The 72,089-nt window shown below is 31.0% G+C and overlaps 5 protein-coding genes and 2 long non-coding RNA genes across 7 annotated transcripts; 1 reads left to right on the forward strand and 6 right to left on the reverse strand.

Moving 5' to 3' along the window:
- Positions 1-2,474: 2,474 nt before the first annotated feature.
- LOC115709764 (uncharacterized) lies at positions 2,475-5,185 on the reverse strand. Its single transcript, XR_004010281.2, has 4 exons — positions 4,658-5,185; positions 4,464-4,548; positions 3,516-3,604; positions 2,475-2,806 (listed from the first exon to the last, which is right to left on the reverse strand). It is a non-coding gene; the product is annotated as an uncharacterized LOC115709764 (long non-coding RNA).
- Positions 5,186-13,153: 7,968 nt separating this feature from the next.
- On the reverse strand, positions 13,154-17,272 carry LOC133031037 (uncharacterized). Its single transcript, XM_061104261.1, has one exon. It carries the CDS (start codon positions 17,270-17,272, stop codon positions 13,154-13,156), a length of 4,119 nt encoding a protein of 1,372 aa, XP_060960244.1.
- Positions 17,273-18,464: 1,192 nt separating this feature from the next.
- Positions 18,465-22,414, forward strand: LOC115723405 (alkaline/neutral invertase A, mitochondrial). Its single transcript, XM_030652883.2, has 6 exons — positions 18,465-20,212; positions 20,333-20,498; positions 20,631-20,842; positions 20,968-21,461; positions 21,585-21,633; positions 21,748-22,414. The coding sequence occupies exons 1-6, from the start codon at positions 19,397-19,399 to the stop codon at positions 22,072-22,074; spliced, it is 2,064 nt and encodes a 687-aa protein (XP_030508743.2). The 5' UTR covers positions 18,465-19,396; the 3' UTR covers positions 22,075-22,414.
- Positions 22,415-23,265: 851 nt separating this feature from the next.
- Positions 23,266-27,598, reverse strand: LOC115723423 (gibberellin 2-beta-dioxygenase 2). Its single transcript, XM_030652910.2, has 3 exons — positions 26,984-27,598; positions 24,040-24,415; positions 23,266-23,760 (listed from the first exon to the last, which is right to left on the reverse strand). Exons 1-3 carry the CDS (start codon positions 27,370-27,372, stop codon positions 23,503-23,505), a joined length of 1,023 nt encoding a protein of 340 aa, XP_030508770.2. The 5' UTR covers positions 27,373-27,598; the 3' UTR covers positions 23,266-23,502.
- Positions 27,599-42,227: 14,629 nt separating this feature from the next.
- On the reverse strand, positions 42,228-43,314 carry LOC133031038 (uncharacterized). The gene is made up of 5 exons (XM_061104262.1): positions 43,090-43,314; positions 42,820-43,008; positions 42,617-42,718; positions 42,363-42,537; positions 42,228-42,263 (listed from the first exon to the last, which is right to left on the reverse strand). The coding sequence occupies exons 1-5, from the start codon at positions 43,284-43,286 to the stop codon at positions 42,228-42,230; spliced, it is 699 nt and encodes a 232-aa protein (XP_060960245.1). The 5' UTR covers positions 43,287-43,314.
- A 27-nt stretch (positions 43,315-43,341) lies between these two features.
- LOC133030862 (uncharacterized) lies at positions 43,342-44,857 on the reverse strand. The gene is made up of 2 exons (XM_061103805.1): positions 43,790-44,857; positions 43,342-43,648 (listed from the first exon to the last, which is right to left on the reverse strand). The coding sequence occupies exon 1, from the start codon at positions 44,543-44,545 to the stop codon at positions 43,793-43,795; it is 753 nt and encodes a 250-aa protein (XP_060959788.1). The 5' UTR covers positions 44,546-44,857; the 3' UTR covers positions 43,342-43,648; positions 43,790-43,792.
- A 22,573-nt stretch (positions 44,858-67,430) lies between these two features.
- LOC115723440 (uncharacterized) lies at positions 67,431-68,880 on the reverse strand. Its single transcript, XR_004012964.2, has 2 exons — positions 68,413-68,880; positions 67,431-68,066 (listed from the first exon to the last, which is right to left on the reverse strand). It is a non-coding gene; the product is annotated as an uncharacterized LOC115723440 (long non-coding RNA).
- Between the last annotated feature and the right edge of the window lie 3,209 nt (positions 68,881-72,089).

Raw genomic sequence — 72,089 nt, forward strand, 5'->3', positions numbered from 1 at the left:
TTTTAGTAACCATATATTGAGTATACTCATCTTCCAAATAATATATATACTAGATATTTCTATTATATATTAATATATATATTCTCACTAAATGCATGACTACATCGCATATAAATTATATATGGATTGGTATTTATATATATGTATACATACGGGCAAGGACAACTTAATTAAGATAGGCATATAAGAATAACATTATTTATTAAAAGCTTTTCAAATAATTTATTTCCGTAGGTACTTTGAAGTAAAAGTTGGTGGCACTATATATATATCCACATTAATTAATTAATTAATTAATTGTATATATTATAATATATACCAAACACAGAGTTCGGTATATATAAATGAAGTTTTCTTTATTTTGCTAAAATTATATGAATAAAAGTTGTATATATATAGTTATGCTTATACATGCACAACACAAACACAAATACTTGATGTTTCTGCTTTCCTAATAATTGAATAATTTCTTAGTCATTGGAATGAATGGATCACAAAATGTGTATATAATATATATTTAATGGAAATACATTCATTATATCATGTGTATATAAAATATTTACGTTTTACATGCACACATGTATTGCATACCCACAATAATAGATGGGAAATTATTAAAAATATTTTTTTTTATATATATTTTTATGACTTAAAATTTTTAATTACAAAAATATACTTGTAATATTTTAAAATTACAAAAACACTTTACTAAGGAAAAACTAAAAAACAATAAAAAAATTATTCATTAAATGTTACCTAATACAGTTTTGAATATAGTGTTTAATAATAATGTTTAATACTTTTAAAGGAATACTAAAGGAAACCTATATAACCTAGCACTAAAATAAAATATCATACTAAAAAATTATTAACGGCTAATAATTTCATAATGGTATTAGAAACTATTACATTTAAAAAAAAAATCAAAAAGAAAATTTATTAATCAAAACAGAATAAATATTACGAAGATCAACATCCACAAAACACAAAAAACAGACTTGCATGCTACAAACAAAATTAAAAATCCGTTAGTCCATCTAAAAGAGATTCCTCTTATCAACAAGTAATAATCTCGTTTTAAGAGCAACTCTAATCAAATTATTCACATAAAAAATCATAAAAACTTTTTGCTCAAAAATACAAGTATTAGGATTTTTGCCCCTTGAACTTTTTAGGTCATTGAAAGTGCCCCCTGAACTATTGAGATTGTTGGATTTAAGGACTTTTTTCTAATTTTAGTAAAAAAAGTCTAACCTGGATGAAAGTTCAGGGAACATAATTTATGTCAAAGTTCGAATGGCAAGATTTGGTAGATATCAAAGTCTAGGGAACATGGTTTGGTACATAAACAATCATTGAAATAGTAAAATTGAATAAAATTAGACAAAAGTCCTTAAATTCAACAATCTCAATAGTTCAGGGGGCATTTTCAATGGCCTTAAAAGTTCAGGGGGCATGATTTGGTACATGTCAAAGTTCAAGGGGCAAAAATTCTAATTAGCCTAAAATAAATTGCAGGTGCACAAACAATACATTACTAATTGAGAAATGCTAAAGGGCACCAGTGGTGCCTAGCTAGCATGATCCTCTTATGTGTGAATATCGCTATTGGTCCAATTAAGTATTGGATCTCATATAGTTTAATATAATAGTTTTTAGAGAGTATCGCTAATTAATTGCAACGCGACATGTCGAGAAGGTGCTAGGTATATGCACTACTAATGTCTAATAACTGGAGTTGCTTTAACATAATACTATAATTAATTAATAATGTTTGGGTGTTGGTAAACAAATGATTGTTAGAGCATTAGTTAGCAGCCTTTGGGCTTTTTCATTGGACTAAACACTTCTTGTAAATGTTAAAATACTAATATAAATATATATTAAAAGTAAAACACTACTACAAAAAGTACAATTCTCGTCAGTTTTTAAATGTCATTTAAAGAATTTACGTCGGTTTATAAAACCGACGTGTATGCCGTAGTCGCAAATAGTTTTTTATTAGCGTCGTTTTTAAAATGACACAAAAAACAATTTTCTTCATTTAAAAACTGACGTAAAATGTACGCACTTTTGTTTTATCTTTAGCGTCAGTTTGGAAATGACACAAAATTGTTTGCGACATTTCTAAACCGACACGAAAAACTTATACCGTCAGTTCAAAAATGACACATAAATTGTTGAAATAGTTTTTCTTTCACCTATTGCGTCAGTTATAAAATGAAGCATATATGTAGGTAAAGAAAAATTATAAATTTCCAAGCAACTCTTATATTAAGCCCATAACCATCTTCTCTATTAGAAATACCACCAATGCTCTAAATATGTTAGAAATTTCCTCCAGATAGAAACCAAATGTAAATCATGTCATTTACCTCCTATGTTCATTTTAGATAAAAATTATTTAAAAACAAACTTTGTTCACTGTTCAACGGAAATAACATAACCAACACAAATAAAAAATTAAATCAAAATTTAAATTAAACATGAATAAATTTAATAGATGACAACATTTTTAGATACAGTTTTTAAAAATTAAATCTATGAGAATTGGGTAGAGTGTCATCATCACTATTGACAGAATGAACATAAAGGCCCAAAGAAGGACAAGCCTTCACAACATTCAACACTTGTGTTATATAATTACATATAGTCAAGAACATTAATCAATTCACGATTATTTTATACAAAATAAAGTACCTATAATGAACCAACATGCTCTCCAATATTCAGTATTTTGCTTCACTGCTGGCTTTCCTTTTGCATCAACAGAGCCATCACCAGTGTAAGTCTCACTCACTTCATTCTAATAATAACAATAATTAAATTATTAACAACAACATTTTTCTTACTTAATTACTTACTAGTAAGAAATTTAAGAGAGAGTGAGTGATTTGTAGACTAAAAGAGTAATGCCATTTAATATAATTGTAAAAAAAGCTGAGTCTAGCTTGTGTATTGGTATAAAGATAATTTTGTGGATTGGAAGACAATGTTGCACAATATGGAGCAATTGAGGAAAACTAAGTAAATTAGAATGTTAAAACTCATTTTCAACCTAATGTTAAGCAGAACCAAATACTGAACTTAGTGTTATAATTATATTGTATTTGATATTGTTTAACTCCTTTGTCATTTTAACCATTTGAATGGCTCATTTAGCCTATGCTTGAGCCATGAGATGTTACAGTATTAGATTTTCTTTCATAAAAAAACTACTGAATGTTAGAAATAGTCAAACAAGTAGGACAGGCCGATCTTAGAATATTGCAGTTTTGTTAAGAGAGAGCTTTATAATTTTATTGTTTTGGTGCTTGGAAGAGCTTGATGAGAGGTGTTGATGGTGATGAGAACTTTATGAGATTTGACTTGAATAGTTCCTTGAGATCTTCAGGGTTTACAGTGTATGTAGAGTTTATATATGTAATTGGCCAGAATCTTAAAGGTAATTTGTATTAATAATAACTAGATTTGAACCAATAAGTTAAATAAGCAAGGAAAGTAGCATTAAGTACCTGACACCTTTTGAGCGTGTAGTCTCTTGAATCTCTGGAATGACAAAAGTAGCATTTAAAAGCCTGAATATGATGATCAGATCACAGATCTGAAAAATTAACAAAAATTTAATTAACTCCAAGTAAAAATTGTCTTACAAATGACTTACACATTAATTAAACAAAATTAAACCACAAAATATTTTTGCATAAATGAAACCGGTACTTTGTTTATTTGGTACTGTAAAACAAAGAAAACAATCAATTAGCTAAATTCTCTAATAGTCTTCCCTTTATCCAACACAGCAAGAAAATATTTTCAACTGAATTCCAGAATGACACAACCAGAACTGATTCAGTATCATTGAAAATCCTTAAATATTTGATGTAAGATAGAATCCTAAATCAACAAATAAAAAGGGTGATATAAACAAAAAAGAAATAAGATATTTGAAAAGTAACATACACAAATACATGTGTATATTAACTCTTTAAAATTTACATGCATAAGAAACAATTGAATCAAACAAAAGTTTCTTCTTAATGGATAGAATCAACCAAAGTAGTTTACAATCCATCCTATGAGAAAATCTTACCAAACCATGACAATTGACCTCTCGGGAAAGGCATACTCTCAAAAAAATAATGTTCTAGAATACATTTAATAGTATGTTCATGGATTCATTAAACAAAAAAGCTGTCAATGCATTGGACTGTACTCGATACTCATAGGAGATTCAATTCAATTGGGATAAACTTAATCATTATACATGATATATAAATTGTATCATGCTAAATCGTACAATACGCAGGAAACAAAAAATTTTGACAATAATACTTGCAAAAGACTTGTCACCATATTTACTGTATAATTAAGGATAATAATTCTCAGACTAGGCAACTTATTCAATTATTTTTTCTTTAAACAATAATAATAACTAATTCATGACAACAGTACCAAATTCTTACCTACGTAGTTGTTTCTAGGGTTGGCATAAGGCTGCAAGGATTTCAGTGGCTTCACAACACCCCAGAGTTTCTTATTTCGATATTTCTGTTTCAATGTATCAAACATTCCCATAAACTTATATACACAAGAAAAAGACCAGAATTTGAACCCATACAAGCTAGTTGAAATTCATTGTAAATCATCATTTGCATACCTGTCTTCTACGGATAAAAGCAAAATCATCACGAAACCTGGCTAGGGCACTGTAATGAACCAAGTCGACAAAGGAAGACCTTGCGATGGAGAGATGGGGAATCAAAGACACAAAAGACAAGACCACAACAAACAATGAATTCGTACTGGTAGTGGCTAACCAATTGTCATTTTGGTTAAAAGGGAAACCTGGTCGGTGTTTTGATGTTCTCTTCCATTCTTGGCTTAGGGACCGATGACGTTCTCAGGGTACAGTTGGCGACGAGAGAGAGAGAGAGAGAGAGAGAGAGAGAGAGAGAGAGAGAGAGAGAGAGAGAGATAGATAGAGAGGGAGACAGATGCGGATGTACCTGTGAAGAACCTAACGAGAGAGACAGTGAGAGGGGGGCTTCGAGAGAGGTGGGCGGAGGAGAAGACACAATCGCTAGAGGTGGGTTTTGAAGATTAATCGAAGGTGAAGTGTGAATAGTGGGCTTCGATTTGGGGGTAAATATGCGTGGATCCCCTTGTCAATTAAAATATGCGTCGGTTATAAAATGTCAAATAGAAAGTATTCGACTTTTTATAAATGACGCTAATCGTCTATTACATATTTTAAAATTATTCTATTTTTTTCGTCAGTTGTCTTTTACGCGTCTGTGTTACTAATGACGCAAATTATGTATTTTTACTGTCTTTTGAAAACCGACGGTTCAACTAATTGGGACACTATTCACGTCGGTCAACACCGTGAATAGTAGTGTTGACCGACGTGAATAGTGTTTTTTTTAGTAGTGAAAAAAGTCACGAAAAACACGAGTCCAGCAGCTAAATTTGATTAGTATTATGTATTAATAATGAAGACCGTGTTTCAACCTCAACCTCAATACAATACAATATAAACTTATTTTTGTCATTAGATCAAGAAAACTAACAATTATATAAATAAATAAATAAATAATAATGTTTAAGTGGGTTTAATGAATCGTATAATTTAGTTTGAATAAACAAAATTATCTTCTTTGAAAATCTAAAATGGTTTTTAATTTTTCTTACTGTCTACGTTTGCATTAATTATTTTCATTACACTTCTTCTGCACGCGCTTTCTCTAAAGTGAAGGCATCATCTTTTATTATTATTATTATTTTATAAGGAAGCTATTAATGGGCCCTGCAACTTAATGGGCCTCTAGTGGTTGATTGGCCCATTTATATTTTTAAGTCTAAAGCCTAATGGGTCTGAATGTTTCAGTTTAAAGCCCGATGGTAAGAGAAAGTTGAACGTGGATAACAGATAGGGAATTTTTCATAATTTACCAAAAATGTTTTTCTACCAAATTTTTTTAATTTTTTTTACTTTCTTTACTGTATGATAGATTTTTTTTTTTTTTTAAAAAAATACTATGTAAGTTTTATACTGTTTACTGTGTTAAATTTTCACTGTTGTTTCACGATTGTTTTTTTTGTTGTTTCACTGTTATTTTAATTATTTTATTGTGTTGTTTTACGGTTATTTTATAAAAAGACAGTATTTTTATAAAAATTCTATGTGACTATAAAATTGTAAACTTTTACCAAAAATTTAGTATTTTTGTAAAAATCCCTTAAACCAAAAGCAACACGGTTGAGTGGCCCATCATGCTCCTGTTGCAAGCTAATCCCAACAAAACTGCAGTATTGTTCTTGAACAAACGCCTTAAAAATTCAATATATCCTTATCCATCTCTAGATATGATAATATTCGCTTTGGGCCTAAGTTTTCATGGTTTTGTTATTTGATACCTTCTCGAAAGATCTTATACCAATAAAATATGTCTATCATCTATCATTATATACTCATGATTCTTCTTATTTTTAGTCAATGTAAAATGTTGGTTGCACCTCCAACAACAATTTATATATACTAAGCACAAATTATAATCTCGCCAAAGTACATCTTGAAGAAAATAAATAGTATCTGTCTAGCCTTTTTGTGGAAAAGCTCAGCTAAAACTTCTTGTTCAAGTCATATTGCTTGGAGTTATGTTTGTCAATATCGTAATGATGCTTAGGCTTTCGTAATAGGGAAATTTACATCATTTACTAACTTTTCCAATAATCTTACAATTATACTTTGACACGCCCAATATAACATTTTTACTGTTTTTTTTTTTTAATTTGGCAGTATACTGCCTTGATTCAAAAATATGGACATTAGTTATAGGTTTTTATATATTATGTGGCTTATATGTGTCTTTATGAGGTTTAATCTCTTCATTTTTTTAAAAAATAGTGGTTTAAAAAGGGATGATTTGACAACTTTATTATTACTTAAATTTGAAATTGAAGACAACTCACCCATCACCCACGTGATTCCCATTCTCAAGCTTATAAATGTATTTTGTTTCTCTCTCTCTATCTCTTTTTGTGGGTTGATGTTTATAGAAAAATTCTTGAGATTGGTGTCAAGATAAAGACCATCAACCAAGAACTTTACATAAAAGCCTTCTCTCCATTCTTCACTATTTCAAAAACTTACAAAGCTCATTCCTTTCATTCTTTTTTTCACTTGAGTTTTGAGAGAGAAAATAAAGATATATATATAGAGAGAAATTTATTGCGGGTGTGCTGAAAGAAAAAACTTGAAACGATGATGAAGGAGTGTGGAAGCTCTCTTGGTGAAGAGAGCATATCATAGTAAGAATATCTTCAAGAAGAACAATACAGAGGAAGAAGAAGAACACCAAACAACTCAAACTTTCTAAGTAAAAAAAAATTCTTTTTTTCTTTATTTATTTTTTCTAAAACGACATAAATTTTATTGGGTTTTTGTTGTTGTTACTAATTATGTTTTCTTTTCTTTTTTGGGGTTGTAGTTAGCTCTGGTTTTGTCAGTGGTGGTATTGTATCTTTTGAAGCCTCTTATGGCATATTTTGTTACTGTTTTTTATGCTGTTTTTTTTTTATATTCTTTATTTTTTTGTGTTGTTTTAGTTTTGTTTTAGTAGTGTTTTCTTATGTTTTTTATAGGATTGGGAATCCAAGTACACCCGATCAGAATACTACCATTCTAGAGTTTTTTAATGCTTGTTTTTATGTTCTTTATTTTTTTTTTGTTGTTTTAGTAGTGTTTCTTTATGTTTTTTATAGGATTGAAAATCTAAGTACACCCGATCGGAATACTACCATTCCAGAGTTATAAACTCTGGTTATTACTCTGTTATTGAAGATATTAAAAAATTTCTTACTGAATCTCAATTAAATATGTTTTCAAAAACTGTATTGGAAGTTGTTTTTGATTGCGTAGAAGCTGTAAACTTTCTTCAGTGTTTCCTTGTCTTTGTATGCCTGACATTTTTCAACTTCTGGTTGGTGTTTGTCTGTTATTAGCTTCGCGTTGTTGATGTCGATTTCTGGATCTAGTTTTTTACTGTTGTTTTCAAGTTTTTCTACCATTTTTTTAGCAACCAGCTTCGCATAGTCAACTATGTTGAATTTGTCGTTTTCAAATTCTCTTGTTTTTGACTCTCCTCCTACTTCTAATTGGTGTTCCAATGTGTATGAGTCGGTTGTTGGTGTGTTATTTTCAAGTGTTGTTGTGTTGTTTTCGAGCATTGTTACATTCTCTTGAAATAATTATGTTCTTTTTCCCATTGTCCATTGCTCTTTATGAGAACTAGTATAGATTCCATGTCCTGTCATTTTTCATAATATTTCATTTACGTGGTATTTTTTTTCCATATTAAAACAACAGTAAAATAACATTACAAAACAGTAATTTGTTGTTGATTTAGTAATTTTTTCTCTTTGCCAGATTTGATGGTTTTTTCCTGGTGTTTCTATAATTCTGGTATTGATTTGTTCGTCTCCAACCACGAAGGAGAGGTGTTGTTTGTGTTTTGTTACTATTGACAGTATAAAAGTAAATATATTGGGCCTGGGCAGTATAAAAGAAATAAAAATGGGATTGGACAGTAAAAATGTAAAGTTTGCCGTGTCCCAGTATTTTTGAAAATATTTGGTAAAAAAACAGTATTTTTGAAAGTTTCCCTCGTAATATTGAGAATTGGAATGTTGGGCCTTGAGTTGATATGTTTGAGATATTGCTTTAAAGAAGGACAACATCAAAGAAAGAATTGGTAATACTACTTAAGGGTAAATACTATTTTAGATCTTGTGTTTTGCAAAAATTATTAATTAGATCTTCTGTTTTGTTAAATGACAAAATAGATCCTGTATTTTGTAAAATTGTACAAATAGGACCCTGAACTGATTTTTCTTCAAAATAAAACTTAATAATAATCTGATCTAAAGATGTTATGACAAAACTGATTAGATTTTCTGTAACTGTTCGTGTTAGAAATTGACTTAAAGTTAGTTATATTAAAAAAATAAAATTGTTGAAAAATGAGTTTAGGGTCCTATGTTTACCATCTTGAAAAATATATGGTCCATTTTGTTATTTAACAAAATAAAGAGTCCAATTAATAACTTTTACAAAATATAGGGTCAAAAATAATATTTATCCTTTATTCAATTGAAATTCTTGGTTGGCTTGCGAAAAAAATTGCAAACTCTGTTAGAATTTGAAATATAAAGTGAATGAGGTTTCACCTCAAAATAAATTTATAGTGAGAGGAGTAGCTTATTCATCATATATTTAGCAATTTAGTTCCAAACATGATCAATGTGGAACTAAGTCTAATAAATTCGAGAAAGATTGTATAAAATGAATGCATATGTGTTTCAGTATGTATTTTTTTTTTTTAAAAAAAACAGGTGTCACTCATCTTTGCATTTTAGCCTAGTTTTGATAGTTTTCTGCAAAGTGGCCTCAGTCTAAAAATTCGACAACTGTCTTGAGTGTCGTAGGCCTTTCATACAAAATCTTATAGATATATTAGCATACATACGAAAATATATGAGTATTATTTTAAAGTAATAATTACATAAGTTATCTTTTTTTTTTTTTTGTAAAATATTTATATTTTTACGTTTAAATAATATTTTTTTATATTTTTTACGATTTTCTAAAAAATAACACGAAAACAACATAAAATCAACAAGAAAACAACATAAAAGTAACATGAAAATAACATGAAAATAACAACAAAAAAATAACAAAAAATAACATACATATAACAAAAAATTAACAACAAATAAACAAAATTTCAACATAAAAATACCGTATTTTATGTAAATAAAATCAAAAAAATCGTAAATATATTTAAAATTTCGTGAAATTAACCCTATTTTAAATTTGAAAACTCATCACCATTTGAGACTTTTCAGTTCTCCCCATAAAAGTTTCTTACAGTTCAAAAATTCCATATGTACAAAAATTTGCCATACTACAGCTTTTAGTTATATTCTGTAACTAAATGGTAAGAATGAAATGTAAATGAGAACATTAATGGGCCCAAACAGGCCCATATTTTGACAGTTACTGGACATGTGACTCACAATGTCCAACGTTGTGAGGCCCAAACTATTGGCTAAAGAGATATATTCAGACGTGGCGATGAGTTGGACATCTACAGTGTACCCTAAACGTGTTAAATGCGCAAACGTTCTTCACCACAAACCAATAACTTGGTCAATTTTTAGCGTTTTCTTACAATACATCACCTTCTTATTCTTTTGTTTTTCTCACAATAAAATTTACAAAAATCTCATTTTAAGACTTAAAAATATAAAATAAAATAAAATTACCATAAAATTGTTCGCCCTATTAAATTGAATGAGATTTAAGATTGAAAAATCCATTAAAAGGCACTAAGCCAAAAATGCATAAGCTCAATACAAAATAATTAAGTATTACAGACAAGACGGTAACAAACTCGAGAAGAGTCACAAGGTAAAACCAAACATGCAAAAGAATGAGTCATAACGTTTTGAGTTTTTTTACAATGAGTAAGAGAAATAGAAGAGAAGGAAGGCTAGAAATGTAAAATATCATGAACTATAATATTAAACTCAATCTGACATATATCAATCTTATTAATAGTTTGGACAAGGCAGAGACAATTTGAGAAAACAGTAATGGAGTTGTACCCCAAACGACGACGACACAACAACCCATTTAAGAGAGTTGTTGTCTCCGCCACATGAGAATTAGAGGAGATCGCTGTTGGGGCACCCAAAGAACACAGAACCACCCCGTCACAGTCTGTCACCACTGCCCCAAGACCCACACACCAGTGGTCCTCATTGATACCTGCATCCACAAATAAATTAAAATTACCCAAACTCAAAATCTCAGTCGAGCCACTAGAAAGCCTAACCACGTCATTGGCTTCACATGTGCAACAAATTGGATTGAGTGTCTTGATAACGCCAAAGAAAACTCAAGGCCCATTGATCAACTAAATCATTAGATAGCAGCCTATTCTCATGAACAAAAGTGTTGTGACGATACAAAATCCTCCAACATAGCACAAGAAATTCTTTTATATCTTGCTTCGAAAAAACATCCATACAACCCACAAGCAGTCCATAGAAATAGGAAGCCTCTTTCAAAGTATCTAGCCCTTTAACAACCTAGCCTTCTCGAATATATGTTTCTTCGGGTTACCCCTACCAAAATCTGGCACACATACGATGAATCTCATTAACAATACCCACAGGAAGTCAGAACAACCCTATAGCATAAGTAGAAATGGCTTGAATGACTCACTTCAAAAAAAACTCACACCCCCAGAGGAGAAATGTTTTGATTTCCACCCAGTGTTCTTATTCTAGATCTTATCTTAATGAAATGAAAGAGCCCACTCTTAGTTTTTCCTGCAAATACTTATCATGGAAATGCACCAACCGAACACCCAAATCGTGAGCCAGAGCACAAGTCCCTACGAGGAGAGAAACATACCGCTAATTTATTGAGGTTACCTAACTAAGCCGATGCTTCTTCATAATCTTCTGGAATCGAATACAACTCTCCTAATTTGTTTCAAGGAAGAAAAATTTATTGTCAGCAAATAACAAATGGGAAATTATTGGACCATGGCTCCCACAGACCAAACACATAATAGTATTTTGGCCAATCTCATACTTGATGATAGAAGAAAGACTTTAGGGGAATTTTTAAAAATACTTTTTTTTATGTTTTATTTGCAATTTTACGACCCAAAATTTTTTATTTACAAAAATACATTTGTAAAGTTTTAAAATTATAAAAATACACTTTGCATAGCATAAAGTAAGAAAATAACTAAAAAATGACGAGAAATCAACCTTACGACAACTATAAATAAACTATAAAATAATAAAAAAAACATACTCATAACAAATACAATATAACTATATAAATAAACTATAAAATAACTAAAAGAATAGTTTATTGTTTTTAGTGAAGAAATACTTATGTAAATAAAAAAGTTCAAATTGTAAAAATATTTTTTTTCCTATGTTGATGTATTTTTATAATTTTTTTTTTAATTTTTGGTTTATTATGTTAATTTTTCATAATTTTATCGGGTTTGCAGGCGGGTCGAGTCTAACCCAAAACCCGATCACTTGAAAATCAAACCCAAAACTCGCTCACACTGAATGAGATTTTTTAATATTCAGGTCGGGTCGGAGTGGATTGGCCGGATCTGGAACAAACTCGATACAAATGGTTAATCCTAAAGGAGTGCTACTGTCAACCTTCTGTTACAACCTCAGACCTCTTAGTCAATCTCTACGCTGAAAATGCATGTTAAGATATTCTTTTTCAATTTTTTTTACGACGGTGTTCGTTATGTTTACAACATCATTCCTGTAAATTTTTGAAATTTTTTGAATAGTTTACAATGTCGAAATTACATTTGAAGTTTTTTGAACACGCAAGGAATTTTGTTTTTGATATTGTAAATTATTCAGAAATTTTCAAATTTTATAAGGATCATACTGTTATTATAATAAATACTGCTATAAAAAAATTTGAAAAAAATATTTCAACATATAATTTTAAATGTGAAAATTAATTAAAAAATTATAATAAGGGATTGTAATTAATATTATTTTTAGTCCAAGAAGAATGCTCCTTGTAATTAGATATTAAATCACAACTGTAAGAATCTCTCTTAAGGCGAAGCCGAATAAGGACCAGACACGTGTAAGACGCGACAAATTGAGATCGACTTTTATTTATATTTTTCTATTAAAAATAATAAATAAAAGACACATCAAACTCGGGTTTTATAGATTTCCGCACATTTTTTATGACCCAAAAAAGTGCTGGACCCTCACCGACAAATCTTATCCACTACTTTCCAAATTGAAATATCATAAGACCATTCTACCCTCCCATTTTCTGGGAAGTATCTCATCCAACGCATAGAACTACCTGAGCCCAGGGCTATTTTCGTAAATACACATCCAAAGATATTCAAAAACCATCCACGTGCAGGGACAGAAATGTAATCTCACACTAACTAATTTGTATCCTACGTATGAACTTTCCCTTTTTCCTCTCTGTTTGTATATAAGAAAAAAATCTAGTGAGAAGAAACCTTTTTTTTTTTGAGATAAAATGCTATTATATTAAAACAAAGGGTTAAAATACAATAGGCATAATTGGCGGAGGAACTTCCTCCAACCATGAACATTTAGTTCCCGCCGAAAGAGCATATCTAGCCAGCAAGTGAGCGGCATTATTAGCAGATCGATAAATATGAGAGACCTGAGCTCCAGGGAAGTTGGAAACTAAAAGGGAAATGTCATTAAGCAAACTATGGAAATCAGAAACTAGCTCCTGCGAAGATAATAAACCTTTAACCACTGCCAAAGAATCCGTCTCAATGAAGTGCACTGGTAGTTGAAGGTCTTTGATCCACTGTAGACTATGCATAAGAGCTAAAGCTTCCATAACGTCGGGTTTAAAACAGCCTTTGAAGGGGCAAGACATTGCAGCAATAATGTCACCAGAGCTATTTCTGAGAACAGCACCAAACCCAGACATTTGATTCCTTGCGTTGATAGCAGCGTCTGTGTTCAGTTTCAGGCGACCCGAAGGAGGATTGATCCAAGCAACTGCCGAATTCCCTGCTGTAGAAAGAGCAGCAGAAATTGTTGATGCCGTAGGTGCTGATGGTTGTGTAGCAGCGTGATAATCATCCAAATACGAGAGTGCAAAATAAAGAAGAACATCATATGGTTTTGGTTTCGTGCCATGTTTCTCTTTATTCCTTTCTGTCCAAATGCTCCATAAAATAGTAGCAAATTGTTCAAGCTGCAAAGAAGACCAGCAAGGTGAAATATGAAGAAAAAATTCCATCAATTTCATTCCTGGGGGAAGCAGATCAGCAATATTAAAAGCTGAATTTTGCCAAACTTTTTTGGCCCTTTTGCAGAAAAAAAGAGCATGAGTGATGGTTTCTTTCGTTCTGTCACACAAAGAGCAGCGATCGTCATCCGAAATGTGTCGATAGTGAAGGATATCCGCAACTGGGAGACAATCATGAATAGCACGCCATAAGAAAATTCTAATCTTTGATGGTACTCTCATTTTCCAAAACTTTTGCCACCATTGTTGAGCTTGAATACTGCTGCCATTCGGTTGTTGTTCTTCCAAATCTGTAGCAAGTTTGTACCCCGATTTAACCGTATAGAACCCATGAGAATCATGATGCCATATGAGTTGATCTTGCTGAGAAGTAAGTGTTAATGGCAAGCTGATAATTTTGGTGACATCCGATTCAAGAAAGAGCAATGAAAGCTTGTCATGGTCCCATTGTCGATCAGTATTTATAAGATCAGCAACCTTCATATTGATATTTGTCCCATTAAAAACCAACGGCTTAAAAGAAGTGATTCCAGGTAGCCAAGGACTTGATGCACAACAAATGTTTTCACCATTACCGACCTTCCAGCGAAGCCCTTTTTGAAGAAGTTCTTTACCCCAAATAATTCCCCTCCAAGTTAAAGATGGGTAAGAACCCAAAGTAGCATCAAGAAAGGAATTATGCTTAAAATATCGAGGTTTGAGTATACGGGATAGAAGTGAATTGGGATTTGAGAAAATTAACCAAGCTTGCTTTGCCAATAAAGCTTGATTAAAATGAACAAAACTCTTAAAACCCATACCTCCTTGAACCTTTGATTGTGTTAAAGCTTTCCATGTTTTCCAATTTATACCCGAAGAGGAGGAGTTAGAGCCCCACCAAAATTTGTTGCACATGGTTTCAATCTGACCAATAAGAGATTTGGATAGTTTAAAACAGCTCATAGCGTAAGTTGGGATGGATTGTGCCACCGCTTTGAGCAAAACTTCTTTGCCGCCAATGGAGAAGAGCTTCTCTTGCCAAGCTGATAATAAATTCCAAAGCTTATCCTTAATTTCTCCAAAAAGTATTTTTTTATCTCTTCCTGAATATGAAGGTAAGCCTAGATAACGCTCATGACAAGGTTTGATTTCCATTTGAAGAACCTGTTGTATATGTTGCTGAATAGCAGGAAGAGTATTCAGAGAAAATGAGAGAACCGACTTGTCAATATTGAGACTTTGCCCCGAGGCTCTGCAATAATAAGCAAGTGATCGCTTGATAGCCATGGCAGATTTGTGATTAGCACGGCAGAGAACAAGGCTATCATCAGCGAAGAATAAATGAGATACACTCGGAGCACCTCTTGCAATACTAAGACCATGTAAATTACCACCTTGCTCTTCAAATTGAAAAAGTCTCGAGAGTCCTTCCGCGCATATGATGAATAAGAAGGGGGACAAAGGATCTCCTTGTCGTATACCTCGGGTTGGAATTAGGTGGCCACGTGCAGAACCATTGACCGAAAAAGAATATGAGACCGTGCTGATACATCGGTAAATGAGATCTGCAATTGCTGGAGCAAACCCCATTGTAATCATCATGCTATGAACAAAATGCCATTCTACTCTATCAAAGGCTTTGCTCATGTCAAGCTTAATGGCTGCATATCCTTCCTTGCCTCTCTTTAAGTGTTTTAAGGAGTGGAGGAGTTCAAAAGCAACCAAAACGTTATCCGTAATGAGCCTTGATTGGAGGAAAGCACTTTGAGATTCGGATATAACCATTGACAGATAAGGTTTTATTCGAATCACAATTGCTTTAGAGACTAATTTGTATAGCACATTACAAAGGCTGATGGGACGTAGCTGGGACATTGAGTTCGGCTTCTTAACTTTAGGGATCAAAGTGATTAGAGTTTGGTTGAAACAAGAAGGATCCGCACCATTATTCAGCACTTGAAGGACAGTTTGAGACACCAAGTCACCCACAATATGCCAATAATTAATGTAGAACATAACCGACATTCCGTCAAGCCCAGGGCTGCTATCATCACTCATAGAAGATAGAGCATTAAAAACATCCTCACGAGTATATGGAACCAGCAGCAATCTGTTAATCTCATCTGATATGGTGCACGGCACTTTGTTTAACACATACTGTACTGCTTCAGCATCAAAACCAGCAGTAGAGAAAATGTTTTGAAAATAATTCTCAACAATCGAACCAATTCCCTGCTGTGTGGTATGTAAAACACCTTGGTCATCGAGAAGTTCTTTGATTCTGTTGGTGTTCTTCCTAGTATTAGCTTTTTGGTGAAAGAATTTGGTGTTGGAATCACCCGATTTTAGCCATGAAGTTCTTGATCGTTGTTGCCAATATTCTTCTTCTTGGGAAAGTAATTCGTCAAGGATGTGTTCACTTGATTTGAGTTCTTCAAAATGAGATCTACTAGTGTCATATGAGTTGTGAAGGGCAGCAACTTTGTCTTGAGAGATCTTGATCTTTTTTGGTAAGTCTCCAAATTTAGCTCTATGCCAAGATTGTAAGTTGGTGGCACAATCTGCAAGATTTTGCAGCAGTTGTGAAGTCGGGTTTGCCAAAGAAGAATGCCAGTTATTTGCAATAATGGTAGAACAATCATCTTCATGGAGCCATAGCCTTTCAAATCTAAATCTAGATTTGAATTTCTGTGCAGGAATGGACGAAAGAGGCTGAGCAGTAACCATTGTGGCCCTGTGATCGGACTGAAAAAAATCAAGATGGGAAATAATTGGAACCTTAAAGACCTGAATCCAAGGAGAGTTAATGAATCCATAATCCAATCGTTCCTTCACATTGGAACCACAAGTATTGTTGTTGTGCCAAGTAAATCTCTCACCCTCAAATATCAATTCTTGTAATCCACTTGCATCAATGGTATTTCGGAAATCATCAATTTGAGAATCATTTTTTATGGGGCCTCCTAATTTATCTGTGTGGGAAATAATCTCATTAAAGTCTCCCATGACAAGCCAAGGCAGTAAAGGGGCCGAGTCTTTGAGCTTCTTTAAAAGTTCCCAAGTGAATTTTCTTTGTGCAACAACAGGAGATCCGTAAAAACCAGAGAAGTGACAAGTAGGCCCATCAAGAAGAGCTATATAACAATCAACAAAGTGCCTTCCATAATTTATAATAGTTACATTTACATTAGAATTCCAAAGAAAAAGCAAACCACCACTAAGACCTATTCTAGGAACCTCTATACCATTAGGAAATTTAAATGCATTGCGAAATTTAGAAATAGAACCTACACTAAGCTTAGTTTCCATAATAAAAATTACATCAGGTTTTTTTTGAGATATGAGCAAACGCAATTGACGGAATGCTCTCGGATTGCTCAAGCCCCGAGCATTCCAAGAGATGATATTCATGACGATTGGCGAGGCTGAACATCAGCCTTCGCCAAGAGAGCATCATTACCATCGGCCTGCAGTGAAACATCAGTATGTTCATAAGAAGCTTCAGGATATTGATGTGTTGAAAGGTTGGTGGAATCTTCTAAAGGAGCCATTCTAGTTCGACATCTCTTCAGCACAGTACGCACATTACCACTAGAGGAGACATGCTGCCTTTTAGAAAAAATAGATGACATTCTATTTTCATTGTTGGTGAAAGTTGGTGAAGTAGTAGTAGCAGTCGAAATGGTAGCAGCTGAAAAGTCCAAAGGAATGGACGTAACCGAAGTGGAGATTGTTGAAACTGGAACAGAATCTTGAGAAGAAATTCGACTTATATTGTTAGGAGGAATGTGGACATATGCTGGAGGAGTAGCAACTGAAAGCATAATTGATGTTGTTGCAGAGACAGAAGCCGAGCTATTGATGTTGCCTTGATGAGAATTATTAACTGTTGAAACCGTGGTTGAAGGAGAAGGAGATGCAGTGGTAGTGGAGCAAAAGATCGGCTTATCGTCACAATACTTGTCCAAATTAACAGTCGAGGAAATACTAGCCTTGGAACTACTTCCTGCCAAAGAAGTCTGAAAGTAAGTAGATTGTGTTGATGCAGAGTGGCTATTGTTGTCCTGGATCAGCTTTTTCCCTTTCTCTCGCGAAGTAACCAGTTGTGGAAGAGCAGGGAAAGGTTGAGGATGATTAATAATAGGGGAAATAGTATTACGAGCCAGTCGAGTGATAAATGGCCAGGGCCCTGCTTTAGAAAAATCCTGTCTATAACGATCATAGTTGGACTTTGGAAGAGGAGATCCTTCAAGCCATGGACCATAAGGAAGATCAGGTTCCTTGCCTTCATCCAATTTTTCTAGGAAAGAAGGGCACTTATCAAAAACGTGGCCTATAATACCACATTCATAGCAGAAATCGGGGAGTCGTTCGTAACGATAATCAAGCCAAAGTTCATCAGACATCCAAGGGAAAGTGACTGTTTGGCCACGGAGAATGGGCTGAGAAACATCAATACCAACTCGGATACGGAGGAACGGACCCCATCCTTCATTGAGCGAGTCCTCATGAACATCGATGTAAGTACCAAGTAGGTTCCCAATAACCTTAGCCAGAGATTCGGACTTACTCAAAAAGGGCAATCGGAACACTTGAACCCAAAAGGGAGTTATAGTAAAAGAACTCAAAGGAGCATTTGACAGAACAGTTGGAGTGCATAGGATCATATGTTGATTGTGGAAGTGCCAAGGTTCCTTGGACAAAACTCTCATTAAATCACCTTCACAGCCAAAGGTGATCATAAAAGAATTCTCTTCATAGGTGGAGACAGTGACTTCAAATCTCCCTTTCCATTGAGTAGTAAGGAAGTTGGTAAATTGTTTTGGGTTAAAGCCTCTATGAGAGAAAATACGACAGATAATTCGATGAGAGACAGGTCGAGTGGGTGGCCTAGGAAGGTTGGACAAATTGACAACTTCTCTTTCCCGATTAGAGAGGGCTCGTGAAATATCAGGATGAAAAGAATCCATATTTGCAGTGGAAGGAAGCCTGTAACTGATGCAGAAGAAGAAACCTTGAAGAAGAGGAGGTTATAATTTAAAAAAGAGATGAGCGGGAGTGGTTGAGACTCATGGGAGGAGGTTATATTATAAAACCTGGGCAGAAAATTGAAGAGGAACAGTTAAAAAGAAAAAAACGGAAACAACTGCCACAGAGCAAATTTTAAGGGCAGACAATGCTCATATATCGTTACAAAATATCTTCAATAGTAGTGAGAAGAAACCTTAAAACACAAAAAAAAGAATTTCTCTTGTTTCTCAATCAAAATATTTTCTCTGATCAGATCGGTATTCTTATACTGTAAGTATAAAGATTTCATTTTTAAGTTCCTATATTCATACAAATATATAAATTTTTCTACTTTTTAAGAACAATTTATATATCTAGTTTCTTTTCTTTTTAAGTGTTCTAAGATTAACAGAGGAATCTGTATATAAATTGTTGATTTTTATTGAAGAAAATTTGAAATTGTTGAAAAAAAGGAATTGGGTTATAGTTTTAAGGGTGTAATTGTTAAGAATTTAGTTTGAGAATATGAGTAGCAGCAGCTGTATTGGGATTCATTCAATGAAACCTTGTTGTAGAATTCTAGTTGGCTGTAAAAATCGTTCCTTTTTTGGGTTTTCTTCACCCAAATTGAACGATTCCATCACTGAAAATTCATCGAGATCGGTCACCAGAGGCCGATTCGGTGGCTCTAATTCTCAAATTGTAGGCTATGTATGTGTTACTGATCAGAACCGGAGGGCTTTTAATGAATCTGGTTCAAATTGGGGTCAGTCTAGGGTTTTTAGAAGAAATTTTCTAGGGATTACAGGGAATAAATTTAGTGGTAGCAGTAGTAGTTTTAGAAGGAGGAGGAGGGTTTTAGTTGTAAGAAATGTAGCCTCGGATTTTCGAAACCATTCTACATCTTCTTCTTCTTCGGTGGAAGCTAGTGTTAATGAAAAAAGCTTTGAAAGTATTTACATTCAAGGTGGTTTGAATGTGAAGCCTTTGGTGATTGAAAAGATTGAGCCGGGTTCTAATGATGTGATCAAGAAAGAGGAAGAGTCTTCTAGTGTTGGAGACTTGAATGTGGATGTAGATAGTTCTAATTTAAATGAGACTAAGGTTGAGAAAGAGGTGTCTGAGAGTGAGAAGGAGGGGTGGAAGTTGCTTTGGGATTCAGTTGTCACTTATTGTGGGAATCCTGTGGGAACTGTAGCTGCAAATGATCCGGCCGACAACCAACCTCTGAATTATGATCAAGTCTTTATTCGCGATTTCGTCCCATCAGCACTTGCTTTTTTGCTCAAGGGAGAATCTGAGATTGTAAAGAATTTTCTGCTTCACACTTTGCAATTACAAGTATGTGGATGGCTCTTTCTCATTTGTTTTCTTATTTTGTTACCTTATGCTCAATTATTTTAGTTTTGTTGCTGCTGTTGCTTAAGAGGTGCAAATGCTTATGTTTTTATCATTTCTTAGAGTTGGGAAAAAACTGTGGACTGCCATAGCCCTGGGCAAGGGCTGATGCCCGCAAGCTTTAAAGTTCGAACTATGCCTCTTGATGGAAGTGATGAAAAATTTGAGGAAGTTTTAGATCCGGATTTCGGTGAATCAGCCATTGGTCGCGTTGCACCTGTTGATTCTGGTAGCTTTCTCATTACCCATGTTCATTGCTGCATTTCTTAGCTGCTTTTACACAGATTATTAGAGCAGCTGATAACTGAAACTGCTTATCACCATTAAGGGAACCTAAACTTTATCTCCATTATTTTGATAGGGTTGTGGTGGATTATTTTGTTGAGGGCATATGGAAAAATAACAGGGGACTATGCGCTGCAAGAGAGGGTTGATGTCCAGACAGGTATAAGATTGATTCTTAACCTGTGTTTGGCTGATGGTTTTGACATGTTTCCCACTCTCTTAGTCACGGATGGTTCCTGCATGATTGATAGGCGGATGGGGATTCACGGGCATCCTCTAGAAATTCAGGTATGTTGAAATGATGAACTTGTTGAATCTTTACCTTTTTATTCCATTCGATGGCTTTTCTTTTTATGATCTTAATTAGTTATGTTGTTATGTTTAAGTGTGCTTAAACGGAGATTGTTTTACAGGCTTTGTTCTACTCAGCTCTGCGATCCTCTCGTGAGATGCTTATTGTGAATGAAAACACTAAAAATTTAGTGGCTGCAGTCAATAATCGACTTAGTGCACTTTCGTTTCACATTAGAGAATACTATTGGGTGGATATGAAGAAGATCAATGAGATTTATCGTTACAACACTGAGGAGTATTCGACAGATGCTATCAACAAGTTCAATATATATCCAGATCAAATTCCTTCTTGGCTAGTTGATTGGATTCCTGAAGAAGGTGGCTACCTTATTGGCAATCTTCAACCTGCCCATATGGATTTCAGGTTCTTTACACTGGGAAATCTTTGGTCTATTGTTTCATCCTTGGGCACCCAGAAACAGAATGAGGGCATTTTAAATTTGATTGAGAACAAATGGGATGATCTTGTGGCACAAATGCCTCTTAAGATTTGCTACCCTGCTATGGAGCATGAAGAATGGCGTATAGTCACTGGCGCTGACCCAAAGAATACGTGAGTATCTTTTGATGTTTACTTTCGTTGATCGTTTCAACAGCCTTGTTTCTTTTAATGGTTTAGTGTTATGATTGAATTAGTTTTTCAGTTACTGATAAATATTCTGTTCTTTGCTTTCAGCCCATGGTCATATCACAATGGTGGGTCTTGGCCTACACTCTTGTGGCAGGTAAGGGCGTGTTCGATTGGAGAAGTTTCCTTTTTTTCCTTAAGATTTACTGTAAATTTCGACATTGATACAAGTACTTAACTGATTTGTTCAATTACCATTTTTAAATGTTAGTTTACATTGGCATGCATCAAAATGGGGAGGCCAGAATTAGCACGAAAGGCAGTTGATTTGGCGGAGAATAGACTTGCAGCCGATCAGTGGCCTGAATACTATGACACAAGAAGTGGAAGATTCATAGGCAAACAAGCTCGGCTTCGCCAAACATGGACCATTGCTGGTTTTCTAGCCTCTAAAATGCTTCTAGAGAACCCAGAGAAGGCAGCATTGTTGTTCTGGGATGAGGATTACGAGTTGCTTGAAACTTGCGTCTGCACACTTAACAAAACCAACCGTAGGAAGTGTTCGCGTTTCGCTTCAAAATCTCAGAATATGGCGTAATGTGATCACGCTAGCATGGGAAGGGAATAAAGTTATGGAAGAGAACTCTGCTTTAAACCACCCTTAACAGGTTGTGTTGATGACTTCCTCTATAACAGTAAAGACATTAATTTGTTAGTTTTCTTACTTTCTAGTATTAAGCTGACCAAACTGCCAATATGATTGTAAAATATGTATCCCATATCATAATTTTTGCTTAGCATGCCGATTCCATTTAGAATGGCTTTATTTTAGAGAAGCCTTCTAACTCATTTGTTTGGTTTATTTCCCAATTGGGATTGGAATTGTAAGCATTTTAGTCTGAAATATATTAAACTCAAAATAAATTTTCTTTTCTCTATCTTATATCTTTTTTAATGATCAAATTCAAAATATATATTATTGATGAAACATTAAATGCATTAGCGTCTTTCTTTTAGATGAATTATAATATTTGACTTATTTTTTCAACTAGGTAATTATATAGTATGGTAATTGAGTATTACACTAATCAATTCTCAGAATTTAGCATAATTATAAAATATTACTATTTTCAACTAATTAATGTTACTAAATTATGTAATTACTAATTTATTTGTTAAACATAAAAGAAAAATCCATATGCAGTTACTACATAACGTCTAAATATAAATTGTATTTTAAAATAAAGTGTAATTACTCTAATATATAATTACTAACCTAATAATTATTATCTTAGTAATTATACAGTTATTACCAAATGCTCGATCACTATTTCAGTGGTGTACAAACAAAGATTTCCCATATCTTCATACGGATTTCACTAGAACTTGAAAATTCAACTCACTTATTCATTGGTCCAAGTCATCACAACTAATCCTACATGACAAAGAAAGTAGTTAAGTTGGTTGGTGCTTCTTCCTACTCAGGCCAACTTACTTCTGAAGTCTATAAATATGTCAGTAATCAACACTTAGAAGAAACCAGGGACTTTTTAGGTTCATCTCTCTCTAGTTCAAAGTTAGAAGTGTTCTTAAGTGTTTGGAGAATTGTATATAGAATCCTTGTGCATTTAATCAAGGTTCCCTCAATGTGAGATTTTATGTAATGTTGTTAATCACAACAATTGTAAAGTTTGAGAGGTTTAATTCAGGTTGTAAATGTGTTGATTCAAATTTTTTCCATAACAACTCGAGTTCTTTGTTTTATTACTCTTTTTTCATATTTCAGTTCATGCCATCTTATCTACATTGTTAGTTGCATAAAAGTGAGAATTAAGGGTACGTGATTGTTTCATCACACACATAAAAAGTCTTTTAGTAGAAAAAAGAAAAGAAGAAAAAATATCATCAGCAAACATAAGATTTAACTCTCCAACTAAAAACAACACAAAACATGAATTTAACTACTATAAAAAGAGTCTTATAACATAATAATATTAAGGTAATTAGTAAAAATATTACTATTATATTATGTATTAGATTTGAAAAGATTAAGTCTACTATCACCAAGGCGTAAAGAGTAAGTAGTCCTTTTATATTCAGCCCAAGTGAATGGCCTATATAAACGAGGCTTCTCATGTGTGACCACTTCTTTTGGGGCACTAACCCAAGCATTTAGTGGAGGAGCCGCAAAGTAAGCCATTGACATTCTAGTCTTGTTGTTGTTATTATTATTTGTTACCAAAGCTCTATGTCTCACACTTAAAAATCTTCCATTGGTCAAGGCCTAAAACCAAAAAAAAAAAAACACAACACATAAATATATACAAGTCATTTAAAAGCAAGGAACCAAATATAGTAAGTAATAGATAAAATGTTTTTGGGTTCACATTCATTTTATCCATTTAAAAAAGGGAAAATCCCAGTTCCCAAAGGGCATTGGTTATAAGAAGTGACTATTCACTATTGAGATTGATTTCATTTCAGTCAGTTCTTCTTCAAAGACCCTTATCTCTTTCTTTCTTTCTTTTGAATTTAGTATTAGTAATTAGTATATGAAAAGTACCTGTAAGACGTCACCCACATTAACCCAAAAGGCAAAGGGGTCAGGTGGGACCGGGACCCACACCTTATCCTCTAGAGATATCTGAAGACCACCCACATCGTTGGATCTCAAAAGGGTCAAGATCTGAGGGTCAGAATGCTCACCAAAACCAACTTTGTAGTGAGCCACGTCCATAGGAGGTGGAGGTGTGGGTGATGAGGTGTCCATGTCCTTAGTGTTGGGGTAGTGATTGAGCCTGAATAGAGAGTCATTGTCAGAGTCCTTGATGAGTCTACTGAACAAATTTGTGTCTGACACACTAAGCCCATTAGCCATCAGATCCAATATCTCACATGCCAATCTCTTAACTGCTTCAATGTACCAATTCACTGCACACCTGCCATTTTACAAAATTCATCACACACCAAAATTATTACTACATCAAAACACTCTATAATTATATTCTTTTATTTGACTCTATATAATAACAATTGTTTTAATAAATTTTGAAAAGTTTAAAGTGAAATGCTAAAAGATAATTATGGTATTTAGGATTTTTTTTTAATAAAATGTAATATTATTATTAGTGTAATTTAATATCAGGTCTTACTTATTTTGACACTTTATCGTGATACTAGACCTTCGTACCAATGCTCTAAATATTTGGAAAAGTCTATAACTCGGGTGTTTAAATAGACATTTATTCAGACAAATATTTTTATTTATTTATTTTTCATAATTTATATTATAATTATTTATGATTATTTGTAAATTATTTTAAAATTCTCAAATAGTATTGAATTACCGTGTTGAAAGTAAAATAATTTGTTTTTGTTATATGTGTGATAATTTATATTTTAATTTTTGACTATAATTACTAAATTTTTTTAAAAAATATATGCAATCATTAAAATAAAAAATTAATAAAAAATACTTCTAAATACATAAACAGATAAAGAGTCGAAACTTTTACATATTTTTTTTTTTCTAAATATTTTATTGCATCCATATACATATATATTATAACTACTATGAAACAATTGAGATTTTTATTATTTAATTATATGCACAAAATTTATAGTGAGTATTTACTTAAATTCCTTAATTTCACGAGGTCTGCTTGACAATTCTCAATTATTATACAAATTGTATATGTATATATATAGATATAGTACTGAGTATAGTATAGTAGTACTAGCTATCCCATATCCCTATATAGTTCATTTTTAGTACTATATGATACCATGACCATCTATTTTGCTATAGTACTATTCTTCTCAACATATATATTTATTTTGAGTGAATTGTAGAGCTGGCTACAAAGGGTGGGCTCTATTTTGTTTTAAGATTTTCTAAGGATGGTAATGGCATGGTATGGTAGTATATATATATATATATATATATCACCATCACATATATATTTTTTAAAAAATATTAAATTGAGTTGTGATTTGATTGGACCTTGTTGATGTAACACTGACTAGTCATTCAGATTTTCAATCTGTTTATGTGACAGTAAGTTGTACTGGCTTCAGCCCTACCAAGTCACAACTTATACTTTCAATAGTTTATATTTTGGGATTTTAAACAAAAACATATGTCCATAATACTACATATCTAAAAATAAATATAAAATAATTGTGGGGATATAAGAAAAGAAAATAATATCAATAATTTGAAAATGATATTCGTGGACGAGAATATTATTGAGAATATATATCCTACAAAATTTTTAAAATATTAAAATAATTTATAATATATAAAGCAGGATTAAAATAAATATTTATTTCTTGTTTATAAAATAAATAGTGAAATTTTGTAATATTTTAATTTCTATACATTTAATTTTTTTAGTCGCAAAACTTTTTTATTTTAATTTTATAAATTTCAAACCTCAATTAAATACCATTGTTAAATATTAATTGAATAACTATTGTATACATTTATATATACTTGAAAATAAAACTTAAAACCAATACAATAATAATTTAATTATAGTATTTAACGGTAATATTAAACTGATACCTCAAATTTATAAAAAAAAATAAACGTAATAAAGTTTTATCACAAAAACAAAAGAAAAATTAAGTGTATAAAATAAAAAAAAAAATATGATACAAATAACCCTAAAATAAAATAAGCACGCGTATTAAATTTATCAAAAATTTACAAAATATTTTAAATAACTATCTTATATAATCTTATACATAAAAATAATTTAAATTAAAACTATCAAAAATATCAAAAACATCATCAGTTAGATGTATACACTTAAAAGTTGGAAAAAAAATTATAACAACATCCACATAATTTATATTTTTATTATGTGTTTTGTACATATGTTGCAGTTAATGAGATCGTATCCTTACTATATATACAATGCATGTAATAATATAATCTTAAACATGAATTGGACTTGTTATATTTGTTTTTCCTATCATGATATATTTCCATGCAAAAACAACAACAATAATAATAAATTCATAAAATATATATAAACACTCAGAATAAATTCATTAAAAATAAAAATAATATATAAAACACTAATAAACTATTTTTTCGTATAAATTCTGAAAAACTTCTACGCTTAAATTTATTGTTTGAATTATTTGAGTGCATAATAAAAATAGAACACAGAAGAATATGACACAAAGCACATGAAATTATTTGAAAACAATTATCAAATTTTAATAAGTTAAACTAAACTGCATGATCAATCAACATCAACAAAGTACTACATTCTATTTTAACATGCACGTACAAAATAAAGCTTATATACACATCTAACATATAGTATATAAAACTATATTAATTACACAATCACACAAGTACATATAACAAAATAATTTCAATGCAAATATTATATATATATATATATAATAAGCACTACTACTACTATATATAGACCTATGTAAATATATAACAATATATTCCAAACCAAAACATATACAATAATTATATATACCTGAATTTAGTAGGGTTGTTATTGGAGATGGTATTAGAATAGTGAGCAATGGTGTTAGGGTTGGTGTTAAGGAGAATGTACTCAACTTCACCCATATCACCATTAAATCCAATGGTCTTGCTTCCATAGCCATAAGGGTTAGCTGGGCCAGCTTGTTTCTTTTGTGCCTCTGATTTTGAAAAGAAGCTAAGGCTTTCTTCTTCCATTTTTGATATGACATCAACTGGTACACCATGGTTTATAACCTTAAAAAACCCAAACTCTTCACAAGCCTTAACTATCTCTTTACAAACTTTTTTTCTCTCTCCCATCAGATCAATGGTTGGAAGCTCAATATTTGAATCTATTTTCTCTCCTCTAAGAATTGGGTTTGGAGTGGCCAATACCATTATTGTTATAATAAAAGTAGTAATATATATTTATTGTTATATATATATATATAATATAGTGTGTTTGGTTAGAGAGAAAATGAGAGGGAAAATTAAGTTGTTGTAGTATTGGAGAAGTGGTTATGATGGGGTATTTATGCTCGAGAAAAAAGGAAAGAGAAAATGAGAGAATCTATGAGAAGAGATTGGATTATGAATAATAATTAATATATTAATAATTAAGACATGATTTTTTAAAAATAAAAAATATATATACACATTGAAGTGATAGGAATCGTAGACTTTTGGGTAAAGTACAACTAGCATTTAAGTATAGAGGATTGCTGTCTTACAAGAGCGTTGACTATTTCATTTCATTGACTTGAATTTTCCAATAATCAATCCCTCACTAATACTTTAATGTATGTTTCATTCTCTTTAATTATTATATTAATTTTAATTAATAATCTTATTAATTATTCTCAATTAACTCATCCAATAGATTCTATGCTTTATCTCCAAGTAACAACCGTATATATTCTGGTCTAGTTAATTAGCCTATATACTTACTAACCCCTTCCTTAATTTCCACACATCTACCAAAATTAATTAATTAATTAATTAATTATGTTGTTAAATTTAATTAATTAGGTTTTTTTTAATGTATATTTACTGTTTTATTCATGGGCGGCTCAACATATTCTATGACTTTCTAAGCAGGCTTAAATTGTGAAAGTTAAAACCTTTTTTTGCAAAAGTTATTTTTATTTTTTTTAAAAAAAAAGAGAAAGAAGGCAAAAATTTGGGATCTTATTATATTTCTACCTAATCTGTTTCATTGACTATATTTGCATTTGCATGCCTAGGTTTAATTATGTAGTTCTATAATATAAAAAAGGCAACTTGAAATAGTGTATATATAAAGAGCATTGCTATAAAATACTCTGGTGTTTAATACCATATAACACTAAAATTATATTAGATTAATTACTTAATTATACTCCAATATAAAAAAATAATTACTTTTAGTAGCAATTGTTTAGTTATATCATAAATTTTTGTGATTAAATGTAATTTTTAGTCACAATAGAAAGTTATTTGTGACTAAAATATAGTATTTGGATACAAGTTGTCACTAATTTAGTTTTAGTCACAGTATTGTGACTAAAAATACATTTATTTACAATAAATTGTATTTTTTGTGAGTATTAATACTTTTACTCATAAATTTTTTAGTCACACCATATATAATGAATTATAATTAATTAATTATAATTTCTTTTACTTTTAGTTATAAATTTTGTTGTGACTAAAAATAAAAAAAAATTATGATGACAACAATAATATAACATACGTAGGAAAATGTTAAACCACCACCGGTAGTGGTACATTTTAATATTTCTGATATATGTATATATATATACATAAGGCTAATTAGAATTTTTGCCCCCTGAACTTTGACATGTACCAAATCATGCTTCATGAACTTTTAAGGTCGTTAAAAATACCCACTGAACTATTGAGATTGTTGGATTTAAGGACTTTTGTCTAATTTCATTCAATTTTACTATTTCAGTGATTGTTTATATACTAAATCATGCTCCCCAGACTTTGATATCTACCAAATCATGTCCCTTGAACTTTGACATGTACTAAATTATGGCCCTTGAACTTTCATCAATGTTAGATTTTTTTACTAAAATTAGAAAAAAGTCCTTAAATCCAACAATCTCAATAGTTCAGGGGGCATTTTTAACAACCTTAAAAGTTCAGGGGACATGATTTGGTACATGTCAAAGTTCAGCGGGGCAGAAATCTTAATTAACCTATACATAAACAATATATATTATAGACCATTGGTCATAGAGTGGTGACTTCTATAATGTGAAGAGTTGTGTAAGTTTGTGGATTTGGGTTTCCACGTAGAGAATCAAATTTATATATAGGCTTTTAGTTTGATGAGAGTACACATATTTCAAGATACCAACTTTACTTCCCATCTCAATAAACATTGACCCATTTTCCATAACACGCCCTCTAAACAAGATATATTCATATGATGATCAAAATGATCCAATAATTGATCAAACCCTAAGTAAATATACTATTTATGTGTCCTAAAATGTGGTAACCATAATGAAGTGGATGAAAATTTCAAGAAGGAATATTAATTAGGAGCACCTAATCCCCCACCAAAGATTAAAAGTAATTAAGAAAATTGGTTTTGTTGACCACTAAAGAAGCAATGGGGTTTCTTTAATTCTTTTCCTATGGGTTTGCATTTCCATGCAAGTCCACACAGTCTTGCACTTGTTTCAATGGGTCATAATATATACATTAAATTGAAAAGGGAAGAGATATATACACACATTTCTTTCTTAATTTTCAAACTCACTTTTTGGTAAAAACTACTTTACAATTCTTCAAATTAAGTGTACTCTTACTCACATCAAACATATTATTATTATTAGTTTTTACTTTCATAAAATGACATTATTTTTTGATGATTTCACATTATCTTTTGAGGAAAAGCGTGTGAATAGAAAAAAAAAATGTTGACTGTCATTCAGAAAAAAAAAATGTTGACTGTCATTCAGAAAAAAAAAATGTATCTCTTAAAGAAAATTTGAGAAAAAGATATGAAATAAAAAGATTACTCCCTTTTTCTTTATTATTTTAATAAACCCTAGAGATACTTCATGTGATCACAACAAATCTTCAAGTATTGGTTTTGCTAGATATGGTCACAAATCACATTACATGTTAATTTGGAGATATATTTAGGGGAGCAACTTCGAATGAGGAGAACTAGAAACATAATATATATATATAGGGAGAAATAATTAATGAGTACAAAATATTAGAAAAATTTGTACTATACCCCTATTTATAACTGTGGGAAAATTACAAATTAATTAAACTTTAACCAATCAAACAATTAGTAATGAAAAGATTAACAAAATCACAAACAATAATTAGAAAAAACAGGAATGAACAGAATTATCTAAAACCAAAAACAAGTAAAACAGTAAATAATAAAATCAAAACCAAAATATATATTGGTTTAAGTCCGCTAGATCGATGTGATCTATGGTTTTACTCCAGTTTTAGAACACCACTGAAGTCCTCTTTATTAATTGAGCAAGAACAATGTACATTACAGTCGAGATCAATTATCTGATGTGTTCTCTCAAAGTATTTCAACTCTCACACTCTTATCCAAAAATCTTCTTCATCTACAGAAGATTCTTCATATAAAATCCAACCACAATCTCTCTCTTTTCTCTATATCTTTCTCTCTCTACCTCTCTCTCTCTCTCTCTCTCTCTCTCTCTCTCTCTCTCTCTCTCTCTCTCTCTCTCTCTCTCTCTCTCTCTCTCTCTCTCTTTATATATATATAAATCTCAACTCAATCTGATCGTCATGTCTCTAAAAATAATAAGTTTTGGTGGTATTTATAGACTTAGGATCAAGATCCTAAAGTCAGTAGCTGCAAGAAGTTAAGTTGTTAAGTTAATTAGTTTAGACTTAACAAACTTAAAAAACTCTAATATGAGCGAGATCTCCATGTCAGCTTAAGTATAGGTGCTTCTGGGAGCGTGTATGAGAGCTTTTGGAATCACGGACCAAAGCACTCGCAGGAGGAGCTTCGTGGATAGGAAAGCGCCAATTAGAGTCGACTATCAGAAACTCTTTTAGGGGAAACAACTAGCCATTTGGAACTCCTTTAATGGAGGAAGGCTAGCTTTCCTGAGGACCCTTCCTAAAAGGACAAGAAAGCCTTCTAGTTAGGACCTACTTTCGTGAGTCAACAACTTTTAGAGACCTTTTTTATTTTGGAGGAACTATTCCATAAATTCCACCTAGTTTCTTTAAACCAAAAGTATGGCGATGATAAAGAAAGAATGAATCTATCATAGTTGGTGTTTCAGGATTCTCAGTATACTAGAATCTGAGATTGATCAAGTCCAAGCACAGCTTGAACTTGTTTACAGTTAATACCTTAGCCCCATTAGTAGGATTATCTTTAGATCTGACATTTTCAAATTCAACCAATCCTTCCTCTATCTTCTCTCTAATCTAATAGAGTTTTATATCTATATGTTTGCTCTTTTCATGATAATCTAGATTCTTACAAAGATTGATGGATGATTAGCCATCCGAATACATAGTCACTCCCCCTTTAATTTGTTTCAATTCATAAAGAACTCCCCAAAGCCATAATGCTTCCTTGAAAGCTTCTGTAGTCGCCATTAATTCTACTTCCATGGTAGAAATTGTGACAGTCAGTAGTCCCGTGATCCGTAAGGGGAAATACCGGGTAAGCTGTGCAATCTCACATCGCCTGGGGAAGGTCAAGTGGGATGATTCTGAGACTGTGTAGGTATGGGACTACACAGTTGAAGAGAGCTTAAATGGATTGATTGGTACTACCTATATCAACAAGGTGCATCTTGTTTTTCGGTAGCCCATCTCGAAAGAACTCCACAGTTAAGCGTGCTTGACTTGGGGCAATTTAAGGATGGGTGACCTCCTGGGAAGTTTTCCTAGGAAGCGTGCGAGTGAGGACAAAGCACGTTGGAAACACTCGTGTTGGTCTGTAGGGTCAGTCAATCAGTCCATGAAGCAGCCAGAGTGACGAACTCGTGTATAAGAGCCATTAGTCCGTGGGTGTAAGGGCCCAATGGAGGCTTGAAGCGGGGACGTTACAAATGGTATCAGAGCCTTGACCCAGCCGGAAGTGTGGTCGACGAGGACGTCGGACCCCGTAAGGGGGGGTGATTGTGACAGTCGGTAGTCCCGTGATCCGGTAGGGGAAATACCGGTAGCCGTGCAATCCCACATCGCCTGAGGAAGGTCAAGTGGGATGATTCTGAGACTGTGTAGGTATGGGACTACACAGTTGAAGAGAGCTTAAATGGATTGATTGGTACTACCTATATCAACAAGGTGCATCTTGTTTTTCGGTAGCCCATCTCGAAAGAACTCCACAGTTAAGCGTGCTTGACTTGGGGCAATTTAAGGATGGGTGACCTCCTGGGAAGTTTTTCTAGGAAGCGTGCGAGTGAGGACAAAGCACGCTGGAAACACTCGTGATGGTCTGTAGGGTCAGTCATCAGTCCATGAAGCAGCCAGAGTGACGAACTCGTGTATAAGAGCCATTAGTCCGTGGGTGTAAGGGCCCAATGGAGGCTTGAAGCGGGGACGTTACAAATGGTATCGCAGCCTTGACCCGGCGGAAGTGTGGTCGACGAGGACGTCGGACCCCGTAAGGGGGGGTGATTGTGACAGTCAGTAGTCCCGTGATCCGTAAGGGGAAATACCGGGTAAGCTGTGCAATCCCACATCGCCTGAGGAAGGTCAAGTGGGATGATTCTGAGACTGTGTAGGTATGGGACTACACAGTTGAAGAGAGCTTAAATGGATTGATTGGTACTACCTATATCAACAAGGTGCATCTTGTTTTTCGGTAGCCCATCTCGAAAGAACTCCACAGTTAAGCGTGCTTGACTTGGGGCAATTTAAGGATGGGTGACCTCCTGGGAAGTTTTTCTAGGAAGCGTGCGAGTGAGGACAAAGCACGCTGGAAACACTCGTGATGGTCTGTAGGGTCAGTCATCAGTCCATGAAGCAGCCAGAGTGACGAACTCGTGTATAAGAGCCATTAGTCCGTGGGTGTAAGGGCCCAATGGAGGCTTGAAGCGGGGACGTTACAGAAATAGCAACCACGAACTGTAACTAGACCTTCCAGGTTATACAGTTCCTGTTTGTAAAAAAAATGTAGGAAATGGTTAATTTTCTGGTATCTCTATTCGAGGCATAGTCAGTATCCACGATCCCTTTTAACTATAATTCTCATTTTACTTTCTCATAGATCAGACTATAATCCTAAGTGTCCTTCAAGTAACTTAATAACCATTTGAGGACCTTCCAATGTTCAATGCCTGGATCGGACATGAACCGACTTAGGATACTAGAGCGTGAGCAGTCCGGTCTAGTGCTAACCATACATTAAATATCCTAAGACCATATCATAGGGTACATCCTTCATTTCTCTTTCTCCTTTGAATTATTCGGACACTGTTCCTTCGATAAAGTAAACTGTCCCCCTAACGGAACGGATGTACTCCTTACATCTTCCATGTTGAAATTTTGAATAACTTTTCTTGATGTACCTGGACTGCTTTAGGCTAATAGTCCTTTCCTTGTAGTTCCTTGAGACTTCAATGCCAAGTATCTTTTGAACTGGTCCAAGCTCTTTCATTTCAAATTCTCTTTTAAGTTTGGCTTTTATACTTTTGATCATAGATTTATTTTTGCTCATGATGAGCATATCATTCACATAGAGCAATAAGAACACGACTGTAGATTGCTCTAGATTCTTAAAATATAAGCAATGATCGTATGTAGATCTTTTGAACCTGATTTGTTGCATATAAGCATCAAATATTTTATTTCATTGCCTTGGGAATTGTTTCAAACCATATAAAGATTTATTAAGCTTGCATACCAATTAAACTCTTTTTCTTTCAACTTGACACCTAGGTGGTTGCTTAACATAGATCTCTTCGTCTAAGAATCTATTCAAAAAGCAGTCTTAACATCAAGTTGTTCAACTTCAAAATCCTTTGAACTGCCAAAAACAACATCAACCTTATTGTCTTCTACTTTACCATAGGTGAGAAGATTTCAGTGTAGTCAATTCCTTCTACCTAAGTAAAGCCCTTAGCCACTAACCTGGCTTTGAACTGCATTGGTTCATTCTCATTGATTCCCTCGATTCATCTTGAGAATCTATTTGCACTCCACAATATTTTTGTTCTGTAGCTTCAACACAACAACCCAAAGTCCTGTTCTTTCGGAGTGAATCCATCTCCTCGTCCATGACCTGAAGCCATTTTGACTTGTTTCAACTTGAAATTACCTTTATGTAGCTTCTGGGCTCTTCAATTTAAATTTGTTGTACTACTACTAGTGCAAATGCAATCAATTCTATCTCTACAAACCTTTCCAAAAGGTGAATCACTCTTCTAGTCCTATCACACGCTAACTGATAACCTTCTAGATCTATCTATCCAAAACCTTTTGGAACCTCAGTTTGGTCTTCATTATCTTTCAGCTGCGCATCTGCTTTTGTCTACGCATTTATCTTATGGTTCCATACTAGCTTCTGTCTATGAACATTCTTCTAGGAGCTTTGTTTCGTAATTCATTCCACGCTTGTAGTATTTTTGTTTCCTATTTTTCCTACATCGCAAGGAGACACAATATCTTTCTCAGATGTCAAGTGAGGTATTCTAACTGAAAATAACATTTCTAGTAATCGCTACTTTTGGTCTACTCCTTTTGGAAATGCAAATTCTATACCCCTTGGTACCTAAGGCATAACCTAGGAAAGTTTCCTTAGCAGATCTAGGTTCCAACTTGTTACTAGATTGGTGTACATGTGATGTACACCCAAATATTCTTAAATTCGTTATGTTGGGGGTTCTGTTGTACCACATTTCATAAGGTATTTTTATGTCTATAATTCTATTTGGGCTTATATTTATAAGGTAGGTTGTGTTGCTAGAGCTTCCCCCAAAATGGTTTTTCTAATCCGAAACTGAACAGTAAACATCTAACATTATTCAACAGGATTCGGTTCATCCTTTCAGCAACACTATTTTGCTCCAGGGTCTTCACTACAGATTTATGCCTAGTGATTATGAATTCTTGACACAACTTGTCAAATTCAGAGTTAATAAAATCCAACCTATTATTCGTCCTAAGGTTCTTATTAATTTTAAGATTTGTTTGGTTTTCTACCTGAGTTTTTGAAATTCTAAACTGTTCAAAACACTCATCCTCAGTTACTAAAAAATAGGTCCAAACACACCTACTATAGTCATCAACTATGGAAAGAAAATATTACTTACTGGTAGGCACCTTGTATGGCTCCCAAAGATTGACATGCACATATTCGACTATCTTTTTAGTTGTATGTCTTGCCAGAGTGAACTTCAGCTTATGTTGTTACCCTAAAACATAAGCTTCACAAAATGGTAAGGCACAAGAATTTAAATTTTTAACTATACATTGTTTGTGAAATTCTTTGAGGCCTTGTTCACTGATACGTCCAAGTCTATGATGTCATAGTTGCATATCTGATTCTAGCCCTTTCACCATGGTGGCTTCTTCGGCTTGGATAATTACATATAAACTATTGATATTTTCACCTTTCATCACTACCAAATAACCTTTGGTGATCGTTAAGTTTCCGTGCATGGACTTGTATCTGTATCCTTCATCTTCAAGCGCACCCAGGGGTGTGAGGTTTCGTTTGAGCTTTGGGATGTGATTTACATTCGTCAACACCTTGATTCTACCATCAAATTGTTTGATGGCAACCTTCTTGGTTCCAATGACTCTAGATGAATGATCAGTCCCCATTATAACTTTACCTCCATCAACTGATCTATAATAAAAAAAAATTGACTTGGGCACATGTGATAAGTGCACCCGAAGTCAAGAATCCACTCCCTATTCATTGAAGATTCTGAGATGGAGAATAATTCTCCATCTACAGAGCAGTCGTCACTATCTTTCACGAGTGCAGCTGAATCCTTCCTGTGGTGATGTTGCTTGTCCTTCCTATATCCATTGTGAGATTTGTTGAAGCCTTGTTGCTCTTTGTACTTCTTGTAAAAATTTTGCAGGTGTCTTGACCTTCCACATATATAACACTTTTGAGTTTTCTTCTCTTTGAAATTCGATCTTAATTGAGAGTGATGGTATTTACTCTTCTAACTTTCTTTCTTGAGTGATCTTCCTCTTGCCAAGTATACTTCTTCTTTCTTGGATTCTTTTTCCAATTGTAATTCAAAATCTTTCAACTTAAGTGCGGTAAGAATATCTTCTAATGTGATCACATCTATTCCATACTTGATAGTAGCCTTTACTTCTTGATAAGCAATTAGGAGCGATCTCAGAAAAATAATGGCATGGCTTCCTTCATCAACTTTGTGATTATATTAGCCAATTCTACAATATAATCTCATTAAATCTGTCAATATTAACATCTAAGGAAATAGAAGAAATCATTCTAAAACTATACATCCTTTTTAGAAAATTGATCTTGCTAGCAATTGATGGTTTTAAGTATAATTCTTCCAACTTGTTCCAGACTCCTTTCACTGTCTTCTCTACGATAAGTTTTCTTCAAACACTGTTTGACAAATACATGATGATCGTGTAATACACCATCTCCTCTATCTCTTCTTTTTCCTCTAGTTTCTTCTTAGCTAAAAGTTTCTCATCTCGTAGAACCTTAGATACCTTCTGATGTACTAGGATTCCTTTCAAACTTTCTCTCTATAGCGCAAAGTCTCCCGCTCTATCAAATTTCTCTAATATGAATCTCACCATTGATGGCATTTAAAGTTTCTTCAATAATTGTAGTGGAAAGAATCTTAATTCTACATTCTTGATCGATTACCAAGCTCTGATTTGTGGGAAAATTACAACTAATGGTGCAAAATCAAATCAACTAAACTTTAAACAATCAAACAATTAGCAATGACAAGATTAACAAATCACAAACAATAATCGGAGAAAACATGGATGAACAGAGTTATCTAAAACCAGAAATAATTAAAGCAATGAATAATAAAATCAACACTAAGATATATACTAGTTCAAGTCTAATAGATCAATGTGATCTATGGCTCTATTTCAGTTCTGGAACACCACCGAAATTTTCTTTATTGATTGAGCAAGAACAAGGTACATTACAATCGAGATCGAGTCTCTAATAAGTTCTCTCAAAGTTTTCAACTCTCACACTCTTATTCAAGAATCTTCTTTATTTACAAAAGATTCTTCATACAAAATCTAATCCCAATCTCTCTGTACCTCTCAATCTTCTCTCTCTCTCTCTCTCTCTCTCTCTCTCTCTCTCTCTCTCTCTCTCTCTCTCTATATATATATATATATTTCTCTCAACTCAATGTGATCGTCATGTCTCTAAAAAGGATAAGTGTTGGTGGTATTCATAGGTTTAGGATTAAGATCTTAAAGTCAGTTTTTGTAAGAAGTTAAGTTATTAATAAGTTAGTTAGGACTTAACAAATGTAATAAACTTTGATATATATGAGTGAGATCTTCACGTCAGCTTAAGTGTAGGTGCTTCCAGGAGCGTGTATGAGAGCTTCTAGACTCACGAACCAAAGTACTTGTAGGAGGAGCTTCTCAAATAGGAAAGAGCCAGCTGAAGTCGACTATCCAGAATTCCTTTTTAAGGGAAACATGATAGCCATCTAGAATTCCTTTTCAGAGGAAGGCTAGCTTTCCTGAGGACCCTTCCCGAAAGGGTAAGTAAGCCTTCCAGGACCTACTTCTGCGAGTCAACAGCTTTTCAGGAATAACTTTTGGAGACCTTTTTGATTTGGAGGAACTATTCCACAATAACAAATACAAAATATAGAAAAATTTTGTAGTACACCTATATTTGTTTTGGCATTTAGAAAAATTTTTTAGTTGTTATTTTTCTATGATCATGTACGCTATAATTATTTAGGATCTTAAATAATTTTTTTTGGTAAGTAAGTATACTTTATATTCTACCAGACAAACAACAATGTATAGCTTTGGTTGTACTAGTTGTTTGTTGGTGGAATGTGAAGTATCATTACCAAAAAAAAAAAAATTATTTAGGATCACTTATAAATTTTCGAATTTTTTTAAATAATTTACAGTGTTGAAAATAAAATCCAAATAGTTACTGATAATTACTTTTATAATAAGATAAAAAAATAGTTATGTGTGTAACAAAATATTTGAATTTTATTTTTAATTTTATAAATTATTCAAAAATTTATGAAAATTTACAAGTTGCATAAATAACTATAACATACTTATTTTTAGTGGAACCAATATTAGATCAACAATGAGATTGATTTGTTTAGGGAAAGTGAATTATTATATAAAACTTAATGGATCAAAGTTCAATGTTTAAATATGTTGGGGTATCAATCTAAGTCCCACATTAGAAGATTAGGCTAAAGTTATCATGAATATAAATGTTTTACCTACTCCATTAATATGAGGTCTTTTGAAAATGTATTTAAAAATAAAACTCTGAAGGCTTAGGCCAAAGTGGGGTCAAGCGGCGAATTTTGTTAGAGATAGCGGCGACACATGTTATTAGGTTACTTTAAATTTTTAAAAAATTCTGAATAATCTTTAGTGTCGAAAACAAGAATTAAATAGTCTTTTACTAAACTTATGATAAAATATTTAAATCTTATTTTTTAGGCATTAAATTATTTATGTTTTTTTAAAAAATATAACAGTAATTTAAAAAAAAAATTCTTCTAAGTATCAAAATTACATATAACATATATATATAGGGATATGATTTTGTCCCGTTATTGTACTTTCACGGATTGTACTCCGTGATGTACGACAGCCGTCAGATGAGGGAGTTATTTGATCTGACGGTTGAGATTGATCTAAGGGTAATTAGGGTTAAAATGTAGAAACGTACCTTGACACTCATTACCCTGAGACCCATCTAATGTACCACGGAATACATTCCGTGAAAGTACATCACGGGACAAAATCATATCCCATATATGTTAAGAGGTTACCCCAAACATCCCTAGGGTGTACTGTACATTTTTCATACAATAATATTCTATTTGAATATAAGTATATATATATATAACTGATCATCAACCTGTGACTGTGCCCTGTTCCACTGTGGCTGTGGCCTTCTCATCTTCAGCCTAACTGGCCTCTCTGCAAGCGGTCCCTGTCCTATGAAGCTCGAACCACTTGATATATATATATATATATATATATATATATATAATATAATTCATATATATTTGGTCCCATCAATAATAATACATTGTATTGCTAAGAAGACAGAGAGAGATGTGTGTACAATTATATATATATTATGCAAGAGCAAACCCTAACAATAATTGGAACAAACAAGGCTATGTATCTATATATGAGGCTATATGTGTGTGTGGGTGTGCCCCCCATAACATTATAAATTTTCATTACCTATATATTATACATTTACATTTACATATTTATAAATATAGTACAATTTACATGCATATGACTCCAGTTCATGTGTGTGTTTGAATTATATAAAGGTACAAAGCACCTCAAATTAAGAATATCTCTTTTGCTTCTCAGTCTTCAGGCACACATAATTTAATTAAGTACTATATGATGTTACTATCTTTCTTTGCTTTTTTTGAAAAATGAAGTAAAATAATTCCAACAATAATAGAAGAACAATAATTATAATAAAAGCAATTGTGTTTGGGTGACAAGAGGAGAGATCAAGGAATATTTATATATATATATATATATAAATATATATTGTATATAAATAATAGATATTTGCTTTCCTTTGTTGCAGAAGATAATAATGATAGATCATCTCATCACATAAACAATATTAAGAATAAATGCTGTTATATCTCAACAAACCAATTACAATCTTACAAATGAATATAATGTTATAAATAATAGATATTTGTGGATTAGAAATCTTTTTAATTAAATCAATGACTATTAATTGTAATTATTATTTCATTTTTTTTATAGTTTTTTAATTTATGAATTATATATTTATATAAATAGAGGTTATTCCATTAAAATAAGAGCTTATTCCACAAAAATATAAAAACAACAAAAATACAGTTTTATAGAATTTTAAACATTTTTACGATTTTTTTGATTTTATTTACAAAAATACGGTTTTTTTATGTTGTAATCTTGTTAATTTGTTGTTGATTTTTTTATTATTTGTGTGTTATTTTCATGTTACTTTTATGTAGTTTTCTTATTGATTTTATGTTGTTTTCGTGTTATTTTTTAAAAAACCGTAAAACTGTAAAAAAAAAAATATATTCTTTAAACGTAAAAAGGTAATTATTTTACAAACAATAGTGCCTTATGTAATTATTCCTTAAAATAATATGCTCAAAAAATTCTATCTCTTCTCTATTTTTTTCCTTAAATTATATTATTTTATAGTACATTTATAGTACGAATTTTTAACCAAAGTATATATATATAGTAGTGTTTGTTAAATCTGATCTCGAATTGTTTTAAAATTATAATACGCTAATATATATATTTATATATATATTTAACTAGGTGATTGTTACGTGCCAAGCCACGTAGTGTTAATTTTATTTAATATTTTAGTTTTTTATTTTAATTAATAATTAAAATAGTATAATTATTTGAACGATTTGTTTTATAAAAATAAAATATGTGTCAGTATATTTAGTAAGTAAAACATAGTTGTGTTATAATAATGTATGTTATTAATAGTAAAATGTACATTAATCTTCTAATTGAAAAAAGTTCTATTATCTCATTTCATATCTAATAATAGCTACACAACTATATATTTATAGACTTTCACATTCTTTGCAAATTACTAATAAGCACCAATAATATTTTCATATTCTAATATTTTTCAACCTTCTCCTCTTGGTGATAAAATTAAAAATAAAACTAAAAATAAGCACAAACATATAAGGTAAATACTAATTACAGCCAATTTCATTTTTTTTTTTAATTATCTTTTTAAGCCCAAGCCCAAAAATCTCTAAGCGAACACAATCAATCTTCTTTTATATTATCTTTTCTAGATATTTTATCTATATTTTTCTTTTTTAAAAAATAAATAAAAAAATTATTAATATTCTCCCAAGATAGGTTTGTTAGAGAGATATGTGGCTAAGATGATTTTTTTAATTTAAAAAGAGATTATTAATATTTAAAAGATTGTTTATTTAAAAAATTATTTAATTTTTTGGGTTTAATTATTGGGTTTATTTTTTAACGGGAGATCAAACCTAATCGTTAAATTTAACAGAATATTCTTTTATTTTTAAGTATATTCTGTTAAACCAAGAATGTTAAACCAAGAAATAGGCACTTTTAATATATAAAGATACTCATCTGATTGAAATACATTCAAATTAGATACTTTTATTTCACTTATTTTGTTATGAATTAATATATTTATATAATATATATGTGTATACGTACACATATAAATGTATATCTATATCATGAATATACTATATATGTATGTTATGATGATTTATAAATTATTACAAATAATTTTTTGTAATTAAATATGACTTTTAGTCACAACAAAATATTATTTGTAACTAAAATGTAGTATCTAGTTATAAGTTGTCAATAATTTAGTTTTAGTTCACTACTACAAAAACACCCTTTAGAGGCGGTTTTTAAGCCCTTTAGGCGTCGGTTTTCGCGAAATTCGCTACCGACGCCTATCAGGGCGACGCTAAAGGGTTTATTTGAACCGACGCCATATATACCCCTATGGCGTCGGTTCTTAGCTAGGAACCGACGCCATAGGGGTACATATGGCGTCGGTTCCTAGCCCATAACCGACGCCATATGTGGCGTAGGAACCGACGCCAAAACTCCTCAGATTTCAGTTTTTTTCATTTTTTTTTAATTTAATTATATTATTTTAATTTTATATTTATTAATTTATATACATATTTATTTAATTTAAATTACATATTTATTTAAATTTTAAATTACATATTTATTTAATTTAATTATATATTAATTACATTTTAAATTAAATAGTAATTAAATTTGGGTAAAAACATAATTTGATTTCATAAAAATAATTAAATATTACACAAACATGTAAAATTAGTTAAAAATATTAATAAGTTAATAAATCTAATTACAAGTTAATCTATAAAAATTACATAATGAAGAAAAATTCTTCGACCTTTGAACCTCAATCGTCACCGTGAATCACCGCCATCAATTGTTCGATCCACTTTCGCCGTGAAAAGTGGTAAAATTTACGTTTTTGGCTCGTATTGCTTCTTACCCCCAAACTGTTAAAAAAATTAAAAATTTATATTAGTTTATGTATATGTATATTATATATTTGTTATTATAAAATTTATATACTATGATCAATAATTAAAACTTACAGCTTTTTGATCTTCTATGTAACGGTTGGGGTTGGCACGTGCGACGATGTCAGTCATATATTTCAAAACATAAAAACCGCATTCTTGGCTTTTAGGTTGTCTTGGACAGTTTGCTTGTGCAATTCCTTGCCACGGGCCAAGATACTGATGTGCGTCCCCTATATACATGAATGCCCTGTTTGGAAAAATTATATTAGCATTTCAATTCGTTAGTTAATTTAAATTCGTTACATAAGAAGTCATTAAATAATTACCTTCCGATCATTTGTTCTATTTCTTCGGGAATTGGGCGGCCTTTTAGAGGGTTTAAATGGATAATTTTATTTGGCGCAACCACCACTAGCGTCCAATGCATCCTAGAAAATTATATTGGAATATAAGTAAGATAGTATAAAAATAATTTGAAGACATAATATAGAAATGAACAATTAGCACTAAAGAATTGAATAAAGTTTACCCGATATTCCAAGGAATAAAGAACATTTGGTGGTTGCTGTTCATTAATGATAACCAATTAGCCAATCGTCTTGCCGCATCGTCAAAAGACTGACTCTGTTCTTCATCGCTGATCCCATGCACTGTGAGAAGCTCTGGGTCGTAAAACTTGAAAATTTTTCTCAGACCGTTGATGCTCTCCCATATGTGCCTGCCAAAAAAAAGTGTTAGTGCCTTATAATAATTTAACTATAATTTGATATAAGGTTAATTAGATTAAAGAAGAGTATACATCATTCCAAACAGCATTCCCTGGTTGCCGATGTAGTTACACGTAGCAACCTGCTGCAAATCCTCTCCAGATAAAATGATCTGGGTACGCGGTGCAATGAATCCTCGGGGGACAGAAATTGTGATTATATCACGTTTATCTTTGAGCCTTAGGAATTCATGAATCATCCATTTCAGCGAATTAGGGATCAACGCCATCTTCTCTTCCGTGAACAACTCATCTTCCCGTGCACCACTGCTTTGTGGAGAAAGCATCGGAGCTTTCCCCTTTGACGCATCACGTCTTGAGGGCGGTTGAGCGAGTGGACCCTAAACAAAACAGAACATAATATATATATATATCAAATTTTATCTAATTTCTACCGAAATTTCGGCAGCATAACGGTTGTAATTGAATGATCCCAAAAATTGACCTTTATCATTAACTTCGAGGGCCACTCTTTTGCCCTGATCCATTAGTTTGGATATTTCATTCATTTGCGTCGGCCCTCGTGTAGGTATTGTGGTTGGACACTCATTTTCTGCTCCCGAATCAGATCCTGATTCTGAGTTCGCCATGTCTACACCATTAACAAACAAACTTCAAAGTTAGCTACATATATAACAAGTAGTGTATATGAAATATTAAAAGCATAAACAAATTGTTAAGTATTCAGGACCATTCACAACCACAATATAAAGTAAGCTATATATCAAGTTACCAATTAGACACGTTTTCTTTTCTTTTTTTGTTTATGTTTGCCTGAATCACAATTGACCCATATTCCCTCATTGATATCGTTTCTAATGTATTCAGCGTCGTCTTCCTCAATGTTACGATCAATTCCCATGAGTTGCTCATGAATTGGTTGTCCAACAATGAAGTCATCGTAACATAAGTCAGCATTCTCCTCATCCTCTTCAGTCTCTAAGAACCTCCTCTCTGGTGTCGATAAAACAATAGACCATTTATCATTAGCCGGATCAGAAATGTAAAAAACTTGAGCTGCTTGGCTAGCCATGATGAATGGATCATTCTTGCTTCCTCTCTTACTTAAATCAACCAAAGTAAAACCAAGCTCGTCAGTTTTTACTCCAACGTTGTTGTCAACCCAAGAACACTTAAAAAGTGGAATTCGGAACGCAAAATAATTGAGCTCCCATATTTCTTCAATGACCCCGTAATACGTCATAGTACCTAAAACAGGGTTTCTATCTTTTGCACTTGCAAAGTGCATAGTTTCTGCGACGATACGTATACCACTATTTTGAACCTCTCGAGCATCATCTCTTGACTTTGTATGAAAACGTTTACCCCTTACAATGTACGCTTCATGCTTTGCAACCGCAAAAGTTGGTCCAAGGGCAATACGACTCAACACATCAGATACTCCATGATTCGGTTCGTTCAACTTTGCTATAATGGTATTCCTTAACCACCCAATGAAAGTTTGACGATGTTGGTCCGCATAACCCATTTTTGTTTATTTTTTTGATTTCTTGGAACCATTGATTGTAACAGCTCCATATGGTCACTGTAAAACAAGTAAGATAAATCAAGTTATTGTTCATCGTGACTTAAGTAATGTTAATCAAACAAAAGGTACTTACGTTATATATGGTTGAACCTCTGCGTTATTGTTCATCACGACTAATTGAGCTTGATCTAGTTCAAGCTTGGACACTGTCACCATTGTCCCTTTGCCCCTTAATCCTCTATCAACATCATCTGGGTCAGTTCTTGGTTTGCTAATTCCTATTGCCTCAACTCCAGCCATGTACTCTGAACAAAATTCCACGGCCTCTTCAGATATGTAGCACTCAACCATACATGCTTCTGGCCGATAGTGGTTACGCACATAACTTTTAAGTACCTTCATATTTCTTTCAAATGGATACATCCATCTCGCCCACACCGGCCCACACAGCCTTGCTTCTCTCACTAGATGAACCATTAAATGGATCATGATGTCGAAAAAAGATGGCGGAAAAAACTTTTCCAGGTTGCACAATGTTTTGACTACATGTTCATGTAATGCATCTAACTTATCCAATTCTAATTCCTTCCCGCACAGCCTATTAAAGAAAATGCAAACATGTGTCAAACACTCTCGAACATTTTTTGGCAAGACTGATCTAATGGCAATTGGAAGTAGATGTTGCATTAACGCATGACAATCATGTGATTTCAGACCCATTAGTTTCAATTCAGTCTCATTCACCAAGTTTTTGATGTTAGACGAGTAACCATCGGGTACTTTCATATTTGCAAGTGATTTGCAAACTGTTTGTTTCTCTTTTTTGGATAAAGTGAAACAAGCAGGAGGCAAATATAAACGTTCACCTTTCTTCTCAGGTGCCAGAGATTGTCGTATACCCATTTCAACGAGATCTAAACGACTATTTAGACCGTCCTTAGTTTTGCCGGGAATATCAAGTAAGGTACCAATAATACTCTCACACACATTTTTTTCAATATGCATGACATCCAAACAATGTCGAACTAGTAGACTTTTCCAATATGGAAGACGAAAGAAGATTGACTTTCTTTGAAAACAACCATTAGTTTTTTTATTTTTTTGCGTCTTTCCATACTTAAAATCTACAAGTTGAACTTGTTGGAGAATTTGTTCCCCAGACAGTGGCAAAGGAGCCATATCACCCTCTTCAGTACCATCGAATGCTTTCTTCTTCCGTCTATCAGGATGATTTGCAGGCAAGTACCGTCTGTGACCCATATAACACATCTTGTGTCCATTTGCCAAGCGACGAGCCGATGTGTTAGTGCAACAAATCGGACAACCTTCGTAACCTTTTGTGCTTAAGCCTGATAAATTACTATAAGCGGTGGAAATCACCGACGGAGTCCACAACAACACGGCCTTTCGGATTAAAAAATTCTTTTTAAAACCATCATAGACCTGAACCCCGTTCTCATACAATTCTATTAAATCGTCAATCAATGGTTCCAAATATACATCGATATTATGTCCAGGTTGTTGCGGGCCTGATATCATTAAAGAAAGCATGTTAAATTTCCTCTTCATCACTAACCAGGGAGGAAGATTGTACATAACTAGGAAGACAGGCCATGAACTATGACGACTACTTAGAGATCTATGTGGATTTACTCCATCCGCAGACAGACCGAGACGAATGTGTCTTGGTTCAGATTTGAATTCGGTGGTTTATGTAGTTTACTTTTTTCCAAGCTTGGGAATCTGCAGGATGTTTGAGTTTTTCATCTTTCACTCTCTTGGTCTCATGCCAAATCAAATTTTCAAAATGTTCTGCACTACGATATAATCATTTCAGTCGCGGAATCAAAGGCATGTACCACATCACTTTTTGGGGGATAAGTTTCCTATTCTCCTTACTCTTGTTTACTTTATGGCGGGATAAACCGCAAGTCGGGCAATAATTCATGTCTGCATATTCCTTACGATATAAAATGCAATCGTTCGGACATGCATGAATTTTTTCATACTTCAATCCTATAGAATTTAACGTTTTTTTCACTTCATAAGTAGATTCGGAAAGCGAGCTTGGCAAATGGTAAGATATCTTTAAAAGCAGCTAAAAATTGAGTAAAACATTTATCGCTCACTCCATTTTCTGCTTTTATGTTGTAAAACTTTACCATTGTTGGTAATCTTAGTTTTTTACAACCATCGAACAGAGGTTTATCAGCATCACTAAGAAAATTATCGAATTTCTCAGGATCATTAAGAAATTCCTCCTGTGCTTCGTTAAGCAAGTCCAATGGATAATCATCCAAATCATTACCCTCGATATCATCTACCCCCGCTTTCCTAATGGATATGGATCATTAGGTAAATGTTCGCCATGGTAATACCAATTAGTATAACTTCTATTGAAACCTCGTAAATACACATGGTCCTTAATCATTGTAATATTCCCTTTAGATACATTACAACAATCTACACACGGACAATGAATACGATCGTGATTTGTAGAATTCTTTAAGGCAAACTCTAAAAATGCATCGAATCCTACTTGAAATCGCAGTGTGTCTCTCTCCTCACGCATCCATGATTTATCCATAACAAAAATCCTATCCAAAAAAATTCAGTATTTAGTAACTACTTATAGCTAGTTACTAATTACACAATGTAACTAACTAAGTTTCTCACAATTTATTCATATTAATTTATAAATTACTTAAATTCTCGTTTTAGATTAGTTCATATTATTAGGTTGTTTTGTTGATTAGAATGTTATTAAAATGTTAAATATTTTTAATAAATAAAATTGAGGGGAAAAATTTTTGGTAAAGCAATAAAGGTATTAACTAATATTTTCCCCTTTTAATTAACTTTTGCTCTTTATTTTCTTTGAAAAATAAAAATCCACATTGAACCTCTCAAATGAAAGAAAAAAAAAATAAAAAAAGAAGGATTTTATATGTTTATTTTGTTAATTTATTTAGTAACTAATTATATCTAGTTACTAATTACACAATGTAACTAACTAAGTCTCTCACACAATTTATTCATATTAATCTAAAAATTACTCAAATTTTCGTTTTACATTAGTTCATGTTATTAAGTTGTTTAGTTGATTATAATGTTGGTAAAATTAAAAAGTTTTCATAAATGTGAATATTATTATTTTTTATGTGACCTAACTTCTTATTACTATGTTATAATTAACTATATTATGAATGGTTTTAGTAAGATTTATCCTAATTCTACCGAAATTTCAAGAAGATAACTACTGTAATTGGACGTTCCCAAAAATTTTACAAGTGCCTAAAATAACAAACAAAACAGATAAACAATACAAAATTAATCCACCCATCCGACCGCAGTACATGTATTCGCAGAACCTACTTCATTACGGATGAATATTTAAGATATTCAAACTCAACTAACATGCATTGATAATTAATTATATATTAAGAAAAAGTTAGTAAAAGTATATACCTATAATTGCAAGCCCAAATACGCTACACACAAAATTATGCCGAACCCCTATAATATAAAGAAATACAACGAAATTACAAAATTAATTATTTCATAACTTATAACTAGTTATAAAAAATTGTAACAAGTTACTTAGTTACTAAATTATACATACATATATATAATCAATTATATCTCACACTATTATCTCAAAAAAATAAAATTATATCACACACTAATTCCATTTTAAAATTTTTATTTCTAAACTAATTTTTTTTTTTTTGAAACTAATAAAATCCCTCCAATGTCATTTTATTCACAATAAATATACATTGCAAAAAATATATAAAATACAATTACAAAATTTATTTTCATAAAAAATATACACACACTATATACACACACAATATATACACACATTATATACAAATATTCAATAAAATATACAAATACATATATATACTACACATTGTGGTATAAATTATTACCTAATAACCGCAATCCGACGACCACCGTAAAAAATCCCGACACTATACACATAAAACACAATAATATTACTAATAAAATAAAAAAACTCAAATAATAATTTACAAAAACATAAAATAAAACAATATACATAATACAATAAGAATAGAAGCAATATTTATACCTTAAACGAGGTTGAGATTGAACAATTTCTCAACAAAAATGGGTGGCCGGATTTCACACCCAAAGTTTACTATTTGGGTTCGGATGACACTTTTAGAGGCTAAAAAATCAAAACTTTTTAGGTATATGTTATTAAGTATCGAAAATGGAGGATTTTAAAAAAAAAAATGGGCTGAAATGGTTGAGAAATGGGGGAGATAGGGTGGGGAGGAGGTGGGTTCGGCGAGGGTTTCTGCTGGGAAAAGGCTCTCTGGTTTTTTGGGGCGAGTGAAGTGGGGAGGAAGAAGATGATCGAACCCTATATACAGGTCGACCCTATGGCGTCGGTTCCTTCATAGGAACCGACGGCATAGGTACACGTGTCATGATCTGCGTGTACCACATGCCGTCGGTTCCTATGAAGGAACCGACGACATAGGGTAATTCAGAAAAAAAAAAAAAATTAATTTCCAACCGCCTCTAAATGGTATAATGCAATTTTATACCTACGGTTTTTATCAAAAAACCGCCTCTAAATGTCAATTTCGAACATAGCGGGTATTTTCACACCCTTTAGCTTCCCTTATTATAAATGGGGTTGAAAAAACTGCCTCTAAAGGCTAACATTGTAGTAGTGGTTACAACAAGTATATTGTGATTAAAAATACATTTAGTCACAACGAATTGTAATTTTTGTGACGAATATTATTAGCCACAGACCTTTTAGTTACAACATAAAAATAATAATTTATAATTAGTCATAATTTTTTTTACTTTTAGTCATAAATTTTGTTGTAACTAAAATTAAGTAAGATTTTTTGTAGTGTTATATTGTATATATATGCACTGATACACTATATTTAATATTCTTATGTAACCCCAATATAATTTATATTTTGTTTCTAGATTTATTTATTCTAATATTCAAGTACAATATGAATATAAATATAAATATGAATATGTTTGTGTAATTTTTTTTTTTATTTTCTTCATAATTTGTTATCTGATATCATTAGTTATTTGTGTTTGTCTTATATTACTGCTTAATTGTTGTACTGTAATTTTGTTATACACTTATATTTTTCTAATATTTCTATTATAATTTTCTTCATGAAATTTTTTGTAAAACTTGACTTTATGACATTTGATATTTCCGAAAAAATTATTTATCATAAATTCTTGATCCTGAAATTTACTTAGATATTATAGGCCTTGAAGACACCATTAAAGATCGAAAATTGAAATGAAATAAAATAAGGCCACGATTATAATTTTCATTCGTCATTATTTTCATGAGGGGTTAAAATTTAAATATTTAACAGTAAAAGATTCTCTCGTGCTTTAGAAAAATTTGAAAGAAAGATATTACCATTAGAAAAATATTATATTGTTAAAGGCTAAGAATGATTAGTTGTACCTGAGGTTAAAATATTTTAAATTTGTAACTAATTATAACTGATCTGTAATATTTAATATCACTTCTAAATTATTATTGCATGGAGAAAAAGTTACTAAGAAATATTAGAAAAAATATATCCTAATTTGCATGCCTCAAGTGTGCTCATGCAACAACAATATAGACAACAAATTTTTTAAAAATATCATAATTAATTTCATGTCTACTTCTAGTACCTGAACAAAATAATAAACTTTTGATGAAAAACTATGAATCTCGCACAACTGAGTCTGCCCCACTCCTTAAAGCGAATGCTACAATTTCTAACAATCATAATTATGGTTGTGGTCATGATTATAATCAAAGTAATAGATGTGATCGTGGCTATTGTGGTCACGATACTCGAAACAATGTTTGACATCGTAATGGTTAGAATAATAAAATTTATACTCCAATGAAAAGAAAAACTACTTAGAACAAGGGAAAATGTCATCAAAATAATAGTCGTAAAAATTGTAAAAACTTATGTTTCAAATGCGGCATATTGAAAGGACACCAGTCATGTACCTGTCGTACGGCGAAACACCTTGTTGATCTTTATCAAGCATCAGTAAAAGGGAAAGAGAAATTAAAAGCAAATTTTGTCTATCAAGATGATGGTCTTTTCAAAGAGCCCTTGAATATTACATACTTGGACGTTGCAAATTATTTGAATGAAGATTCCATCACAGCAAGATGAAGATCCCATATTTTACAAGATGAAGATTGGTATTTAAGACATATGTGCAAAAGTCTTCTTAACAAAATTGATGTCAGGTGGCGAGTTTCATTATTGGTGGCACTTGGCAGCAACACAAGGTAATTTTACTAGAGGGAAGGCCATGAGTATGTGGTCTTTTGTGTGAGGGGAGGATATTGTTAGGGTATCAACTCAAGTCCGGCCCACATCAAAAGATTAGGTCACATTTTCTTTTTTGAATATAAGTATTCTATCTATTCTATTAGTATGAAATTTTTTAGGAAGGTGTTCAAAAATAAAATTGTGAAAGCTTAGTTTAAAAGTGGATTATATTATACTAATGTGGAAATTAAAATGAGGTGACATGACAGCCCACGGAACGGAAGGGGCCTAACAAAATGTTACAAAAGACAATAATAATAAGGTGATATTATAATATACTAATGTAGGAGTTAAATTGATGTTCCTCTTTACTTTGCTTTTTTTGAAAAATGATAAAATAATACCAACAATAATAGAAGAACGATAATTATAAAAAAGCAATTGTGTTTGGGTGACAAGAGGAGAGATGTTGGAATATAGATATATGTAGTATGTACATAAATATTAGATACTTGCTTTCCCTTGGTGCAGGAGGATATGATGAGCTATATAATTAATGTATAATATAACATCGAAGGAGCTATAGATATAGTGATTAGCCTTTGGAATGAACTAGACACAAGATAATAATGATAGATGATCACATCACAAACAATTAATATTAAGAATAAATGCTGTTACATATGTCAACAAATCAATTGCAATCTTAAAAATTAACATATGCAGGATTTTAAATTAATTTTCAAAATATATTTTTTTATACAGGTACAAATGAAAATATAATAATGATGTGATCATGTAATATTAAGAATTATTCAAAATCAAATTGGGACACTATAAAAAAATCTTATTTTTAATCACAACAAAATTTATAATTAAAAGTAAAAAAATTGTGATTAATTATAAATCATAATTCTTATGTTGTGACTAAAAAATCCGTGACTAAAAATATTAGTCACAAAATTACAATTTATTGTAACTAGCTAAATGTATTTTTATTCACAATATTTGTTGTGACTAAAAGTTACATTTAGTCACAAAAAAATTATGTTGTGACTAAAAAGTTGTCACTAAAAGTAGTAATTTTTTTGTAGTGAGAATCATTTTTGTTGAAAATTCGTTTTCTATTGAGAGAAATTACATTAGAATAAATATTATTTAAATATTGTATTTTATAAAAATTATTGGTAGATTATTTTATTTATTAAATAATACATTAGATTTTGTATTTTTTTAAAATTATGTAAAATAATATCTCGAGTTTAATTTTTGTCAAAACAACCAAATATAGAAGTGTTATGACTAGATAGACTATATTTTTTATATTTATTTGTGCTAAAAATTAACTTTAAGTTTGTTATATTAAAAATAAATTGACCTATACAAATATTGGATTAGTGCTTAAGACTATTTTTATAATACAATTATTGAATATTTGAATAAAAAATTATTATTCACTCATAATTGTAATTTATTTACATGCCATTTATCTAGAAAAAATTATTTGTTTTTCAATGTGTTGATTCAAAAATTCAAACATAGACTTCTAAGCTAAATTCACTTGTTAAATTGGCGAGAATAAAATATATGTTAAGTATAAATAAATAGACACATCAATTTATAGTAATTCACTCCATGTATCGCGATAGTACGTAATAGAGCTACGTCTACTTTGAGTTTTTATACTCCACGACAAACTCATGAAATTTTACCAGCATTGATGTAAAATTTAAATAATTAATAAATATATTTACAATTAAAAAATTATTAAAATTATATTTGGGCTGCAGAGAATTCATCCACCTTTTTGCTCTTTCCTTAAGAGAGAATGGAAAAGGCCTCAGTTTAATGTACCACATAGTTCTAGAAAATTAGCCAAGTGAGTGTGAGGATCTTCAGTAGGCAACCCACGAAATTAGAGAATGAACTGCACCATTTGTAAGATAGCTTGCGTGATCTCAAAGTTGTTGGCCTCTACTGCTAATGGTCTAATACTGTACCCTTGTAAGACTAGGGATTACACAATCATGCAGGCTTCTTTCAACATTAGGGTGAGCCTGACCTCCTTGCATAACTCCAAGAATTAGATCATTCCCTTCACTATGCGCTATCTTTAAAACAGATTGTATAAAATTGAATTAAGAGAAGAAGAAGAGGTTGAACAATCACATTAATCTGTAAAATAAACTCAAGTGGTTCACATAATAATTTTTAAAAAGAAATTAGCTACTAGAAGTCATTATAAAACAATAGAAACTTAACTCAAGATATAGATTAAGAGATAGAACATTATTGGAGTCCTCCATTGGTGCCTTCTGTTCCATGCCCTCGTTCTATAATCGGATTTTCTCTCAATTTTCGAATGGCGTCTAAGTTTTTCCTTCAACTCTTTTTTTATAGTGCAAAATGTTGAGTTTTCCCAAAACACCAAGGTCGAGGCCTTGCTTGTTAGGTCACGACCTTACAAGCGATCAAATCTTCGCTGATTCTGGTAGTTTTCCAGTTTCCATTTCTTCCAGGACGCACAGGAATGTCGCGGCGTTTAGGGCCAAATTTTTATTTTTCTTGATTTTCCACTTTAATTTTGAAAAGTGCCCATTATTGACCATTGACTACGAAATTAAGAGTAGAAATGCAATCTTTGACTCATTAAAGAAAATAGAAAATACATCAAAACTAAAAAAAGTTTTATTTCCTCCTTATATTTTCTCAATTTTGAAAAAAAAAATGCTTGCAGAATCACTAAAATTACAAAAACCAGAGATCTCTCAACATTTCTCTTGAAAGACAAATAAAAACAAAAAACAAGTACAAATCTGAACAACAAAATAGTAAAAAGAATAAAACACAACCTAAAATTGTAACCTAAAAAATACATAAAAATTAAACTTAACATTCACAAAAAAGACTTATACCAATAAAAATATTGTATATACCATTAATCATCCAACCCATTTCTAACTAAGAAAAATACAAACAAACATATCAATACAAATAAAGCGTAAAAAATTAGACCTCGGCAGTTGTACACGATTTGCTTTCTTGTTCCAAGTTGAGTGTGTTCAGTTCAACTCTGAATAATATATATAAGATCCACTCTTGGCTGAGTTTTGTAACTTTCTCATTGATATTGTCTCTATTATATTTGCAACACTGTTAATGTGGTTATTTTTAGGCTAATTAGTGATTTTTTTCCTGAACTTTGACACGTATTAAATTGTGCTCCCTGAACTTTTTTGACCGTTAAAAATTCTCCTCTAACTATATTGAGATTGTTAAATTTAAGGACTTTTGTCTAATGTTAATAAAAAATTCTAACATGGATGAAAGTTCAAGGGGCGTGATTTAGTACATATCAAAGTTTGAGGTGCATGATTTGGTAGATATCAAAGTCTGGGGAGCATGGTTTTGTACATAAATAATTACTGAAACAGTAAAATTAAATGAAATTAGACAAAAGTCCTTAAATTTAACAATCTCAGTAGTTCGAAGGGAATTTTTAACGGTCAAAAAAATTCAGAGAGCACGATTTACTACATGTCAAAGTTCAGGGGAGAAAATTATTAACCTTATTTTTAAGCATAGTAAAAGAGAGAATAATGTATTTGCTCATAACTATTTGTATCCGAGTGTTTTGGCTCTCTGTGATGGATAGTTGTCCTTAATGGTAGTAACTTCATTTCTTAATAAAAAGAAAACTACAATGTTCACAAAAATTGCACTCTCAACATTCAGTTTTCACTAATATAGAATTCCCTATTATATTTATGAGGTTTTTACAAAAATAATGGTTTTGGATGGAGATTTACAATTTTACTGTTACACGGATTTTTTTACGAAAATATTATCTTTTTATAAAATAACCATAAAGTAACAAAACATAACAATTAAAATAACAATAAAAATTTAACACTGTACACGGTATTAAAAAAATTTTGCTCCATAATAAACAAAAATAAAAAAATTGGAAATTTGTAAAAACCCCTTAATTAAATGATTACAAAGGATACTAAGTTTATAGTGAAGTTTGAAAATATGACCCATTTTCAAAAACAAAAGAACACAAAAACGTTTCAATATGATCACGAACGAATTCGGTCAGTCTGTATGGCCCAAATGTTTTTGGGCCCAATATTTTTTCATTACTAATCCACAACTGATGTCTATAGTTTTCCTTTTGTGATTTTTTCTTCCTTTTCAAAAATACTTTGAAATGTTTTTTTTAATGAGTTTTTTAAGTTACATACTCAAATTTTTTTTTTTTTTACTGTGGGACAGAATTTTTTTAAAAAATATCATGTTTTTTTTTTTTTTTCAAAAATACTATATATTTTTTATACTGTGTACTGTGTTAAGTTTTATATTTTGTTTCACTGTTGGTTTATAAAAAAACAATATATTTAAAAACATTTCCGTCTGATAATATTTTTATAAAAATTAATCTAAATTTCAGTAAGTTCCTCTATTTTAATAGCCTCCTACACTAAACATTTTTTCCTATTTTTAAATTCTAATTTTCAAACAACATACCAAACTAAATTTTGATGATATTCTTTGTGTAAATCGATATAGAGAGTTCTCTTCTTCTTGTCTCCTACACAAAATCAAAGGACCTCTAAATATTATTTCAAAATGGAAACCATTAATGGAGATGATACACTACCTACCCTTGAGCCTACCTAAATTCCCAAGCTCACATATTCTCCCCTTTCCTTATGATCCAATAGCCTCTCTTTTGAAATATTCAGCTCAGCCATTAAAGATGGCCATGAGCACTAATCTTATGTTTAGTAACACTCTTAAACCACTTAGTCATAGTTTAACACTAATCACCAAGTGACTTCTCCCAACCGCCCACGAATGATCTCTTTTAAATGGGTAGAAATCCAATCAAATAATATTACACATGTGTTGAGGGATTTTTGACAACTAAGAATAGGTTAATTTCTACCGCAAGTCCCTAAAAAGTATTGGGTTTTGGTCCTTAAATTTTATTTTTTGGTAAATTAATCCTCAAACTATGTAAGTTTTGACTAAATGGTCCTCAAACTTTAATTTTTGGCAAATTAATCTCCAGACTTTTATTTTCTTAAAAACATAAAGTCATCACTCTCTTAAATGATGGTGTTTTATTTATTTATTTAGTTTTGTATTAGTTTTAAATATTTTTATATTGATATACATTATCAAATTAAAAAAATGCATATTTTTTATTTATATATTTTTTTAAATAGGCCAAAATAAGAAAAAAAAAATCAAGACATATTTTTAAATATACCGAAATATATATTTTTTATTATATGTATTTTTTTTAATCAAATCAAGACATATTTTTATTATTACAAAATTATATATACATATGAACCAATAATTTATCTTTTTATGAACAACACTTACACAAAATACTTTCGCTATGGAATAATTCATATTCATTCTCCTTAAATAGCATGATGGGCATGTACAAAAAAAAAACTATATATAGTCAATAAAAGTTTTTGGATGCTCTAATTATTTTTCCTACCATTAAATGAGGATCATTTCTTAAATATATGAAAGAACTATATATGTAGTAAAATATTATTTTGTGCACATGGTATTCCTAGAAATTATGATATTCTCACCTCGAGTTTTCTTTGAATATCCTCACTACAAAAATTTTACTTTTAGTCACAACAAAAATTGTGGCTAAAAGTAAAATAGTTGTGACTAATTACAAATCACCATTCTTATGTTGTGACTAAAAATTTCGTGGCGAAAAGTATTAATTAGTCACAAAAATCTCAAATTGTTGTGACTAAATGTGTTTTTAGTCACAATACTAGTTGTGACTAAAACTAAATTAGTGAAAACTTGTGTCTAAATACTATGTTTTAGTCACAAGTAACTTTTTGTTGTGACTAAAAGTCCCATTTAGTTATAAAAAATTTATGTTGTGACTAAAAAATTGTCACTAAAAGTAGTCATTTTTTGTAGTGCCTACAAACATACACACTTTAATCTTGGGAATAAGTTTCCCAATTTTCAATTTATGAATATGAGCATGACAACCTCAAATACGAAAATATTTCAAATTAAATTTTATTCTATTTTTAAATAAATGAGATTGTTACGTCAACATAAGTTATTGGAGAAATGCAACCAAGGTTAATGTTGATTAAATTTTGGGGAGAGGACATAGTTTGGGTTTGGATTCGTTGCAAGATACTCATGGGGTGAGCTAGTGGAATGTAACGTCCCCGCTTCAAGCCTCCATTGGGCCCTTACACCCACGGACTAATGACTCTTATACACGAGTACGTACGTCACTTTGGCTGCTTTATGGATTGACGACTGACGCTACAGACCAACACAAGTGTTTCCAGCGTGCTTTGTCCTCACTCACGCGCTTCTTGAGAAAACTTCTCAGGAGGTAACCCATCCTGAAATTGCTCCAGATCAAGCACGCTTTACTATGGAGTTCTTTCGTGATGGGCTACCGAAAAACAAGATGCACCTTGTTGATATAGGTAGTACTAATCAATCCAGTTAAGCCCTCTTCAACTGTGCAGTTCCAAACCTACACAGTCTCATAATCATCTCACTTGACCTTCCCAGGCGGTGTGGGATTGTACAGCTTACCCGGTATTTTTCCTTACGGATCACGGGACTATTGACTGTCACATGGAAGCTATTCTAGTTGTCACACTAATTAGGGCCAGTTTGGCACAGCTGTGCTGTGGGAAAAAGTAGCTGTAACTGTGCTGTGAGAAAAAGCAGCTATAGGAAAACTGTAGAAAAAAGCTGAGCTGAGTGTTTGGTAAATTATAAATTTCAAAGTACTGTGAGTTGTTGAGATTTATTATAATGATAATGATAATGTTATAATCTAGTTTATTATAATGACAAATATGTAAAAACTTATTTTATATAATAATTTATTTTTTTTTATATATTTTTAATTTTTTTAAATATAAATTTATATGCATTTGATAAAAATAATTTATAGTATTTTTTTATTATGTTTTATCAAATGTAAAAAAATATAGAAACTCAAGTATATAAGAAAAATTGTAAGTTGATGTTGTTTGTTAATAATAAAATAAAAAATAAATTATTTTTTTTTATTATAATTAGTTTATTTAATTTTTTTTAATATGTAATAAATAAGTAAATGTGGTTTTGGTATAAAAAAAATTATTAAAGTCTTTTAATCAAAACAGTTTTTTCTAAAAGTTGGGCTGGAGCAGCTTCAGCTTTTAGCTGTAGCTTTTCCAAAAATTCTTTAAAAAGTTGTGTTTTGACTGTTTACCAAACACACTTTTATCACAGCTTTTTCAAAAAAATAGCTTTTAGCTTTTCTAAAAGCTGTGCCAAACGGGCCCTTAGTGGTGCGTGAGCTTGCTAAGGTAGTTGGCATGAAAGAAACATTAAGCTAGATTAATAAGATTAAAGCTTGTGGCACAGTGGAGCTTGAGTCATGTCAGATTGTCTCATTGCTATTTAGGCGATTTGAAGCAAAACTTTTACAGTCTACTGATTGTTGAAGATTGTTGACGGCTTCTTCGTAGTTTAAACAATTTTTTTTTATATTTCGTTTAAAAATTTGTTAATATGATTGCTTATAAGTTTGTTAGAACATCTTATTCTTTTCTATATGCATGTCCTATTAATTTACAGTTTTTTTTTTTTTTTTGAAGGATATTAATTTACATTTTTGTTTACTAGTCATTTAGCAAATTAATAAAGTTTCTAATTTGCATTTAAAAGATAATAAAAGAAACATAACATTAGTCTCACCCTTTAGTAACATGTGAATATATAGTTCAAAGGGACAAATAATTTAAATGAATTAAAACAAAAATTAATTAAAAATGAATTCCCCAAATTATCCATTTTGCTAACTACCCACAACAACTACCAGCCGACTAAATATTTTGGAGGAATAATGGACATATTGTTGAGCTTAATTATATTATTTTTGCACATTATATATATATATATTATTTTACTATGAAAGTAAGTAAATAGTCATTGATTTAATAATAATTGAAAGAAAAATACTGAAACTTGATGAATTATGAGAAAAGTCACTGATTGCAAGTGAAAAATTTACTTACAAAAGAAAGACAGATCAAAGAAAAAAGATAGTCTTTTTAAACAAATATTCTTTGATAGGACACCATAACACTAAAAAAAATAGTTGGAGCAGAACTTTACGTCAAACTCCAAGCATTAAGGCTGGTAAATATATATATTTATATATTCATATATATTCTTCTTCCTAGAAAAGTATTTTCTTGAAAAGTGGTCAATTGAATTGCATTTTCCTTTATCAAATTGTTATTATATATGTTAGAACCATGAGTGTTTAGAGTACTTCGTTTCAAAAAAAGAAAAAAATGAGTGTTTAGAGTACTTTATGATTTTGAAAGTCAAAATTATTAACTATATATCAATATACACTTTATTTAATAAAGATTTCTTTTCTTTTCTTGAATTTGGTCCATGAATTTGGTCATAAAACATGGCATCATCATGATATAATAACTAGATGTCCAGAAGTTAAATTTAGTCATTCCATGTTAAACCTTTGTACATATTAAATTGAGACTAACAAAGCAAGAAGAAGAGGAGAAGAAAGAGAGGTTAAAGAAAGAGAAAGAGAAAAACTCAAAGAACACTTGGACGTTTTATATACAGCAATCAAAGTAGTTTAGAGTTTACTACTTGAGGCTAGCTCAAGTGGCCATAGGTGGGTGTGTGTGTGTTGGAGGTCATGGGTTCGAGTCCCAAGTTAAACATGGTTGTAATATATAAACACTTAAATTTTAAAAAAAAAGTAGTTTAGAAGCTAACTAATTGCTAGTATTTCGAACAATAAATGAATGAATCTATCTACACGATATGTGTACTAACAAAAGGCATTCTGATCACAACAAAATATTTACCGGAACCTTCTCGAGAATTATCAACATGACAAAAGTTGTAAGCTAGATGCATATAACATTAATAACAATCATCTCACATATAACAAGATAGAAAGTATTATTGACGAAAAGAGGAAGACCAAACTTATTGCGAGACTAAGTGTCTTTCACTCAACTTGCACAAGAGATACAACATGAAAAATTTACTTATAAGGAGAAGAATTACTCATACATATTAACCACAACAACGATCACCAAGAAGAATCTATCTTTCAAATTCCAGTGATTCGGGAGTGCCAAAAATAGCTCAAACTGCCAAGGTCTTGGAGAGAGAATTGAGTATGAGGGGAAGTGATAAGTTGAGAAACAACACAGGATCACTATCAGTGACCAAAATGCCATCAACATAAACCAATGTTAGACGAGTAGATGTAAAAATATGATGTACAAAAAGAGAGTGATCTGACTTAGTAAAGACAGACCCAAGAGTCTGGAGACTAAATTTTAACTTGTCAAACCAATCTGTAAGAGCTTGCTTTAAGGCCATAGAGAGCCTTATGCAACCTAAAAACTAAGTGACTTGATCTGGGAACCTCTAAACCAAAAGGTTGCAGCATATAAACTTCTTCTTCAAGATCACCGTTTAAAAATGTATTATTGACATCAAGCTGTCTAATGCACAATCCATGAGATAATGCAAGAGTGAGAAGAATTCTTATCGTGACAAGTTTTACCAATGGACTAAAAGTCTCAGTAAAATCAAAACTCGGTTGTTGATGAAACTCTTTAGTCACAAATCTACCTTTATATTTGTTGACTATACCATCAGGATTCTCCTTTATATTGTACACCCACTTGCAAACCAAATGCATGTTGTCCTACCTGGTGGAAGAAGAACAAGGGTCCATGAGTGATTTCTTGCCAAAGCTAACACTTCATCTGACATGGTACCAATCAATTGAGGATGTAGTAAGGCTTCTTTAACTGTTGCAAGGACCAGGGGGAAGTCTGCTATAATTGGCAAGGAAGTGTCAGGAGACATCTGGTCAGTGAGAATAGGTACTCCAGATGGAGAAGCTGGTGTACGAGATTTAGGGACTTGACATACATCAGAAACAACAACAGGATGAGATGGATCAACATCATTAGTTGACAAACATCATTGATATTGGTGGTGGAAACTTGTGAGGTGCCTACATTATTAGTAAGAACATAACTACCATAATTGATAGGAGCATCAGTGTCAAAAAATTATCTATCACAACATGTTGATCTATATAATGAATAGGTGATGTATGTGAGGAGGATAGAGGATCTGAAGCTTATGTTAGAGGAGTAGATGGTGTACTTAAGGAACATCAAAGATTGGTTTTCTTGGGGTAGGGAAAAATGTGTTCGTCAAACACAACATCTCTATAGATGTACATTCTACCTAGAATCAAGGCACTAATTATACCCTTTATGGTTCAAACTTTACCTTATAATCGTGCAAGGTGAAGACTTGAACAGAAGTTTATGCTTGTTGTATGCTTTAATATTGGGGTAACAAGTGCATCCAAAAGCTCTAAGTGTTGAGTAATCTTGAGATGTACCAAAAATCACTTCTATGAGTGAATTGTTGTGTATAACATGTGAGATAAGTTTGTTATAAAGGTACAGAGTGATTCTAAAAGTCTCATTGAAGCTTGGGCTAGAAGGGTGATGCCAAGTTCAATAATGTGCATGTGTTTTTTCTCAATTAACCCATTTTTTTGATGAGTTATAGGACATGAATTTCTATGAATAACTCTAATTTAATGTAAAGGACTTGTGAATGATTTAAATTCCGTACCCCAAATCAGTTTTTATCATTTTAAGCTCTTTTCCTAGCTGTAATTCAACTTCTGCTTTGAATTGCAAAAACAATTTTAAGGCATCAATTTTTTTTTTCTTTAGCATGTAGATCCAAGTAAATGTAGACATTCACATAAGTAATATAATAGCTATAAGCACTATAGGATACAGTATGTGATGGTCTTCATAAGTCAGCAACAACAAGCTAAAGTGGTTCACGTAAACAGTGGTGGAAGCTTTTGGAAAAGGAAATTAATGGATTTTTTCAAGTCAACAAAATTGAACAAAAAGAGATATTTTTATTTATCATAGGTAGGTTACAAGAGAAAAAACCTTTTGTCACAGTTCTTTCTGAAGGATGGCCTAACTTATTGTAAAAATCTGTAAATTTAGTTTTATTACATGATGAATAAATAGTGTTATATTAAATTTAGTATTTGGTTGTAACAAATTGATCTAATAGAATGGGATTGTTCACTTGTGTCTTTGGAGTAGCTTCACATAAAAGCTTGAGTTAAGACTAGTCAAAAGTATATAGTTTTTCTTGTACCACCCCATCAAAAATGTATTCAACTCGTCCTTAATATAGCACATGTCATGATAAAATTGAAAGTAAACATTATTATCAAGATCAAATTTAGAAACATTTAGCATATTTTTTATTATTTATGGCACATGTAAAAGGTTATTTAGGACAAGAGTCTATCAATATAACTGGTTGAGAATTGAGATTAACTGAGTAATAGAAAAACTTGAGCCATCTCTAACATATATTCTCTCTTGGCCATCATAACTGGTAAAATAGTTATTTAGGACAAGAGGTCTATCAATATAATTGGTTGAGAATTGAGATTGACTGAGTAATAGAAAAACTTGACCCATCTCTAACATACATTCTCTCTTGGCCATCATAACTGGTGAAATTGACAATGGTTGGTAGCTCTAGAATCTAGATACCAATATTTTTCATCAGTTCCTTGTCCCATAGCAACCAAGTTAGTCTGAGTAGCAGCATTATTAAATAGAAACATCTTATACTTGTGGATTTCTTGCTAAACCTTTAAAAGTCTTGTCAAATTTATACAAACGGGATTGAATAGTATGTCCTATTTTTAAGCACAAATGACATTATTTTTTATTGTTTGTAGATGCTGAGGGAAGTCTACTACCTCTATACATGATCATATTACCTTGACCATAGAGATGTAAGTTAGCAAAAGAGGGATTAAAGAAACCTAGAGGTGGACCCGAAGTAGATCCTTTGAAGTGATTCATTCGAAAGACACTTTTTTTTTAGTATTTTAATCTTTGACGATGTTTCCAATACTCATAGCATCTAAATGGATTTCAGCATCAAGAATTTATGATAAATAATTTCTTTCAAAAATATCAATTAAGTTCGACAAAGTTGAGTTTTGCAAGATTTTTCATGAAGAGGACTATATTAAATATAAAGTGTAAAGTAGTAGACATATATACATAAGCTCTGGAAAGAAAATAAAAGTACAACAAAATATAACACATAGAAAGTAAAATACTAAAACGTAGAATAAGAAAACAAAATTAAATAATATATAATATGATAAACAAATCAACATATATATAAAATATATATGTATCTATATAGATATATATAGGCCTAGACATACATATATTGTATAAATATTGATTCATAACAAAATAAAAAAAAAAAAAAAATAACTAGCTCAAATGTGTTTCAGTCAGATGAATATATATATATGCTTATATATTTAGCGTATTATGACTTTGAAACAATTCGAGATCAGATATAACAAACACAATTATACCTTGTTATTATAAAATATTATAATTTAGAGAAAGAAAATAGAGAAGATATGAAGTCTTTTTTAGTATTTTATTTTGTTAGCTAATATTCTATTTATACACATATGAGAGTCAAATATTAAGAAATTAAGAAAAAGAAAATATTATTTACAATTAATGGTAATAAATAAAAAAATTTAACATATTTATTAATGTTTATAACAAAAAATGAACTTTCACATATAGTGCCAATAATTAATTAGATACAAGAAATAATAAATCATATCATAATCATAAAAGTAAAAATAAATACAAAAAAAAATAATAATAACTATTTAAATTGCATACATTAATATGTAATATTTTATGTTAAATTTGGTACAAATTTTTATTTTATATTAAATTTAGCACAACTTTTAAACATTTACTTAATTTACATATTCTTCTATATTTTAGCATATTCGATATTTATTAACATTCTTTTAGAACCTGTTTAGAGCTCAAGATTAGATTGGAAAAGATTGGATTGGATTGGATTAGATTGGACTGGACTGGACAAGATTAGATTATGCTGAAAGTAATCCCATATTTGATTTAAGAATAGACTGTATTATTTTATTTATTTTAATTTTTAAAAATCTTAAATTAAAATTAAAATATAATAATAATAATAATAATAATAATAATAATAATTCTTTCATTAAAATTCTTATTAAATTTAAAATATATTAACAAAATAAAAAAATGATAAAAAAAATCTCACTCGGATCAGATTATATATCCCACACTGCTGGTTGCATAAATAATTTCAGATACATGGGATTAGTTGGATTAATTATTTAGATTTTCAGCACATACAAATACAAGATTAGACAAATTTACCTACCCAATCCAGTCCAGTCTCACGTACCAAACATGTCCAAATGCTATTTATTTATTTATTTATTTATTTTGACTTATACTAGTAATCTATTTTTTGTAACTTAATTTTGGGACAAAGTAATATCGAATAAGTCTTAAATAAAAAAGGAAACAAGATACATACACTACTATACCAAAAACAACTTCACATAGTGTACATACATATTATATATATTATACATATAATAATCAGAAATGAATGAAATGAAATTTATAGGTTAAAATGAAGCACTAATCGATCTTAGGTTATCAAACCCAACGTGAATCTTAATACTTGCTGGCACTAGCTGTAAAAAAAAAAGGTAATTGTAAGTTTATTACAACACAGAAAACATATAAATATATATAATAGAGAGTACACTCTCCTAATTTGAGAGGGCTTGTATATTAATTAATGTAATTTAAATTATATATATAAATATTTGTGACAATTATTAGTGCACTACAACAAGAAAATAATTTATAAAAAGAGAAGATTAAATAAAGTAAAAAGAGCAAGAGATCGAGGAGGGAAAAGAAAAGAAAAGAAAAGAAAAAGGTTGAAAGGGAGAGAAGGAGGGGCCCAAGTGTTTGGTGAAATGAAATGATAATAATAAGAAGAATAATATTCATAATGATATATAAAAATATATATATATCTGTTTATATATATATATGGGTAAAGGAATTTGGCTTTTCATTTTCAACGCCCACTTCTCAACATCATCATTATTTTTGTGGTATATATATATAGTCGCCAGTACTATCTCTCACCCAATAATTGAAATCGATATCAAATCCATCTTTCATATATATGTAAATTATGATCTATATATACTCTACTTCAACGTAAGTCTAATTTAGAATAATTATATCTCATATAATTTAATTAGTTGATATGCTAAGATAATGTTGAGCATCATGATATGCTTTGTATGGTAATATAACCATTGCTCTTATATATTATAAGTAGTTAATGTATAAAAGTATATAGCTAGGTTATATAATTAGACACCTCCTAAACTTCACAAGTCTACGTACAATTCATGAGATTTATTATGATAAATATTGAAATTAAGAGATGACTATATTTTTATAGATTTTCTAGTAGATATATATATATTATGTGTATCAGTGTATATTAGTAATTACTACGTAAACTATCTAAAAACTAGCTATAAAAATTATATAATATAGATCTCAAAAGTACGTACGTAGAGATATAATTTTTGGAATATCTGAGTGTTGAAAAATGGAGAGAATGAAAAATAAAAGCACCAATGGATCATCATATTCATATTATATATACATGTATGTATGTATGTATATATATATATTTATATGATATAATTGATAAATTAATAAATATAAATTAAGAGGTATAGAAGAGGTCACTATCTCTTTCTCTCTCACTACTTTTATTTTTGTTTGCATGAGAACTTGACCGCGTTTTGAGGTAGCTGTCTAAGGTATCATAAATTGTGTTCTTTCCAAACCCATATGCCATGTGATATTACTATTTACCCATCATTTTTTTATACCAAATTCTTTTATTTCTTTCACTCTTTTCACATATTCTAATTACTAATTACTTTATATTATTATCTTTTTCTTTATTAACCACATAACTACAACTAAAACTTCTCTTAATATGTATAAAAGGCATTGTTATTTAAAGCCTCTAATACATGAAACTCAATAATAAAATGCACCAATAATAAATTAATATGTCACAATTTGTAGTGTGTGACACTTTTAACATTTCTTATATAGATATAATAGTTAACATAATGCATGTTATAATACTTACATATATATAAATACATGGGTGCAGGTTATTAAAATTTATAGAATAAAATTTAAATTAACTCTCCTATCATAGGACAAATAATTAAATGCCTCCAGTGAATAATTTGCTCAGTCATGTTTTTACTTTTATTCTGTTTGCATTGCATGTCTTTACATACATATATATTTATATAAAAGCTACCTCTTTCTTACTCTCTCTCTTTATTTTTTTTTTTAATTTTTTAATTTTTTATTTTTTTGGTGAAAAAGAAAAAGAAAAAATCAGCTTTTTCCATGAAAAACTTTTCTGAGTACAAAAAAGTCTTCATAGCAATAAGAAAGAAAGCATAGGGAGAGAGAGAGAAAATAATTATCTACTCTATTTGTCTTAGCTCTCCAATAATACAGTTAATATATATACACACATATATGTATATATTGGTACATGAGTACAGAAGTGCAGTCACGAGGGGAAACTCTTTTAATTTTTAGAGAGAGAGAGAGAGAGAGAGAGTAGTTATAATAATTGTTCTTTACAAAATAAAAATTGTTACAGAAGAGAACAACAACATATAAAACAATCCAAATGATGATGAATAATAATGATGTTGCCCCCCCTCCTCTCATCTGCTACTACTGATCAAATATTTATTCTCATCCAAAATAATACAATATTCAAATTAATAATATTTGTTTTTCTTTATATATATAACTTATTACAACATTTATTATTTATTATTTACTTTTTATTTTTCTCCCACTAAAAATAATATTTTTTTATATATATATTTTTTTTGATTTAAGCGTTTACAACATATTTTACTTGAAATTCGAACCTAGGACCTCCAACACTCACACACCCACCTATGGCCACTTGAGCTAGCCCCAAGTGATTATATATTTATATATTCTATCTAGCTAAAAATTTATTAGTAATTTAACTTATATTTATTTTAAAATATTTAGGGCAAAATTACTTAATATTTACAATTATTACATAAATAACTCTAATAAAAAGATAGCAATAAAAGTATTTTATTTTATAATTTTTTTTACAATTATACTCTTTTTTTATTGTTAAGTATCACTTTAAAAACACATGATAATATATTTTTTAATTTATTTAATACATATTCTAATAATATATTGTATGTATTTTCAATTTGACATTTAATGACTAAAAAAAAGTACAAATACAACAAAATTATAAAATAAAATACTTTTACTACTATTTTTTTTATTAAAATTATATATGTAATAATTATAAATATTAAAAAAAAAATTACGGCACATATATATTTATTTTTATATTTAATTCATGTCAAACAATTTTACTCAATAATTAGTAATACAATTCTATTAGCTTAGCTCAAGGACCAACACCAACCATATATTATAAAACTTTAATTTATATATATTTATTACATAGTATTTAGTGTTGGAAAAATCCTTATATCTAGCTACAAGAAGAATTAATAAATAAAATAAATAAACTAATTAAGTTCTTCAGTCTGCAGCCTCTTGCACAAAGGGGATAATGAAATAAGCTTTGAAAAACAGCCTATTTTTCTACTTAATAAGTTTTAGGGAAAAGCTCAGGAGGGATAGACAAGGAAGGAGAAGTTGAGTTGGTTGGAAATCGGGAGAAAATATAACACAACTTTATATCAACATATGTTAATATAAAGCGTGTTATGGGAGAATAAAGAAAGAAAGAAAACTGGAGACGGGGTCTTACAAGGTCAAGAAAAGGTCTTACAAGGTCAAGAAGATTCAAAACGAGGAAAGAAAAAGAAAACAATAGATTGAACGAAGAAAGAGTAGAAAGAAGCTCAGGTAGGATAGCACCAGATTAAGATTACGATGTAATCAAATTAATGGAATTAATAACACTAATCTCACTTCCAAATCCAAATCGGTTGTACCCAGATGGGATTTGATGATCATGATCTGTCTCTAGGATTCTGAACATAATCATCATATCACTGTCTTGATAATCTGCACAAAAAAAGTGGTGATTATAATTAATAAATTATTGAAATATTATTATTAAATTGAAAATAATAAGTACTATATATATACCAAATACTAGTGAGAATTATTATGAGGTTAAAGGAGAATAAGTACAATACATCCAAAAAATTTGTGACTAGAAAAAGAAATTTACTTCAAAAATAGTAAAAGTAAAAGTTTGAGAGTAAGATATGGTGTAATACAGTTGCCTAAATATACATATTATCAGTTATGGTACGGTACAAAGATTTTGCCATGAAAATGTTAAAAATATCATCATCATCATCATCATCATCATCATATGAAGAAATATATATATATATATATATACCTCTGAGAAGGGTGTGTGTTTTTCTGATCCTCCAAAGTTTTTCTGGCTCCTCCATTCTAAGTTAGTGTTTTTTTCTTTTTGGGTTTTAGAGAAAGAAAGAAAAAAATGGTGGAAAAAGTGGTGTGAGGGGCGAGGTATATATGGAGTTACAGAGGCAGTGGGCTTGTCCTGATGGACCTGACAATGACAGCTTCAAGGCCCAGAAAGAAGAATAAATGTAAAACGGACCCGATGACGTCACCTCACGCCCGCTGCCCGACCCTAAATCACACTCTCCGTACGATCAATTACTTATAACTGTATCTCTACGCGTGGCGCTATCAGGGCCGTTCGTCAATTGGCAACTCAGATTTCTTTCTTTCCTGCCCACATCTCTATTTGTAATATGAAGTGTTATGAAATTTTGAACTGAGTTGAAAAATAAATTAAATTTTAATAATTTGTTTAGAGTTTAGAATAATTTGTTTAAATTTTTTAAAAATAACTACAACGTACATATGTATATTAGTGCGTCTTATATAACATTTTTTTTTCTAACAAACCTTCATAGACATTTTATTTTATAGGATTAATTAAACAATAAACACTAGTACTTAATAATAATATTCAAAATATATATACCAAAAGATCCTTTTTTTGATAGGATGTGGAGAATTATTATTTTGACTATTCTTCGTGACAAAGAAATATCATGAAGATCGATTACTTTAAAGTGAAGCAATAGTATATATATATATAGATAGTAGGCGAAGATATATTGATAGCTTGGTAGGCACCTAAGGTTTACACGTAAATATATGTAAGAGTTTTAAAAATATAGACAAAAATAATTAATTATTATAATAATTATAGTTTGTATTAATAATATATTAATTTATAACCTAAGGTCTTTTTGTTTGCATGGAATATATATAAATATATAATGAAAATGTGTTTGAATAGAGTAGGTAGCACTTCAAGGCGTATAGAAGGCCGGAGTTGGGGAACAAAGAATCTAGGAAAGTGTAGGTATAATATAAAATATATATCTTTAACATCTTAAATCAAATCACCACTTGTTTTTGTTATTTCTTAACATATAAATTATTGGTTGATTTTACAATATATCATTTTAAAAATATATAATGCACTAATGTACTCTTTATTTTTTTAAAAGACCATATTATAGAATTTTTCTAATTAAACAAAATTAATTAATTGTTGAATAATAATATATAAGATTTTTGTATTGTTTAGTGGGCGTGCGGTTCTTGGAGGCATTACCTCCACAGTCTCCCAAGACATAGTCAAACCCTAAAACCTAATGAGAATCTCTCATCTCTCTTGGCCTGCCTTATTATATATTCATAACACTTTTCATTGTTCAATTCCCATTTTTCTAAACACATAAAGACTATGTTTTTTTGGTAATTAAATAATTAACTAGCATAAAAAACATAAAAGTTACAATTTTCTATTTCAAATTACAAAATTATAATCACTTTTATTATATTTATTTAATTTTGTAAAATCTTAATTATTATATATATAAAAAAATATTTATGGGACACTACAAAAAATCTTACTTTTAGTCACAATAAAATTTGTGATTAAAGATAAAAAAAATTGTGACTAATTATAAATTATCATTATTGTGTTGTGACTAAAAGGTCCGTGAATAAAAGTATTAGTCACAAAAATAACAATTTATTGTGACTAAAACGAAATTAGTGACAACTTGTAACTAAATATTATGTTTTAGTCACAAATAATTTTTGTATATATACATAATTTTATACAAAAATTTAGTCACAAAAATTTTATATTGTGACTAAAGGATTGTCACTAAAAATAGTAGTTTTTTGTAGCGGGAATTGTTTAACTATAATTAATAGATTATATTATCATTAAATATATACATAATTTCTCATCCTGCCCCAAATAAAAAGACATCTATATCTTTAAGAGTTGCACCAAACATTAATTATCTCTTATGATATTTTGTAACATGATATAATTGAATGAAGGAAAGGGCAAATGGGATTGAAGACTACATGTGAGAGTGTGTGCAGAAGGCAGAAAGGACTAAGAAGAATATTTATGAGATGTGCGGCTGAGACAGTTACACAACACCACAGTATAGTAGCTACTGATCACTAAATATGACTCAGAGTATACCTATATATATATATCTATACATATATATACATACATAGTTGACCTAATTCACTGTCCATTCCCTGCTCATACTTATTCTCACTAGTTTTTTCTTTTTATTTTTGGTTCTGACCCAAAAAAAATTAAATCTTTTTTTCTTCATCACCACACACAAAACATTGTATCTCATCATCTCTCTCTTTCATCCTTTTTGTTTTCTTATTAAATATTCCTTTTTCTTTTAAGACAAGTCTGAATATATATATTCACAACAAAATTGTTCTCATCAATATCAGTACTACTAATTACAATGTCATAATTTATGTCTTATTTGATTAATTATTCCATATACAAAATAGTACGCACTACATAGCCAATGAATAAGTTATTTATATACACATCAAAACAAAAGTACTATCTCTCTATTATTATTATTCCTATCATGTAATAAATAAATTATATCGAATCGAATATATAAAAGAGTAGTTTGAATTTACTGTATAGTAAGAGCCAAAAAAAAAAAATGTGACAATTACCAGCAATAACCTAATAATAATATAAACTTCACAATACAAATATTGTATACATATAGATTGAGAAAAAAAGGGTTTGATGTGACTAGTGAGACCTCTCATGCTCCAAATGGAATAATTATAAGAACCCAAGTTTAGATAAGTGGCAGGAATACTAGGAGAGAATTTTTTTTATACATAATATATAAAATGACACATGCAAATATATTATTATAATTTATGTGTATATATTAGCTAAATACAAACATAGTGAGAAAAATCTTTGATGAGTTGATAATGTATGTATAGTAGTATGGTTTTGTGCTTATGATAAATCACTTTGTTGATTCGTGTAAACTTGAATAACCCATTTAGGGAAATCAATCATTTACAAAGTTTGGGATAATTGATTTAAATTAATATTAAGGGGAGGCCCATTTGTGGGGGGAGAAGAAAGGAACAAAAAAAACTCTGCAAAGATTCTTGGCCAGAGGAAAAAGATTGAAATGAATTATTTTGAAATTTTTGGTTGTGTTTGGTGGTCCACCTTTGTTGAAGAACAATTTTCAGAGATAAAAAACAGTAAAAAGGGTAAACGAACATAACATATAGTATATATTATATATAATTCATTTACTGCTGGGTAGTGTGGTACAGAATCCCATACTGTTGAAATGTCTATAATTTATTATCAAATTTTGCAAGTGGGAAACGTGTCAATTTTGAATTGGTAACCACACCATTATCCCCCCCAAAAGATAAAAAATAAATTAATTAATTTTCGAAATTCTATGTGAAACAAAATGATGTCTCTCTCTTTGTTTGTGGTTTGTGGTTTGAAGTTTGAAATCCAAATTAGTAAATTAAATTATAGACCATTTGATTTTATGATGTGCTTTTAAGGCACAAATGCATGTGATCATCACATAGATCTAGACACACCACTACTACTAGCTAGTATATATATATGTATGTATGTATATTTAGATATATTTACACTTCTTAATATTTTATTTTTATGTGGGAAAG

This window comes from Cannabis sativa, chromosome 9, assembly GCF_029168945.1.
Source record: "Cannabis sativa cultivar Pink pepper isolate KNU-18-1 chromosome 9, ASM2916894v1, whole genome shotgun sequence".
In the NCBI taxonomy this organism is placed as follows: Eukaryota; Viridiplantae; Streptophyta; class Magnoliopsida; order Rosales; family Cannabaceae; genus Cannabis; species Cannabis sativa.

Excerpts from the sequence above, each read along its gene's own strand:
- LOC115723423 (XM_030652910.2), bottom strand. The coding sequence starts at position 27,372 with ATGGTATTGGCCACTCCAAACCCAATTCTTAGAGGAGAGAAAATAGAT. Across the intron at positions 24,416-26,983 it reads AACAACCCTACTAAATTCAG|GTGTGCAGTGAATTGGTACA; the intron begins GTATATATAATT and ends GTAAAATGGCAG. Across the intron at positions 23,761-24,039 it reads ATGTGGGTGACGTCTTACAG|GCCTTGACCAATGGAAGATT; the intron begins GTACTTTTCATA and ends TTTTGGTTTTAG.
- LOC133031038 (XM_061104262.1), bottom strand. The coding sequence starts at position 43,286 with ATGGCGTTGATCCCTAATTCGCTGAAATGGATGATTCATGAATTCCTA. Across the intron at positions 43,009-43,089 it reads GGAATGCTGTTTGGAATGAT|GCACATATGGGAGAGCATCA; the intron begins GTATACTCTTCT and ends TTTTTTTGGCAG. Across the intron at positions 42,719-42,819 it reads TTTATTCCTTGGAATATCGG|GATGCATTGGACGCTAGTGG; the intron begins GTAAACTTTATT and ends ATAATTTTCTAG.
- LOC133031037 (XM_061104261.1), bottom strand. The coding sequence starts at position 17,272 with ATGAATATCATCTCTTGGAATGCTCGGGGCTTGAGCAATCCGAGAGCA.
- LOC115723405 (XM_030652883.2), top strand. The coding sequence starts at position 19,397 with ATGAGTAGCAGCAGCTGTATTGGGATTCATTCAATGAAACCTTGTTGT. Across the intron at positions 21,462-21,584 it reads GGCGCTGACCCAAAGAATAC|CCCATGGTCATATCACAATG; the intron begins GTGAGTATCTTT and ends CTTTGCTTTCAG. Across the intron at positions 21,634-21,747 it reads GGCCTACACTCTTGTGGCAG|TTTACATTGGCATGCATCAA; the intron begins GTAAGGGCGTGT and ends TTTAAATGTTAG.
- LOC133030862 (XM_061103805.1), bottom strand. The coding sequence starts at position 44,545 with ATGGGTTATGCGGACCAACATCGTCAAACTTTCATTGGGTGGTTAAGG.